Raw genomic sequence first — 72089 nt, forward strand, 5'->3', positions numbered from 1 at the left:
ATACAAGGCACACACAGATCGACAATCTAGCAAATTCGTAGTTTCCAAGAACTGCTCGTACATCTCCACCTGTGGAAAAGCATGCCTTAATTAGAGGGAGTACGCTCATAGACAGACTGCTACACCGCCACATCGTCTCCCTGTTCTGTTAGCAGCCAGCGTGTAAGTATGTGTTTTTGCCATACGGCACCTGGGGTTCCCCCATCTCCGCGTTGCTTTCATTGTTGATTAACCAGTTCGCTGGGAAATGCCAGATTTAAAAGTGTGTGGGAATTGTTCATGTTTAGTGTCCTGTACCGTTGTTCATCTGGTCATTTAGCCGTTGGACCCCTACTGAGCCCCAACTTTGCCCCACTTACGCCCCGTGGAGGCAGACCAGGAACTCAGTAGCCTTTTAGATTCACTATGGCAGGTCCTGCCGCTTAAATTCTTGGGATTTCGGCGGCTAGGACCTAAAAAGACAAAAAAAAAAAAAAAAAAAATCTGCGCTATCGTAGGGGTAATATCGCTTAGGTTTGCTAGGCCGAGTTTTGGGCGTAAGGTAATTTTATCACGTTAAGTTTTTGATGTGTGGGCTTTCACTATGATGAAAGTAGACCGAAGATTATGGGGGAAAAGACAGAAATATAGGGCCAATAGAGTAGATAGCCCCAGTTTTCAGTGGGGCCCATGCCCCACCAGAGTAGAAGTTTTGGGGTGGAGGGGAGGGAACAGAGTACGTTCCCTCCCCCTCAAGGAAGTTCGAAGCCAGTGTGTGATAACTAAGATTCGAGGTGAAGGTAGCAATTTTCATCTCATCTCTGAGCCAGGTTTCGATCAAAATTAAGAAGTCGTACTGTACGCCGGAAAGTAAATCGAGTAGACCACCTAGTTTTTTTTTTTTTTTTTGACACTCCTGATGTTTTGTAGGAAATATCGGATATTAACCTCCACAGAGGGTCCTATCAAGATGAGATTTCTCTACGACCAGTATCTTCTACTCCTATAATGATGAAAAGTCTCATCAGGACTGTGTCGAGTTCGATCGGCACTGTTGCTGGATATTCTTGTTGGAATTAGATCAGTCTGATGTTCGATCGTCATCACCCTACGAGACATCCACGAATCGTATCCGCTCTCAGATATAATTCAATAGATTCCGCTAGAGAAGTCAGGTAGTCAATAGTAAGGACCACAGATTGCACTTCATTGTTAAAAAGCTATGTTTTTGAAAAGAGTTGTTAACTTTTGCTTTTTAACAAAACATTCTAATTAGCGGTCTTAGCATTAATGATATTTTTAAGTGAAGAACGATTTCAATATAAATTCAGGCCATGTGATTCAGGATTCAAAAATTATCATCAGCCTACCTATGCTGTTGTATCGTGCCTTGCATACAGAGACCATCAGGCGTTTTATACCGAATAACGTCGAGAACTCAAAGGGGTTATAATTCGGAAACGGAGCAATTTTTGCCATATTGTTAGTGTAAACCTTTTTTCACGACTTCAACAGATCCTGAAAATACGGCCCTCCTGTGTTATTTAGCATTATGTATCTCACAGCAAATTTGACAAATGTTTATATTTATTTATTTTTCAAGAATATGAGCTGAATTAAGGAATGATAATAATGTAGTCATAGTGATGTTTATTTATTACATATCTGAAATTATTTTAGATAAGATAAATCTACTTTTCTTATTTTAGAAACTTGCTTAGCAATTATCTCTTGAGTGAAATATGTTTAATGTTCATTTAATGATGGGTGGAAAACAAGTGGGAATGTTCTGCAAAAGGCTGCTCTCTTCAGAACTTTCCAGTCTGTAGGAGTGGCAATTTATTTACTGACTTGTTTTATTTTATTATTATTTTTTGCGTAACTTGATTTTACATAGGAATATTTGAGATGAATGCGAATAATGAGCTTTGTCTCTTCTGAGCTGCGATAACTTTTCTGGAGTAGATTGTAGAAGATTCAGTAAGCAGGCTTGCTAATTGAAATCTAAAGGATTGGAGAGTGGTAAGAGAGCAGTTTCCTTGTAGATGGTGAAACTGCTGGTACCATCCTCTCCCTTTCCTTATAATGCATAGTTTCTGCTTTCATCGATAGATGGATGCACCAAGTATGGCTGCTGCTGCCATCTATAGCCAAATTTGAAAATCTTCAGATTGCAGGAATAGAAAAATAAATTGGAACGTCGTTTTGAACTCTTAATTGGTTCATATAGTAAACTATATGAAAAATAGTTTGAAAAATAAACATTTTTGTAATACGGGTTTGCCTCGCTGAAGCTTAAGCATCCACAATATATTCTCTCAATAAATTGCTTGTATTTTTTTTCGTCGTCTTGCCTGTTTTGCAAGAAGAAAAAACCCGAATAATTTCTACTGTTACCAGCGTTTTATTCTTCTCTCAATGAAGATCGATGGCCTACTATTTTGCGTGGATATTATTTAGCCTACGCTAAGTGTCAGGTAGAAAACTGGCGTGTTGTTTTAATAAGAATTACCTGTTGGGAAGTTCTTATATATTTTTTTATTTTGTGCTTTCATTTTTTGATTCTATCCGAACACCTATTTTGTCTGTTCTGTTTTAGCATAGGGTAAAGAAATTTACTGAATCCATTCAAAATTTACAACTTATGTGTTGCTCACAATATGTAGATTTTTTAATTATTATTAGAAAATTCACCCTTCCACTTGCGTTTTTGGTTGGATTTTGTGATAATGGTTTTTCCGATATGTTGGGTTATATAGTGAGCATATTTTTATTCTGATATCTACTCAATGACCACTGTGACATGATTCTCCTGTTAATTAATCATTGTGAAGCGTAATTTCATTTCTAAAGTTATTAAATTTTCGTGTAGCCAGTTCTCCCCCAGATTTATTTCCACACGACTGCTCAAAATTACGGATGGAAATTATATATGTGCAACCACTGGCCAAAATAAATTAGAAACTTTATTAAATAAATAGTACGTCCACCTTGTTCCCGAATTGTAGACTATATTCCTCGTGGCATCCTAGCTCCGGATTTGACCACTGTTTCATCAAAATGTATGCCAGCTGTTCTTTTGTTGTGAGCAGAAAACTACAAATTCGAAATTCCAACAAAAACTCAGATATTCTCAATAAGAATTTGAGATGGAGAATTAGCGGACCAGGGTAGCTGTTGTTGGAAATCATGGGAATGTTTCACGAGCCACTCACAACACGTTTTCACATTGGATACTTGCATTATCATCTTGAAAGGATCCATCGCAATCCGGGTAAAGATGGATTTAAAATGAAAGTCGTCCAATACAACAAACTTATTCATTGGGGAAATGTGACCTTTCAAATATGATTGGGTCTAGACCATACCAACGGATCATACTTCATCCCATGATGCCAAGTAAAACTCTCGATGCTTGAATTCATGTGTTTCTCGTCACGATTTCACTTCACCATCGGCAAAGAAAGGTAAATGGATACTCGTCAGACCACATGATCTTTAATCACTATTCCACATATTTAGTCTTGGCGTTGGCACCACTCGAGTCGAATCGTTCATTTTTCTTTTCTTTTTTTTTTTACAGAACGGTTTCCGTATAGGTATACCAAGGCCAGAGAGAGAGAGAGAGAGAGAGAGAGAGAGAGAGAGCCAAAATGGCGGCCTTAGTGTCAGGACACGTTTTATCGCGCTCCTGATTTTTAGTGGAATTTAGTAGTTTAAAATGAGTATACAGTTCAAAAAAGTGTTAAAGCTGAAAGAACTTAAATGAAGGATTTCCTAGGTGAGACGATTTTTATATTCTACTGGGAATTTAGTAAGCTACCAGGGTTTCTATCTGTGTCCTTTGTTGGCAGACTTACAATGGTCACCATGTGGCTGGCGGCAGGGCCAGAGAGGCACTGATTAGTATTAGTAACGGCCGCATGGTGCAAGAAAGCCTATGGCGTATGCTGCACCAGCCAAAAAAAAAAAAAAAAAAAAAATCCGAACAAAACAATGATAAAAACAAAAAAAAAATAATAAAAAAAAAAATAATAATAATTAATAAAAAAATAATTAAAAAAATTAAATTAAACCTATCGTCCTATGCGCTTCCCTTACCCGAAAGTACTATCCAGATGACCTTTGAATTTCCCCAAGCTGTCGGCCTCTACAACCCATGAAGGCAACTTATTCCAGTAATTTATAACTCGCTGGCTAAAATAAAACTTTCTGCAGTCCAATCTAAACATTTCCCCCCCGTAACTTTAATTTATGTCTCCTAGTTCTAGCATCATTTATTATCTTGAAAAATTTTGTCCTCATTCATTTTACTGATGCCTCTCAGAGCCTTAAACACCTCAATCAAATCTCCTCTAAGGTGTCTAGTTTCCAAACTCTGCAACCCACATATTCGAAGTCTTTCTTCATAAGGACGCCCTTTTGCCGATCTCACCAGGCGAGTTACCCTTCTTTGCACCCTTTCAAGAAGCTCGATGTCTTTCTTCAGGTGCGGTCTCCATACTTGAACACAGTATTCCAAGTGTGGTCTAACATAAGCCTTATATAATGGGATTATCATGTCCCTATCTCTACTTGCAAAAGTTCGATAGATCATCGATAGGACACCATGGGCCTTACTTGCAACCTGCTTACAATGCTCAGAGCATTTCATGTCTGACCATATCGTAACACCCATGTCCCTTTCCTCCAGTACTGGGTTTAGTTGAACTCCACCAAGTGAATATGTTTTTTTGGGATTACTGTTTCCCAGGTGTAATACCTTACACTTTGTTGGATTAAAGCACAGCTGCCATTTTTCTGACCATTCCTGAAGTCTATCTAGGTCTCTCTGAAGAAGCTCAGCTTGACAGTGATCATTAACTACTCTACCAATTTTAACATCATCTGCAAATTTAGACATCACGCTCTCTATCCCTTCATCAATGTCGTTTATGAAAATTAAAACCAACAGTGGTCCTAATACTGATCCTTGGAAAACCCCACTTCTTACATCAACCCAATCTGAGGAATAGCCGTTTATTACAACCCTCTGCCTCATGCCCTGAATCCATCCTTCTATCCATCTAAGGATTTTCCCAGTGATTCCAACCTGTTCCAGCTTATAAAGCAACCGCTCATGTGGGACTGAGTCAAAAGCTTTGCTGAAATCTAAATAAACAATGTCGAAATTATTCCCTAAATCCAGCTCGTGAGTGACCCTTTCGAAATAGCGAACCAGATTTGTTAAACATGATTTTCCCTTTACAACACCATGCTGAGTATCCTTCAGAATTTCAATTCGATCCAAATGATCCTGAATTCCACCCTTGATCATTGCCTCCATGATTTTCCCTACTACTGAAGTCAGACTGGCAGGTCGATAATTTCCAACTTCACTTTTAGAGCCACCCTTATGTATGGGAGATACATTTGCACTTTTCCAATCCAAGGGAATCTCCCCAGAGTCTAGTGATTCTCGCATAATCAGCATCAATGGTTCAATGCACTCGCTTGCCGCCTCTCTTAAGATTATAGGGTATATTCCATCAACTCCAGGAGCTTTACTGGTCTGTAGGCTCGAAAGTTTTTTCATTAAATAATCTTGCGAAATTTCAATGTCATTAATTACATATTTTTTAACTTCGCTCCCACAATTTCCCTTTGCCACAAAAGGCTTTTCATTTGTAAATATCGATGCAAAATAACTGTTGAGTTCATCTGCAACGGCAGCTGGTGTATTTATTACTATCCCCTTTCCCTTACGTAAAGGTCCGATCTGGTTTGTCTCGCTCTTCTCGGCATTTATATATGTGAAGAATTCTTTATCCCCCCTCTTTGCTCTGTTTGCTAGTGATTTCTCATAAATTGCCTTTGAATGTCGAACCTTTTCTGTGGCTCAATTACACATCCCCTTGTAGCTGTTATAGGCTTCAGTACTTTTTATTGCTCTGTAACCTTTCCATGCCACCTTTTTCTGCTCAAGTAATGTGGCAATTTCACTACTCATCCAACTTGGAACCCTTCTCGTGGAGTATTTTTTTAATGGTATATACGCATTCAAGGCATCTGTGATTAATGTTTTAAAAGCGTACCACAGTTCAATTGTATTCATTCTCTGCGCGATATCTACCCAATTAATAGAGGCCATGTACTACCTTAAGGCATCGTAATTTCCTTTTCTGAAATTAAAACCCATTCCTTTGCCACTGATATAAAGCAGTGGCCACCGTTGGTAGTTTGTACTTGACTGGAGAAAGTTCCAAACCGTGTTAAAACTGAGCAGGACGTCTGCTGCACCAAGCTGTGCTGATAATTGCTGAACTTGAATGCGTATCTTAAAACAGAAGCAAGGAATTCAGTGACTTTCCATCCTCTTGCCATAAACTTTGCATGGCTGACTGTGAACTCCTTATCTATGCATCCTACGGAATTATAACACCGGTGCCCCGAAAGCTCCTCTACGAAGTGATTCTGCTCTTCTGGAAGCATTTTCACACTACCCTGTTCCTTACCCCCTCAGTGACAAAGGGGAATAGCTCAAAACTTCAATAACCATCTGTATGCTCCCAAATTCAACTACGGATTTATGGAGGCCGTCGTCCGTCAGCATTTTCAGTGCCCTATAACATAATCCCAACATAGGCCCGATAAATCGAAATGTTCCGGTTATCCGGAACATTTCGATTTATTGTCGAGACTGAAGAGATGTTGGATACCCAACCAGGGACCTCCCAAGCCAAGCGAAAAAACTGAAGCGAGTGACCCGCTCCCAGATCGAGGCTAGAGAGCAGCCCGACCCCACAGCATCTCAAAAGGAAGCAAACAACGACGACAAACAACAGGCACCACCCCTGAACCACACTCTTACAGTGGGCTCTGTCTATGAGAAAACACTCATTTAAAAACGGCCTTTGAAAATATATTCAAAGAGAATTCTAACAGGATCTCCTCCAGACTGGGATCTCAAATTGTGACAATATTTCACAAAATGGAGACAATTCTTCATGACACATACTTAGAAAGTGAGAAAATAGACGCACGGCTACAAACCTATACAGAATGCGGGGCAAGACAAATGCCACATCACGCCCCGACATATTCCGAAGCGCTGAGGACCCCAACAGCAACGGAAACGCAACAGACAACAACAATGCATCAGAAGAGGAAGACGCTCCTACAAACGCCAAACCTGGTGATGCTCAGACCGAAAGAAACAGGAAAAATTCCCACAAGTGAACATTTCGAAGCAAAAGTAATAAATAACATGAAGGAGGACCTCAAGCTAACACGAATAAAAGGGATGATAAAGATGAGAGACGTAGGACTGGTAATACAAGCGGAGACCAGACAAGAAATCCAGAGCATCATTGATGACCCCAAGATTGATGCCCTTGGATTAACGGCCCAGTCGCTCAAAAGGAAGGGACCGAACATATTAATTTATGACGTTAGCCCAGAAATAACGGCCACCCAGTTAGCCGAAGAACTTTACCACAGAAACCGCCAACGCGAAATCCCGGAGAAGGAGCCGGAAGACGTGATAACACCAAAGTACCACATAAAGGCGAGAGGAGGTATAAAAAACAATTGTAGTGTGAAACTTATTCCAGAGGCGTGGCAAGTCCTAAAGGACAGGACAAGGGTCTACATAGAATGGAAAAGTTAGCGTTTTTGAGAGCGAGTGGCAGTACCGAAATGCTTTAGATGCTGTAAGTTCGGCCATTCCAGCCACGTCTGTTCCCAGACGGTCCCAACAGGCGGACATTGTACTGAAAAGGGCCACGAATATGAAGACTGCTCGCACAAACACAAGGAAGCCACATGTGCAAATTGTAAAACAATGAAACTCGAATATACACACTCAATTAGGGATCCTAACTGCCCAGTCTACAGGGTGATTCACTACCAGTGCGACAAACTTGCAGGAGGTGTAGGGGGCACAAAGACGAATCGGAATCACATAGCATTGCAGGGTCCGAAATGCCTTCGTCATGCGGTAGAGGACGTTGAACGGGAGGTCGCGTGAACAGCGATCCCGCTGGAAGTCAGCATTTGCGAACAGGTTCCCGAGGCAGTAGGATGGACGAGTATTCAAACGTTGAACTGGCCGACATGAACCTCGCGTATGGAGCTGCGGACTGTAATTGGCGCGCCGCTCTGCTCTTGTACCAGGAACTTTTCCCGCACAGGTGTGCTCCTCATCATACGATTTTCGCACGTGTGTACAGAAGGTTACGTGAGACTGGTTGTTTTACGAGAGGTACCATGAATCGAGAGCGAACGACGAGGACGCAAGACAATGAGAAGAATGTCCTACGTCTTACAGAAGGCAATCCGAGTACGAGTACTCGAGCGATAGGCCAACGATTGGGTATTTCCCAATCCACTGTATGGAGGATACTGTCAACAAACCAAATGAGTTCATACCATCTGCAAAGCGTCCAATCATTGTGGAGTCTGCGGATTATCCACTCCGGAGGACTTTTGCTGCTTGGTTTCTTCAACAGAAACGGTTCGCAAATGCTGACTTCCAGCGGGATCGCTGTTCACGCGACCTCCCGTTCAACGTCCTCTACCGCATGACGAAGGCATTTCGGATCCTGCAATGCTATGTGATTCCGATTCGTCTTTGGGCCCCCTACACCTCCTGGAAGTTTGTCGCACTGGTAGTGAATCACCCTGTATATAAAAGCCAAGAGCCCCTACCAGAACAGAATCGATTATGGGTACAAAAATTAAGAAATATAACACAACCATGATTAAAATAATACGAACAAATGTCCGGCGAGCAAAATCGGTGGCTGACCAGATTCGAGTCAAGGCTAACGAGGAGAACATAGACGTTATTATATTACAGGAGCCGTACGTCCATGCAAGGCGGGTGATGTACAAAATAGCTCGGGAGAGAACATTTACCTCTGATCTCCTCGGCACTATTATCACTGAGACTCATAAAACTTGTTACTGGACAGACTATCAACCAAATACTTGACAAGTTATTTCCTATGGATAATCCTTCTGAAGATTCTCCAGAGCATATGGCAAATCGGGAGGCAAATAACAAGTACACTCCTGAGGAAAGTACCGAGCCATTTACTTTAGAGGAACTTACCTCGGTGGTCAAGAAGATCAACGTGAAGAAGTGTCCAGGAATGGATATGATTGAATATGTGTTCATTCTCCGGCTATTAAAATTAAGACCTCTACTTGCTCTTGCACTTCAATAAATGCCTCATGGACGGCATCTTTTCCTCTGTTTGGAAGGTTTCTTTGCTCCGTCTTATCGCCCCGGTACCATTTTGGCGGTCTGAGTGCGCAGTGTTCTTATTGCTTTGATCTAGCGTTTATTATAATGATCTCAGTGCCTTTCCAATAAGAGACTTCTTATTAACCTGTGCAGTGACTACTGCTGACTGGTTGGCCTCACTTCCACGCAGTCCGGGGTGGGCGACCATGGGACTCCTGGTCGGCTAAATAGGCCCTCATGGACGGACTATTGTCGGTCGAAAGCGATTAGTGTAGTGCGGGATTCTCTTGGAATTGAACATTGTGTTTTTTTCCATAAGCCCATAAAGCCATATAAATATATACATATATATATATATACTTTTCAAAGTATTGTTGCAAATTTTCTGTATTTTACTTTAAGGAACTGACTATGTCTGTTCAGCCAAGGGCCAAGCTAGGCTTGAAGACATTGGACGGTGAGACGATGGAAGTTGTTGATCCTGGTGCTTCTGGTTCTGAGGACGGCAGCGTTGGAGGCTCAGGTCCAGTAACGACTCAAGTAGTGCTTGACCGTTTGCCTGAAGACCTTTTTGAGGTTTACATGGAAGTGACTCATCCAACGATTCGACGATTGTCGAGTCTACCCAGAGAACTGCTGGGAAGCGGCTCAGACAGGACTCCTCCGATGATGAAGGAGATCCGCAGGAAAACTTCAAAGACATGAAAGTTGTGCGTCAGCGACTCCACGACTACATGTTAAATGACTCGAATAAAGTCAACAGAGTGGCTATGTACGCCATCCTAGGAATGTGGGACCAGCTGGAAGCCAAGGCTATCGAAGTATATGCCGAAAACCAGTCGCTAAAGGCTATATTGAAGAAGAGTCAGTCCTCTGTCAATGTCGCGCCCACGTCGTACGAGGAAGTCGTGCAAAGCCAGAAGAGCTCAATTCCTAAGAAGACGGAGTTGCACGCCGTTCTGATAAAGTCGGACTCAGACACTCTAAAGACCAGTGAGGCCGTGAAACAGATCGTTTTGCAGTCTGTGAAGCCTGTTGTGAAGAGCGTGAATGTTCGTCGAATAAGAACTATTAAGGACACAGGAGTCGTGCTGGAGGTGGTCAGCAAAGAGGACGCTCAAAGGGTACTAAACTGTGAGACGATAAAAGCAAAGGGTTTGAAGACTGAGGTCCCCAAGAAGCCCGGCAAATGTCTCATTAGATGCCGACGTCGAGAAAGAAGATTTCCTATCTGAATTGTACGAGCGGAACTTCAGTTCGTGCGGTGTTAGTAGAGCACTTTTCCAGAAGAGTATTTTGATTCGGTCCGTGGGGAAGGTCACACAAAGAACTGGAACGTCGAGGTTCCAACAGAGTTGCGGAATATCTTGATCGAGAAGGGCAGAGTGTTCCTGCACTGGTTGTCTTACAAATTCCGAGATATATACTTCACAGTGAAGTGTTTCAAATGTCTAGCCTTCGGGCACCTAGCTAAGAACTATAAATTCAAGGCTGTGTAAGTGTAAGTATGTTTAGGGTCAAGCGGCACCAGGGGTTTCCCCCATCTCCGTGTAGTTTACATTGTGGTGTGTTACAGTACGCTGAAAATGCCAGAGATTTAAAAATGTGTAGGTCTTGGAACGTTTAGTGTCATGTACCATTGTTCTTCTGGTCATTTAGCCGCTAAACCCCAATTGGGGCCCAACGTTGCCCCACTTACGCCCCGAGGAGGCAGACCAGGAACCCAGTAGCTTATATGCACTCTGGCAGGTCCTGCTATCTAATTTCCCGAGATTTCGGTGGCTAGGACCTTAAAAAAAAAAAAAATACGGGGGCACTTAAGTTTAGAAAAGCCAGGAGAGGTTAATATGGTTCAGTTTTCAGTTTAGAAATCTCTAATTTTGATTACTTATGTGGGGTTTGCGCTGGCGTATTAGTCAGAGTAGGGGGAAGAGACTGAAGACTGGGGGGAAAGACAGAAGTATGGGGTTAATAGGGAAGGCAACCCGAGGTGGTCAGTAAGGCATGCCCATGCCTCACCAGGTGAAATATATGGGGTGGTAGGGGAGGGAGAAAACAGGAAGACCATCTCCTCCTCCCCTCTGCCAGGGATAGGAAAAAAGGTATCAGGCAAGAGAGCTGGTAGAGATCGCCATTTGGCTACATGGCAGTGAGACTGCAGCAGTCGTAGTGTAGTCATAAGATCATGTCCGGTAGTAGAGTCACTCGTGGTACAGTGTCCCGTCCAAGTTGAATGTCTTTGTTTTTGGTTCTCTATCTTCATTCAGTATATTTGTCAATTTCACTTAGGTCTCATATTTGTTGGTACATAGGCAGGGTTTCTTGGTAGACAACTAGTAGCTTCCGCATAATTTTCATTCCAGGGTGTGTCCTAAAGGATGTTTTGATTTGTTTTCTAGCTGGTGGTCTTTCACTCCTGGTGTATTGCATATAGTGTTCTCCTTCTTGAGAAGAGTTCTTGAGCGAAGTTGGTCAGGCCTCTGTATTCCTCCTCTGAATCCAGTAGGTGAAACTCTTGCCCTCTGGGGAGGTATCTTATACTCGTGATTAGAATGCACTTGAAATCCTCGTATTGCGGACAGTCGTACATGAGGTGTTCCCAGGTTTCGATCTCTGCACATGTACAGCATGGGTTCTCTACAAGGGCGAAGTCCATTAACTTTGCGTTAAAAGGGCCGTGTCCAGTTAGCAAGTATGTTGTTTGCAACCCCGGAAAGAACCAAGTAGGCGATTTTGGATAGATTTTTTCAAGTTGCGGTAAGAACTTGTGGGTGATTGTTCCTTTGGTTGTTTCTGCCCACCTGTCCTGCCACACCTGCAGCAGGTGAGACTGAAGCCGGATCTTTTCTGCCTTATTGTTGTTTGTTGGGTCTATTATAAATTCCAGGAAAGTGGTGGTTATTCCCTTAGATAAGTAGTAGAGGAGTCCTGTTCTTGAGATTTCAAGATCAAGTGGAAGTACTGCTGTTATCACCTGAAGCGCTGGGTTACTCACCGTTCTGCAGGCGCGGGTGGTAGTGAAGAGGATGGTGCGTTGAATTGCATCCAGGCTTCTCTTATTTACGACCAAGGCAGTTTTGTCATACCAGATTGCTGAAGCGTATGTAATTATTTGGAGGAAGGTTGTCTTGTAGTATAAGGCTAGGGTACGCTTTTTGAGACCCCAGTCTCGCCTTGTGACCCTAGCTACCATGGCAGAGCAGTTTCTGATCTTTTGTCTTAGGAATTTGAGATGCGGTTGGAAGGATAAGTTATTGTCTATTAAACACCCAGGTGGTTTAGTTGACTATTCAAGGCTGTGTAAAGTGTAAAGTGTAAAGTGTATTTAGGGTCATACGGCACCAGGGGTTTCCCCCATCTCCGCGTTGTTTACATTGTGATGGGTGTACCAGTTTGCTGGAAATGCCAGAGATTTAAAAGTGTATGGATATTGTACATGTGTAGTGTCGTGTACCGTTGTTCATCTGGTCATTTAGCCGCTGGACCCCTACTGAGGCCCAACGTTGCCCCACTTTAGCCCCGTGGAGGCAGACCAGGTACACCAGTATTATAATTATTTACTCTGGCAGGTCCTGCCACCTAATTTCCTTAGATTTCAGTGGCTAGGACCTAAAAAAAAAAAAAAAAAAAATGCACATATACGACATACAAAAATGCATATGCATACACATCAATTGGCATAAGTTAGTTCGCGTGGTGAAGGCGCTAGAATGAGAAGCCGAGAGTTTTGGGCGAAATTTATTTGGATGGTTAAATTTGGACTGTGTGGGACTGTCGCTTGCGTATAGTTAGAGAGGGGGAAGGGAAGTTGAAGATTGGGGGGGATATAGTCAGAGAAGGAGCCGATAGGGAAGGTAGCTCCAGCTTGCAGTGGGGCATGCCCATGCCCCACCAGAAAGAAGAGAAGGGTGGTGGAGGTTAAGGAGATGGCAAGCCGTCTCCCTCCCCCACCGGGGAAGGGGAGTAATAGTGGGCCAGACAAGGGAGCTGACCCAGATCGCCAATAGGGCGTGAAGGCTTGTGGCTGCGAAGTGGTCGTCTATCATCAGTGGCCTACCATCCAGGTTGGGTTGTTTGGATTCAGTCACAATGGGAAAATAGGGATTGGAGACTCCTGTTTTTGTTGTGCTGGTTATTCCGCAGGTCAGTGCGGCTTGGTGTGGTCGTTCAAGCAGTGAGCTATGTTGGTTCTGGTTGCTCAGGGTTTGCTGGTGGCGGGAGGGTTTGCCGTCTGGCGTAGAGGCTCTGGGCAAATTTAGAGAATTGCTTGTAATTTGCTTCATTCTCCAGTAGATAATGCTCCTGGTTTTTGGGGTTGAATTGCATCTGTGTGATCAGGTGTCCACGTAGATCTTCATAGTGCTCACATTCATACATTATGTGGTCCCATGTCTCCAGAGAGCCACACGCGCACATGGGATTATCTGTGATGCCAAGGAGGTTCAGTTTGTTGCGAATCGCTCCGTGTCCTGTGAGGAGGTAAGTGGTGTAGCGTCCGGGGTTGAACCATTGCGGATATTGTGGGTAGACCTGTTGGAGATTAGGTAGAAACTTTCGAGTTATTTCACCTTTGGTTGAGTCAGTCCAACGTTGCTGCCAGATTGTTTGTAGGTATGTTTCCAGTCTTTTCTTCTCTGCCTGTATGTTATTTATCGGATCTGTGGTAAGGTCTTGATACGTTGTGGCTTTTCCACGCCTGAGTTGCTGCTGCATTCCTGTGCGGATTACTTCCAAGTCGAGAGGCAAGGTTCCCGTGATAACTTGCAGTGCATGTGTTGATACTGTATTGCATGCTCGGGTGATGGTTAGGAGGATCGGTCTGTGTATTATTTCCAATCGGCTGTGTTTGGCCACTGTGCTGGGGAGGGCCACTTTCTTAAGGAGTGCCCAAAACAGGCCGAGAAGCCTACCTGTGTGAACTGCTTGAAGCGCGGTGGCGCCTCCGACCATCCTGTTCGTAGTAGGGATTGTCCCATCTACAAGAACTACCTTGAGCAGATAAAAAGTAAAGTTGTTTATGGATAGTTCCATAGCAACTGCCTCTTGGGATCAGTTTTCTCCGTTGGTATATGGCTCCTTCCTGCTGCTGCTCAGCAGACAGTGTTGCGCTCTTTTTGAGTGTTAGTCTCCTCCTGGGTGGCCGTTCTTGGCGAATAATAAGGTTCAGCTTCCATGAAATGGTTGTATAAATGTACAGAACTGTAAAGATGTGTGTTGTGCTTGGCACACTTTTGTAAGTTTTACTTATTTGTTCCTGCATGCTAGCGGATGTTAGCATTGTGTTGCGGCTGCTTGTCGTTGCTTATCTCATACTGATTTTGTAAACTATGGTGCAACCGACCTCTAAATTGATGTATAATATAGTTGATTTAAACTGTTTTAGATTTCTGATTGTGGTTTGATCAAAGTAATCTGATCTGTATGAACATAATGTATAAAGATGTAAATTTTAATGATAGTAGCGACCTGCCTCCACGGGCTAGTGATGGTAAACTTCCATGCTGAATTTCAGCACGGAAGGCTAAATAGGTCGATGTAAATTGTTAAATTGCGTTGTTGAGCTTACTGCTCCGGAAACGCTCCAATGAGTGTACATATGATGATGATGCTCCGTCTTATCAAAAAGCCAGATAAGCCTGCCTCAAATCCACGTGCCTACAAACCAATTGCGCTGCTTGCTAATCTAGGGAAGATCTTGGAGCGGCTTATGGCTCTTCGACTAACATCTCTGTTTCAACAACAAAATCACTTTCCTGCCTGTCAATATGGCTTCACCCCGGGTCATTCTTGCGAGGAGGCCTTGTCTGGAGACTTTGTCTGGCACATTGTAAATTATAAATCCAAATTTGAACTAGCTATTATGGTCGACTTCGAGGGCGCCTTCGACACTGTCTGGTGGGACAGCGCCCTTGAACGTTTCCGGTCTGCCAAATGCTCCTTTCATATGCACAAATTATTTCAATGCTATTTCTCTGACCGCTTAATAATTGACAAGTCAAAATTCCTCCAAGTCTCTAGGAAGGTTTTTCGAGGGTGCCCGAAGGTAACAGTAGTACAAAGTAGTAGTGACTAATGACAAGAGTGGCATCCAGCCTTGCGGCTATTTCCACCTATATAATATGTAGACCCAGCATCCCACATTACAGCCTCAAATGTAAGTGTATGTGTGTCTTTGTGGTGTGTAAAATCAGGTATCTCTGCCACCAGGGAGCAGCCACCATCTGGGAAGATGCACCCCGGCACCCGTCTCCGACACAAATATCAGGGCCTGTACCACTGACATTGTCTGCACAAAAATGCACTAAAAAAAAAATAATAATAAAACAAATAAACAACAAAAAAACAATAATAATAACAATAAAATAAAAATAAATAAATAATCGAAAAAAATAACAAATAAAAAATTAAAAATAATAAAATAATGTATCCCGCACTCAAGCAGTAAAAATAAAAAAAAAACTGCCTGAGTGCCAGCAAAAAAAAAAGTGTAGAATAAAAAACTTACAATCAATCGATCAATCAGTACTTATCAGAATTAATAATTCTCTTCTCCTTTTAAATACAGATTTAGCAAACCATTGCAACGCATTATATCTGCTAACGTCTACAAGATATTGAGATTCATTACCCATATGAAAATCAGATATCTCCTTTTTTTTTTAATTCCCTGCTATAGTTTTCATATAAGGGACAATCATAAAGAATGTGATTCCAGGATTCAAAACAACTACAAAAACATGATGGGTTGTTGAGTTCATTGGCTTCAAGCCAAGGAACTCGACAGTGGGAAACCTACTCAGGACGGTGCAAGAATGTAGAAACAAGTACCTGCTTCTCATCTCGGTTGCCTTTGCTGGGACGTTTGACTCACTTTAGTGGCCAAGCATCCTGGCGAGGTTGAGGGAGGCAGGGGTGCCAACCAACCTATTCCAGGTCATGGAAAACTATTTATCACATAGAAGACTGGAGATCAATGTAGATTATCAAAAATCACAAGAGAAGTGCACAGAGGCTGTTCACACGAGTCGGTGCTGGGACCACTCCTGTGGAACATAGTCTTAGATGAGTTTTTGGTTATGGATTTCGGACCTGTCGGGACAAAATAATTCGCAGACGACCTGATATTGACCATGGGAGCGGATTCCCGGCCCAGTTGGAAACCGAAGCAAACCAGGCGCTGCAACAACTCCAGTAATGGGCTGCAAGACACCAGCTCAAAATTTCACACACATGAAGATCTCTTCAATCCTGCTTAAAGGAACTCTAAAACTGCGACAACTGCCGCAAATCAAAATTGACAATATCACCATCAAATTTGTAAACCAACTTAAGTAATTAGGCGTAATTTTCCAGTAGTTTTCCAGACCTCCGGAAAATCTACCCAAAACAGCCGGACTGGTACTTCCCAGGTACCATATAACATCTCTAATAACAGGACACAGACCCTACAATGAGAAGCTGCACAGATTTGGACTCACTGAGGACCCCAACTGTACGTGTGGGGAGACAGAAAGCTGGAATCACATAGTCTACGAGTGCCCGCAATATGAGGACCTCAGAGGGGTACTTATAACAAAAATAAGATACCTAGCAAAAGGATTGGAATCCCATTTCATAGATACTGAGCATGGATATAGAACATTATCCCAGTTCGCACAAGACCTCTTCGTCAGAAGAAGGTCATTAATCACGACTACAATGACTAACATCAAAATACCTCTATTAAGACACCAGCCAGTACAATGTAAGTGCTGAAACCTAAGATGAGCGGCACAAGCATAAGGCCGAGGCTTGCCCCATTAGTGAAGAAACTTGAAAACAGAAATGCAGCAGTAGCTGCCAATAGCCATATGGTGGCTATTGGCTGCCTACTCTATTGGCTCCATAGCCCACTCTACCTACACGCCAGCAAAAGCCCTGCACACCAAAAACTTAACATGTCTAAATTACTTTACACCGATAACTTGGCCTAGCAAAACAAAGCGGTTCTACCCCTACGTCAACGCGTCTTTTTTAGGTCCTAGACGCTGAAATCTCAGGAAATTAAGCGGCAGAACCCGCCAGAGTGAAACTAAGATTACTGGGTTCCTGGTCTGCCTCCACAGGATGTAAGTGGGGAAAAGTTGGGCCTCAGCAGGGACCCAGCAGCTAAATGACCAGATGAACAATGGTCCAGGACACTTCACATGAACAATTCCCACACATTCTTTTAAATCTCTGGCATTTCTCAGCAAACTGGCTCACCCACAGTGAAAGTGACGTGGAGATGGATTAAACCCATGGTACCGTATGACAACAACACACTTTACCAAGACCAGATTATTAAACTTCGGCTGCCCAGTTCGACAGGAAATGGATCTTTATCTGCCAGCATTGAATATTTCAGTTATTTGCGGCACATCTGGCCATCTATTCTGACGTACAATTCGCTTTACTTTGGTGGATCTTGTTCATGGAGTACCAACGTTCTGTCACATATCATCTTTTAAAACTGCATTCTCCTTTCGTCTTTCATTCATTGTACACTTTTCATATGGAAAATGCAATCACACCAGTGATTTCGTTTTCCAACCAACCCTTTAATAAGCGTGCTCCACCAATAAAACCTTTCTTACAATAGAAAAGATTACCTATATTCTCCATGACCGTACAGAAACATGTGACAAACAGCGATGTATCATGGCAGCTAGGAGTTAACCTCTTCAGTGTATATATTATGTCTACATTGTCCTAGAGGACACAGCTAAAAACTTCATTGAGGTATAAGGGACATTTTTAGGGGGTTTATAAGAATTACCAAAAAGATCGCATTAGAGAAGTTCATAAAGATGCTCCAAAATATGGTCACACAACATTAGTACAGCGTATTATCCCCTCCAACGGCAAAACATTCTAGGACAACAAATCCCATTCTTCCACAAACGCACACCTTAGTTGACCAAGTGACTAGGAGTTGGTTATTAGCGTACAATGCAAATCCCAAGGGCGTACAATACATGTTTGATCGGATTTAATCTGCTGATCTGCATGAAACTATTAATTTTTAATTTATTTTATTATTTTTAAGTTGATGTATTGTTATGCTATTTATACATAATTTCCGTCAATTTAATCTTACGAAAGTTTTTGTATTCACCCTGTATTGTACTTCCGGCGATGGGTTATCTCTCCCGTTTGAAACCCCTGGTTTAGTGACGCGAAGGGCTTTGCAAAGTCAGGGTATCTGTATGTACCTTTCAACCTTACAATAAAATATATTTATTTCTAGATATTCCTACACCACTTGAACTCAATGTGCAGTAGCCTTCACATGCATGAAGAGAAAATCATGGCCAACAACACCCATGAAAATTCGCACATAGGGTTCGAGGATCTTTTTTCGGTACTCCTCTCAAAAACATGGAAGGGACTGGACATTTATCATTATTCCACCTCACACGAGAACATCCCCTGCCCGTAAGTGTCCTTTTTTCTGATGTGGGAGGGATCGTATCGCATTTCTCATTGTCTCTAGGTTAAATAACGTCGGGAATCTGTTTGTAGAACAAATTGGGACTCATCAAAGAACAGACCTCTACCTCATCCGTCAGCGCTCCAATTCACATGTTCATGGCACCTGTTTCGACGAGCTCTGCGGTGGTTTGGAGTTATGGGATAGAAACTTCTGGCTTCCTTGAATAGAGTCCACAATTGAGAATTCTTAACACAGTCCAGTTGGAAATATTTTCACCTGTAGCTGCAGCAACCTCAAGAGGCAGTTGATGATAGGACATCGTATGGTTCCGTCTTGCTGAAAGAGCTAGATAACGATCTGTTCTGGTAGACGTCGCCCTCAGGCGACCTTAGCTAGCTCTTCTTGTAATGGTCTCTGTCTCCTGAAACAGCTTCCACATTGGCCTACTGGCCAGTACTCTTCTGAAGAAATACAGTATACTGTAAAACCCACAAAAATATACTGTGTTGTATGTGTAGTATTTTGTTGTGTTTTTTTTTTTTTTTGTTGTTCTGTTCTGGCTACTTTGCTGCATAGTGACATAAGTGTGCGCCTGATGAAAGAAAGGGAATTGTTGCAACAGAATCTGATAAACACTCTTCTATCGAGCATGGTTCATCACTGTCCGGCGGGCTGTTTATCCTTTGGTGGGGAACATACGCCGTCCTGATATTATGTGACCATATTTTCGAGAATCTTTTATCGAATTCTGTAATGTGACCTTTTTCGTAATTCTTACACAACCCATATGAATGTTTTTATACCTGTCCGAAATTTCTCGCTGTCTTCTTTCATGGTTATTTTCCCATGCCATCATATGGTATGATGGCGTGGTAAGGTTTGGTATGATGGCGTTTGCCACGTCATTATACCAAACATTGTGTCGCTTCGTCACAAGCTGGACGAGGAACCCCACGTTTTCTGTGTCCTGTTAATTTCGTCGAGTACTGTATCTTAAAACCTTCAAGATAACATCTTCTATGAATTGTTTTACTAATTACATATTTCGGTTTCTGCTTATGAAACAGTCTTCTCTTACATGCTGCGTGAGTAGTTAACGGCGATATAATCCTCCCATCCTGCTCTGCTATATCATCATAACCCCTTACTTGTAGCCGTGAACAGCTTTATGTAAGATGTGCCTTGTTTATACAATAAAAAGTTCTGCTTTTATATTGTAGGTGCATAATACAAACATGAATTAAATTTGTTTATGAAAATGAGAAAATAATGATCAGTTAGCTATTTATAAACAAATTATTAAACTGTTAGAGATTAGAGCTTTCCACAAAGAACAGAAAAGTGAATAGATAAAATAAAGAGCAGTCTCAATAAAAATATACTTTATTATCTCATACAATAAGCTTCTTCTGGCTCCCAAAAGTAACTTAGAAATATTCCCTTGAATATATTTTGCATAGAATATATTTTCCCCTTGGTAGTAGATTGTCCATCATCCATTAGTATATAATTTCCCTAGGTAGTATATTGTCCATTTTCCCTAAATACCTGAAAGCATTATAAATATAAATATGTTGCATATTATATTGAAGAATTGATTAAATGAATATGAGAGGATAAACAAGAATAATAGAAAAAGCAGATTAAATAATTATTAATTAAGGAATAAATAATTACCTAGTTAAATAATTATCTAACTATCACCTAGAAAGTATACGAAATAATTAACCACGCATGCCTCAATACTGTTACAGAAATAAAACAGTTCTCTTCAAAAATATTCGTTACTTTAAGGGAATTTTCTTTAATTCAGTAAAAAAAATATTCCTTTATCCATTCAATAAAACCAAGCAACTGCCGAAGTAGATTGTACTGGTATTGACGATATCGACAGCCCTCTCTCCCTCTGGCCCTGACCTACATACACTTCTGTTCTTGGCATGGTATCATGCAATACGGATATTATTCAATCAAGCAGGATATGTGTCACAGCATCATCAATCACATTATGTTATCTGAGGGTACATGTGGGGTGTGGTTCACAGGGCTGATGCAGGAGATTTGTTATCAAATTCAAATTATTAGTATATAATCTCTTAATAAAGAGTATGTAATCTCTTACATATATGTATTATGAATGTAAATAGCGAGTTTTCTCTGGTCTATTTGCCTGTGTTTCTGGATGAAAAATCCCAGTTGCTGGGGTAAAAAACCTTGCTATCTACGTCTGAGATCGACCAACACAGACACAGAGTGAAAAAAGTCCACTGAAGTTCCTCGCGTTATCGACAGGATTGGAACTCAGGCCTTTTCCACCTAGTGTGGGGAGGATTGTGACGATACCACTCTGCTACCCATGCAGACTGAGTGGTTCATTATCAGTTAAAAATGTCAATTGAGTGACATAATGGGATTCCAGTCATGTTTCAGCATCAGATCTGAAATTAAAAAGGCTAGTTTGAGTAGCTGTTTATGGTAAATCTATGTGGAAACCTCGTATATTACATAGACCCCTTACACCTTTGTAATTGGTTCTTCCTGTCCAGCTACATTTTAAACCCATTTGATTGGAGTGCCATTAACATTTTCTGATCGTTGTTTTTCTCCAAAGAGGATATACATAATTTTTCTAATCGATACTCATTTGAAATGCTTCGCGAGTGCATTTTTATATGGTAACTTGAGTTTGTTTTCGCTGTCTCAAGTGGCGGATTTGTATTCCAGTCACGTTTGAGCACCAGACGTGAAATTGAAGAAAAGTTAGTTTGATGACTTGTTTATGATAAAACTATGAGGAAACATTTCTGGGACACTGGCTGTCTTAAATTCGTCAAAGACACCAGTGTTTATCTATGTTGTTATATGGCTGTATGTTTTTAACCCAGACCACCTGCTTGCTACATTTTATAAGCTTGCATAGTGTTTTATCTGTTACCTTATGTCACAAAAAAAACCCAGATTATTTCTGCCTGTCCTAATGTCAGATTCTTCATACTCGCCATCCTTTATTTATTTTGGTACATATGCATGCTTGTTTTTAACGGAGGCCACGATGAAAGGCCACAGCACTGTAAAGCCGGTTAGTTCTCAGGGAGTGCAGCATTTCAGGGTGTAACTAATGATTTCTACTGGGAATAATATCACTTCTCAAAGATGGGTTTAAACACATAACAACCCATCTGTTTTTACTATGCGTTATCTGCAATGAACTCAATTAAGTTCAGATTGTTTATAAAGGTACTATCATCAGAAATAAGAGAAAAATTCTGCTGCTCCCACCAAAACAGTCTAATTTAGAAATTCATCACAGTAGAGAGAGTATAGTTATATAAATAAAAGATCACAATTAATAAAATATGTTTATAAGACACGTTTAGTTATTTGGTTGAATAAATACAAGATCAGACTTAATAATATATCAAAACAATATTAAATCAGAAATTCATTCTTATAATAATATTTGTTTATAAGACAGACTTAATACCAATATTTCTTTATACTAGCTCAATATAGACAAACCGTATCGTCATCAGATTCGTTAGCAAAGAAATGTCTTGAGAGGACATTGCGTTCATGAAAAGGAAGGAAGCGTAAGGAAATGTTTATAAGTTTTATAGCTAGATAAAGACGTTCTCTCATCTGGAGGGAAAGAGCCAATGTCTGTAATTTCGATTTTTTTTTTGCTTTTTTTCTACTATTGAAATATCGTTGATATATGAACTGTATTTTGCCTTGCACGATTTGTAAAGTCGATTCGATTAGAATGTAAAAATCCAAGACTACGATTTTTCTAATAAACTGACTGCTTGAAAAGAATTTGTATGTGTGAGGCTCGATGTTTTTAGGTGGGGGAGTAGGATTTTGATATTGCAAAATGTATTCAGGAAAGATTAACAAAATCAATCACTGATTTTTTCATATAAACACCGTTAAATTTGAGGTACATTGTCCGATAAGCATATTTTATGTACGACATGTGGGTGTGATAAAACAATTAGGAATAACCACAGTTCATATTCATTTTTTTGTGATTAACACAAAAAAATGCACTCGCAAAGCATATTGAATGTGTATCGATTAGAAAAATTATATATACCCTCTTTGGACAAAACCAATAATCAGAACACGTTAATGCCCCTCCAATCAAATGGGATTAAAATGTAGCTGGACAGGCAGAACCCCATTACAAAGGTGTATGGGGGTCTATGTAATAGACGAGAAGTTTCCTCATAGCTTTTCCATAAACAGCTCCTCAAACTGGCTTTTTTTTAATTTCACATCTGGTGCTCAAACATGACTGGAATCCCATTACGCCACTTATTTGACATTTTTGAGTGATAACAAACAATCTAGTCTGTGCGGGTATCGTGTGGTATCGTCAGAGCCCTCCCCACACTGGGTGGAAAAGGCCCGGGTTCGAATGCGTCGATGACGCAAGGAACTTTAGTGGGCTTTTTTCACTCAGTGGCTGAGTTAGCCGGTCTCAGCAGTAGATAGCAGGGTTTTTCGTCCAGCAAAACAGGCAAATCGACCAAAAAACAGAAACAATTTACGGTCATAATACATATATGGGTATATGTAAGAAATTACGGGTGGTCCAATTTAATAATAAACCCTCTGCATCAGCCCTGTGACCCATATCCCACATGTACCCTCAGACACCATCATTTAATTGATGATGCTGTGACACATATCCTGCTTGATTGAACAATGGTCGTGCCACGAAAAGGTGTGTATGTAGGTCAGGGCCAGAGAGAGAGAGAGAGAGAGAGAGAGAGAGAGAGAGAGAGAGAGAGAGAGAGAGAGAGAGAGAGAGAGAGAGGGGGGCTGTCGATTTCGTCCAATACCAGTACAATCGACTTACGGAGAAACCAATTTAAGTTAATTGATTGACCGGGGTTCAAGCCCGTGACTGCTAAATACGGTGCTGTTTCTTGTTATCTGTCTATTTATGAACTCCTCTGACCGTTTGGTCGTCCCGGAGTATGAAATAAAGATGGTTATTAACGAAGATTAAACGAACAGCAGTACATGTTCGGGACCATTATATATTCAGGCTATTATTTTAAATCCATAAAACACAAAGTAAAAAAAAAATCAACTGCTAATCCATAATTTGTTTCATTCAAATAAATAAACTTGCATTCACTAAATGGTAAATACCGTAAATTCAGTATTAGATCGAAGCAGAAGAATTCACTCAAGTCTAAGTCTAATACTTAATGACAAGACGCTTAGAAAGGCACATACATGTGCCTTTATAAGCATCTTGTTAGTGTCTGCAAGTGTCCACAGAATATTTTATAGAATTCTGTTTATACATAAAATACGGCAATGTAAATTAGACTTTCCTTATTTGCTCTCTGTTATACAATTTGCCCTCTATTACACGTAGACATCCTACTCTAGTTCTGTTTTCAAAACATTAGCAGGATATAGGTGGAGCGACCGATACACTTGTATCAGCAGAAACTGTAGGTGGGTGCAGAAGCAAGGGTTACGTGAATTAATACATTGAGTTCGCATAATATAATTAGTCGGGAAAACGAGGAGAGGTAATCTTTCTGAATAGCCGTTTCGAGTGCAGAAATACCTCATCTCAGCTCTGATTTCCACCTCTTTCTATATGTCAGTGACAACATTATGCTATTAAAGCTTTTATAGAACATGCATCACTTTTCCATCTCAGGTACTTGCAAAATATCTCCAGTTTTCTTTGTGTCTTTTAGTAATAATTGTTTTGCAATATTCTTCATATTTTTTACATCTTTCATCAGTTTTTATTTGCTATCCCACATTATTATCACTTTAAATATATGACTCCTTCAGAGTACGTGAAAATTTATTAACTCCCGTTTGTTATCCTTCATGATTATTACGTTTTACACATATTTTTTAATACAATTATCACTGTACTTCTTATCGCGCATTTTGTGTTAACAATCTATAATATGTTAAAAATATATAAAAATATATTACTGTTACAAATATACTTACTTCAGTTAATTTCCGAGTTAGTCCTCCCCTCCATCTCTTTAATGAAATTTCTTAATGAAAGCATTTTATCGGAGTAAAGTCAAATCCACAAGGCTGTGAATAAATTTAAAAGGTGAAATTTGAATTGCAAGATTTAACATTGCACTAAGTGAATATTCGTTTATTTAAAATATATACCATAGAGAACATCGTACAAATTTGTATGCATAATGATATCAATAAAACCAAGCGACTACGCAGAAATGAATTTAAGTTAATATGAATAATTTGTTTATTTGTTTCATTCAAATAAACTTGCATTTCACTAAATGGTAAATGTTGCAAATTCATTATTAGATCGAAGGAGAATCTGCTCAGATCTGATACTGAATGACAAGAAACATCGTTGGCTGACGTTAACTCCTTGAATCTTAAGTCTCTTATTAGGAAGCAATGTGTGCTCCATTTTTGATCAGGGATTATCTATTTTAACCCCAAAAAGACTTGCTTTACAGAGAAAAAAAACCGAACTCTATTTTGTTATCTAAGGCCTAGTGAATAAGAAACAAATAAGTATTACATTTATACATATGCAAAGATGAAGAAGCTATTGCTGGTTAATTAAAGGATCCACTGCTGTTAGATGGATCAAAGATACATAACAATGCTAAAAAATGTGCCGCCTGTAGAAATTGCAGAAATTTCTTTTCGTTGTATTGGGATTTGCCACATGAGGTGTTCAAACAGTTTGACCTTTACAAGCTTAGTTTGCTGATATTTCTTCAGCCAAGTACAAACTGCTGCGAAAGCATTTACGTGCCTTTGCAGAAAACTGCAAACAATTTCTCTCTTATGCAGATGACATGGATTTATTCATTATATCAAACGACAGCGAGAAATCTAACAAAGATTAGAATGAAAGAACTTTAGTAATTTCTGAATGAAAATAACTCTGAAACAAGTAGGCTTTCTTAACCACAAAAACAAAAATGATATATCAGTATTGAAGAATGGTTGGTTTGGTATTTGGATTTTAGGAGCATTAGCAACTAAGGCCATATTGCTCCGGGATATGCGGTGGTCATTCCCTGACCTTTCCGCATCGTCCGTATTTGGTGGTGACGGGCTCGAACCCCGGTCTAATAATCAAGAAGCGTGTGCTACGCACTGCTGCTCCTTCCCACCTGGCTACGGAGGCGCCTATTGAAGAATGAAGCCTTGTGTTCAAAAAGTAAAATCTCATGTGGACCTGGTACTGAAAGGAATGAAGGATTATGTTTCTTTTTTATTTGGAGCACATAACAAAAAATCAAATGTACTGTTTTGGACCACATGGGTGGAACGTAACCTTGGGCCGTCTCTGTTTCAAAGATCTGTCATGTCGAAATTTGTTAAAAATTCCTGCACTAATTAATGATATTGACGCACCACTATCAATTAAAAATTTAGTTGGGATACCTTGAATTAAGCTAGCAACTAGAGATAAATCCATGTTCTGCTCTAGGGTATCTTACATTCTGTTTAGACGAAAAAGACTTTCCTTGTCAACTCAGTTTATGATTAAACCTCCAGTGTGGATTAACTCCCATATGGTTTACCGCCGGCTCCGATTTATTACCCTAGGTTGTCTAAATCCTACATTATTCCCATATAACTCCTCTCTAGACCTTGCATGAAAAGCATTGAAATTGATTGCTTTGAAAGCGATTTCTCACCCTGTTATCAAAGGACTTTCCAACTTCTGGACATTAGTGTAGTGTAGTCATTTCTAGCTACCCTTAAACTCTTAATGAAATATATTGCTAGATCAACCAATAAGAAAAACACCCCACAGAAAGATAAGAATGCTAAGGTTAGGCTAGCAACAAGCAGTAACTAGTATCTTTTCTTGAACATTTACAGATCTTAATTTCACTTCAATTTTTCTTCAATCAAGACTAGCTTGTACCCTTAAGTCCAAAATATATAACTCAATTATTTTATTCAATATTCCTACTTGTTGCTAGGATCAGATAATAATAACAGCGATAATAATAACTATACATTACTAAATAAAAATAGAAAAGCATTATACCTCCTGCTATCCTCTCAAAACGCCAGTAACCATTAACTTTTTCTGCTTTAGACATTGCTTTATTTTTTTAACATACATAAAGAACAATAAATGCATTAGTAAAACTTATTCTATATCCTTAGTAAGGCAATAATTACTTATTCGTATTGGTCACGGTGCCAGATGTAGGGGCGGAAGAAGAATGTTAGTGTCACGGTTCCAGTGTAAGGAGGGTGTTATAGCCAGTGTAAGGGGGCGGCGCCTATGTGATGCTAAATAAAGATAGGGAGTTCAGGTGCTCCTAATTTTTTTTTTTTTTATTATCAGTGCACTTAAGCTCTAGCTTAATATATCCCATAGCCCTACTCTCTACCCTAAGCAAACTCTATGAAAGGCTGCTCCACAAAAGGATCATGAACCATTACAAAACCGCCAACCTGGAATCATCCAGGCAATATGGATTCAAACCGGGCTTCTCGACCATTGAAGCAGTCCAAAACCTCATAACCAAGGCAACCCAAAGTAACAAGAAGTATTTTCTGTTAATAGCAGTGGATTTTGCCTTCGACACCGTCTGGTGGCCCAGTGTCCTTGGCAGACTCCGGAAAGCAGCACTCCCAGAAAACTTGTATAACAGTGTCCGGGCATATCTGTTGGATAGGAAAATTGAGGTCGTCACAACTTTCCGAAGAGTTGTTAAAAGCGTCCGAAGGGGCTGCCCACAGGGATCTGTCCTGGGGCCACTAATGTGGAACATGGTTTTTGATGACTTCTTGGCTCTGGACCTGGGAAATGTGGCCAGTCAGGCCTTTGCTGATGATCTCATTTTAATGGTGGAAGCGGACTCCAGAACGGGACTTGAAACACAGGCAAACCAAGCACTACAAACCTTACAGAATTGGGCAAAAACACATATGTTAATGAGTTCACCAACCAAGACAAACTCAGTATTACTAAAAGGCTCTCTAAATATCAGACGACCACCGCAAATAAAGATAGCAGGATCCACCATTAAACTAGCAAAGCAAATAAAGTATCTAGGTATTTTCCTGTATGGAAACCTGTCCTTTACACCTCACCTACTTGAGAGAGAAACTAAGTAACCATGCAGCACTTATAGCAAGAGTATCTCGCAGGGACTGGGGACTCAACAGGAAGACCCTATCCCTGTATTATAAAACAATATTCATCCCAGCGATCACCTACGGATCACCAATCTGATTCAGGAAGGCCGGAACCGCGGTCAACAGAAGACTGCTGGACACTATCCAAAGAAACATACTTCTAACTATAACTAGGGCATGCAAAACGGTGAGCACCCATGCTCTGCAGGTCCTCGCAGGAGCTCTTCCGCTGGACCTTGAGGTGACTAGATGTGGACTTATGTATTTACTGTCCAAGGATATACCTGCCTCCATCTATGACTTTACCTTGGACCCAACCAACAGCCGGACGGCAGAGAAACAACGAATAGTGGCTCACATGTTGAAGATTTGGCAGCACAGATGGGAGATGTCGCCAAAGGGTCAAGTTACAAGATACTTCATACCGATAGTTGCAAAAATGTACCCAAAAGCCCCCTCGTGGTTCTATCCTGGGCTAAATACAACCTTCCTCCTGACGGACCACGGCCCATTTAAAGCAAAACTGAACGCACTCGGAATAATTTTTCTGACCATTCCTGAAGTCTATCTAGGTCTCTCTGAAGAAGCTCAGCTTGACAGTGATCATTAACTACTCTCCCAATTTTAACATCATCTGCAAATTTAGACATCACGCCCTCTATCCCTTCATCAATGTCGTTTATGAAAATTAAAAACAACAGTGGTCCTAATACTGATCCTTGGGGAACCCCACTTCTTACATCAACCCAATCTGAGGATTAGCCATTTATCACAACCCTCTGCCTCCTGCCCTGAAGCCATCCTTCTATCCATCTAAGGATTTTCCCAGTGATTCCAACCTGTTCCAGCTTATAAAGCAACCGCTCATGTGGGACTGAGTCAAAAGCTTTGCTGAAATCTAAATAAACAATGTCGAAATTATTCCCTAAATCCAGCTCGTGAGTGACCCTTTCGAAATAGCGAACCAGATTTGTTAAACATGATTTTCCCTTTACAAAACCATGCTGAGTATCCTTGAGAATTTCAATTCGATCCAAATGATCCTGAATTCCACCCTTGATCATTGCCTCCATGATTTTCCCTACTACTGAAGTCAGACTGACAGGTCGATAATTTCCAACTTCACTTTTAGAGCCACCCTTATGTATGGGAGATACATTTGCACTTTTCCAATCCAAGGGAATCTCCCCAGAGTCTAATGATGCTCGCATAATTAGCCTCAATGGTTCAATGCACTCGCTTGCTGCCTCTCTTAAGATTATAGGGTATATTCCATCAACTCCAGGAGCCTTACTGGTCTGTAGGCTCGAAAGTTTTTTCATTAAATAATCTTGCGAAATTTCAATATCATTAATTACATATTTTTTAACTTCGCTCCCACAATTTCCCTTTGCCACAAAAGGCTTTTCATTTGTAAATATTGATGCAAAATAACTGTTGAGTTCATCTGCAACGGCAGCTGGTGTATTTATTACTATCCCCTTTCCCTTACATAAAGGTCCGATCTGGTTTGTCCTGCTCTTCTTGGCATTTATATATGTGAAGAATTCTTTATCCCCCCTCTTTGCTCTGTTTGCTAGTGACAGCTCAGAAAAATGGCAGCTGTGCTTTAATCCAACAAAGTGTAAGGTATTACACCTGGGAAACAGTAATCCCAAAAAAACTTATTCACTTGGTGGAGTTCAACTAAAGCCAGTACTGGAGGAAAGGGACTTGGGTGTTACGATACGGTCAGACATGAAATTCTCTGAGCATAGTAAACAGGTTGCAAGGAAGGCCCATGGTGTCCTATCGATGATCTATCGAACTTTTGCAAGTAGAGATAGGGACGTGATAATCCCATTATATAAGGCTTATGTTAGACCACACTTGGAATACTGTGTTCAAGTATGGAGACCGCACCTGAAGAAAGACATCGAGCTTCTTGAAAGGGTGCAAAGAAGGGTAACTCGCCTGGTGAGATCGGCAAAAGGGCGTCCTTATGAAGAAAGACTTCGAATATGTGGGTTGCAGAGTTTGGAAACTAGACACCTTAGAGGAGATTTGATTGAGGTGTTTAAGGCTCTGAGAGGCATCAGTAAAATGAATGAGGACAAAATTTTCAAGATTATAAATGATGCTAGAACTAGGGGACATAAATTCAAGTTACGGGGGGAAATGTTTAGATTGGATTGAAGGAAGTTCTATTTTAGCCAGCGAGTTATAAATTACTGGAATAAGTTGCCTTCATGGGTGGTAGAGGCCGACAGTTTGGGGAAATTCAAAGGTCATCTGGATAGTACTTTCGGGTAAGGGAAGCACATGGGATGATAGGTTTAATTTCCTTTTTATTTTATTTTTTTTTATTTATTAATTACTATTATTTAGTTATTTATTTATTATTATTATTATTTTTTTTTTTTTATCATTGTTTTGTTCGGATTTTTTTTTTTTTTTTTTTTTTTTTTTGGCTGGTGCAGCATAAGCCATAGGCTTTCTTGCACCATGCGGCCGTTACTAATACTAATACTAATAGAAGAGTCCACTGCACCTGTGGAGAACCTGAAACCTGGCAGCATATTATGCACGACTGTGAATGCTACGAAGAACACAGAAGTAAACTTATAACTGAGATTCAATACTTGCCGAAAAATCAAGAGTACCATCTACTGGATTCAGAAGATGAATACAAAGCCCTCAGCCGATTTTCACTTGACGTCTTCAATAGACGACGAACAGAAATAGCCATCCACAACGAACAGACGACCACAAATAATAAATAAAGGCAAACTGATAAAACATCAACACAGAGGAAAGGATAGCAAAATACTAAGAACAAACGGCTTAATATGCAGCAGAATAAATGAAACAGCATCGACCTAGGAACCAATGGGAGTGGCTCCAGCCAGGATGTCGTCGCTCCCAGGATGAAACCACACACCTAGAAAAGGACCAAACCCCACCAACGAGTCATCAACAGACTGCACTTGCTGGAGGGCACTGTAAACTGCCGCTATGGCGAACTGGGCAGGGCTCCCTTGCCCAGCCCACTTTCTCTCCCTATCCCTGGTGGGGTGAGGGGGAAAGACTTTCTGCCCCCTCCCCACCCACCCCCCTCATTTCCCTCTGGTGGGGCAAGGGCATGCCCCACTGATATACCGGGGGTCGCCTTCTCTATTGACCCCATACTTCTGTCTTTTCCCCCCAGCCTTCCGTCTCTCCCCCAACTCTACCTATATCGCCAGCGAAAAGCGAATGTCCCACACAACGTAAAAATTTTAAATGCCAAATTCGACACACTTGCAACCTCTTTCGGCCTAATTAAATTCAAGCGTTTATCCCCCCCCCCCTTTTTTTTTTTTTTTTTAATAGGTCCTAGCCACTGAAATCTCAGGAAATTAGGTGGCAGGACCTGCCAGAGTACTTATCTAAAAATACTGGTGTACCTTGTCTGCCTCCACGGGGCTAAGTGTGGGCAACGTTGGGCCTCAGTAGGGGTCCAGCGGCTAAACTACCAGATGAACAACAGAACACAACACTACACTTTTAAATCTCTGCCTGCCTTCCCAGTGAACTGGTACACCCACAATGAAAGCAACGCGGAGATGGGGGAAACCCCTGGTGCCGTTAGACACTAAATACACTTTACACTTTATATCCGTCTAGTAGCAAAATAGGACAATAATCTCGTATATCCTGAATATTTTAAATGGGGGGGATCACCCCAACAATAAAATATCGCGATTTGGATTATCGTTGTGTTTTACATTAGAGATTTTAGTTATGCAAATTAGCTTAAAATCTCTAACGCCGCAAAAACCTTTCTTGATTCTACAACTGGTTTTTCTGTGGGGTAAATGAAGAGTTAGCAAGAGAGACACAATTATTTCAAACAAAACATTTAATATAAAAAATTACTTAACAAACATACATCACACCTTCCATCCAAGAAGATTAAAAAGATTAAAGACATGAGCATTCTAATATAACATGTGCTACATTTATGAAAGTAAGTCAACATAATAATTAGTTATAGTGGTCACTCGTTTGAGCCCATATTATAATAATTTCACATAAATAACCATTGTTATTGCTTTACATTGAAAACGCGTTATTGGAAATATCAATTCATTAGCCATATATATTAAGTTACCAGAATACTAAGAAACACAAGATATACTAGGAATGACATCAAGAAGAAATATACTGTATATTCTTAGGAAGAAATAATTGTTCCTTATGGGTAAGAATTAAAATGGATATTTTCTGTTCAGTTATCATTTCCTCACAATCTTTCACTCTTATGAAAAGGGATTCTCAATTACCCCATCCTTCTCTCTTGCTCTCTTGCTCTCCTCTCATGGGCACCTTCATCTGGAGGAACTGGGCAGCGGTCTTCTCCCTGGCGACGACACAGGCACCATACCACAAAGAAATATTATCACGACATTTTTCGCGCACTGTGGTGAAACACTGCTTCGATGACACCTCCCGACACTCTCCTCTTTCGGCTTTCTTGAACTTTTCACTTTTCCTCTCTCCCTTGAACTCCTTTGGGTCTCCCAGGACCCAGTTTTTAAAGGGAGAAGATCCTCCCTAGTTTACATGAATCCCAGATATTATTGAACTATCCAGTGCTCGTCTCTGCACCTGGACGGCACGTGATGGTAAAGGAATAATCACAATTTTCCTCCATCTCTCTCTATCTGTGTCCGGCCCTGTCCGGTTACTACCCGAAGTACCAAGCGCATTACCATATTTGTCACAACTCTGATACCAATACTCGTGACTATCACTAAAGGCGTGTGACTTATGTCCAAGCTAGTAGCGTAAGGCTTCTCTGTTTATAATATAGGTTATTTTAAGAAACAGCTCAGTAGAACTTTATGAGAGTTTTATGTACTACTATGTTTCGTTATAATGGACTTGATAATTGAATATTACAGGTAAAAGATTCTGTAGAAATCCTTAGTAAGTGGGCATAAGAAAGGAATAGGCAGTACTAAAAGAAGGTAATTTTGTAATAAGAAATATGTATAAAGGGGGTTTATATACAATTAATAGGAATACATTAAAACTCCATTATGACAACCCCACAAAAACTCACGTGATACCGAAGCAGAGGCGAATAGAACCTCGTGGAGAGTCACAGACCAACTGAGCACATAATCCCGCATTACCTCGACAGCAATGGTGCAACACTGGAGGCCATACACAGAGCTGTGTATTGTGCTGAGGTAGCAATCACGAGGATTAATGGAAGAGAAGCGAGAGACAGCAGCAGAAGAACCGAAAAAAAAGAAGGAACCCACCAGCTTGGGAAAGAAAGCTTCAGCAGAAAATTTAAGAGTCAAGAGACTCTTAAATTTTCCGTTGGTACTGGGCCAACTGACCCAGTACCAACGGGGCAATAGGAGTAAGAAATTAATTGGAAAAGTGAAGAGCATCGTCAAGAGAGACAGCGTCCACATCATCATCATCATATGTTAATGTATATATGGTGGCACCCGGGCAGGGCAAGCGCCCGTCTCCACCTAATATCATATATCCAAAAAAAAAAAAAAATGCCTCATCGCCACCAAGAGGCATACACTCAAGCGTGATTGCCCCTGGTGCTCGTCCCTTGGCACTTGTAGCCAGACCTGGATCATCTCTGTCGGTATTAAGTACCATCTCCACGCCAATTGCGTGTAGTGCAATTCCAATGGGCGTCATCTTTCCCTCCTCCAAGGAATGGGCCTAATCCAGGAGGTTCTTAAAAAAAAAATAAATAAAATAATAATAATAATAATAATAATAATACAATACAATACAATACAATACAATACAATTTTATTTATCAAGAGAATTCGTTTACAATAAATGAACTTGTTAAGAAAAGTAAATTTCTTGACAACAAGTTGTAGTTCTTCCTTTACAAGTTTTGTACAAATTTGTTGTCTTACAGAAAAGACTATGAAGTCACTACACATAGTATATTCCACACTGTAAACAGAGGTAGTTTATCTGCATATCAATTCTAATCTACTGTGTCATTGAGTATCAAGAATTTTCTTATTAGGAATTTTAATTTGGAGATGGGATAACTTCTCCTGAGCCTGAAATCAATGCTAGCCAACAAGTTGTTTATTACATTCATTGTGTGCCTATCTCCAAATCTATTTAGTATCCTAGGGTGAGGCAAAGTAATTGCTTTTGGGTTCCTTAAATTATGTGAGACATTTCTTTGCAGATTCGACTCTTCAAAAATAGTGTTAAGATTTTTTAAGAATAGATTTAACTTCAGTTTTTGAACTGGATACAATATTTTATGTTTCAACAAAAATTGCCTTCTCTTATTCAGGTCATTCCAAGAGTTTGTCCCCATTAAAAGTTTCAGAATCCTATTCATTAAGTTGTCTATTGCCCTTATTTCTGTTTTATTTGCTCGTGCCCATATATTTACTAAATAATTGAGTTGGGAGTCCACTAATGCATAATATAAGGTTACTTTTGTTCTAAGATTTAACTTATTCTTAATGTAATAGAAAAAGTACACATAAAATCTCATTTTTTTGTACAAGTTTGTTATATGCATTATCCAACTTAGACTGTAGTCGATCCATAACCCAAGGTAACAATGATTTGAAACTTCTTCCACAGTTAGACATTCGCAATTCTGGAAATTCTGTTCATGTAGACAATCATGTTTGTGCAATTTGATAGAGGGTTGAATGTCCAAGGTTTGATGAGGAGGCCTTATTACCAAAAATTTAGTTTTTTCAAAGCTGAGCGCTAATTTATTATCGTGCAGCCAAGATTGTAAATGTATTGCATCCTGTTGTAAATCATTTGCCATTTTTGTTAGGTCCTTTCCTATTGTATATAAGATTATATCATCTGCATAAATTTTTATAAAGGAGTTCTTAATTACTTCGAATATGTCATTTATATAGATGTTGAACATGATTGGCCCAGCATGAGTGCCCTGAGGTACTCCTCTCTTTACATTATAAGATTTCCCCTTTGTATTTTCTACTTCTACTGTTATTTTTCTCTTGGTTAAATAATTTGCTAGTAGTTGATTGAGTCTTCCCCTTATTCCATATTTCAGTAATTTCTGTTGCAATATTGGGATATCAATTAGGTCATATGCTTTGGTCAAATCTATAAATAAAATCAATATGAAGTTATTGTTGTTTAAATGTAAGTTTAGAGAGTCTGTTAAGTTCTCTAATAATGTCTGTGTGCTCTTGCCCTTCTGATATGAGAATAGAGAGTTGTTTCACAGTCCATATTGATGTAAATATTTGCTTATATGGGAAAATATATAATTTTCTATTATCTTATTTAAAACTGACTGTATTGTTATTGGTCTGTAGTTGCAAAAGTCATCTGGTGGTCCCTTTTTATATATAGGAATTATCTTAAATGACAGTAAGTTTGTAGGATAGCTTCCCGACTCTAACATCCGTGCTATTAGCTCTACCAAGAGAACAGAGAACTGTTCTTTGTTTCTCTTTACTTCGGTTACGGTAATACAGTCCAGTCCGTAAGATTTCTTGTTCTTTAATTGTTCTATAATTTTAAGAATCTCAGTATAATGTGGAGCTAAGACTACACAAGAGTTCATTATCTGAGGAAGCCTATCTTGTTGAGTAAAGGAATTTTGGGAATAATGTATTAAATATCTGTTGAGATCTAATACAGCTTTGGCAAACCTATTTGCAGCCTCATATTGTTTGTTTGCACCAGAAATCTGTTCTACTAGTGTTTTAATTTGGTTTCCCCTTGACTTTTTCTTCCTTGTACTTAACATGTCATTTATAATGCTCCATTTATCCTTTTGTGTTATCTGCTTATCCATGAAAAGATGATTGTAATAAGTGTTTTTTTGCTTTTTTATCATACCTGTCACTTTATTTCTGAGTGTTTTATAATTGTGATAATGTTCTTTCTTTGATGGACAATTTCTAAACTGCCTGTAATATTTATCCCTTTGTACCATTAGTTCTTCTATTTCTTTAGTCATCCAAGGTTTCCTAAGCTTAATCCTGCTACTCCCAGTGTTTGTGTTGTTGGCTGTGTGATTAACTTTTCTCTCGGTATTAAACCTCGAATTGTTTATAATTTGTATTATCTTATTTGAAAAAACATTTACATTTGTTGTGTATGATGCTTGCTCTTGTATTAACAAGTTTCCTGTGTTCTGTTTCAGTTTCCCTGTTGATAAATAATTTTTCTTCATAGCATTTGTTAATTTGTTTTCTTCACATGGGCGTTGTTTTGAATACATATCTACTATTAGTATACATGTTCTGTGATCTGAAAGTTGATTTAATAGTATGTAGGAATTAGCATACTTCAACTTGATATTTGTAATTAGGTGGTCCAAACAAGAGCTGACTGTTCTATTACCCTCCATCCTTTGTTGTCTAGTTATTCCAATTAAGGTATGTTCAAATCCATAATTGTTTAAGATTGCAGAGTATCTGGGTATCACATTATCAGTTACATCGGCTAGTAAATTAATATTAAAATCTCCTACTAGTATGGTCTTATCTGTTTGTATGTCGTCCCATTGCAAAATAATGTTTTCTAATTCTATTAGGAAGCTGTTTATTGAATCTGATGGTGGCCTGTAAAAAGCACAAATCATGAATGTGTTTTCTGAGTCTTCTCCTAATAATTTGACACAGCAGTTTTCACAAGACTGAGTTAAGTGGTAAACCTGTATTGCCCTAAAGCATGTTCTATAGTATATTATTATTCCTCCACCCCTTCTATAATAATAATAATAATAATATCAACAGCAATATTAACACTATTAAGAGTAGAACAAAAAACTTAAAAGCGTCAGACAACATGAAGTGGCAACAATCAACAACATCAACCAGTATATAGAATGCCTAAAAAATATCCACCAACACTTGTTACCTTCTCCTCTTCCGAAATACTAACTCACAAAAATTACTAAACTTATTAAAATTAGATTTAGCCTCTATATAATGAGGCTCAAATCCTCTTCCAAAATATAATAATTCATTCCACAACAATTGGCGATATTCCTCATAAAATAAACAGTCGTACAATACATGATCCCAACTTTCCTTATTATTACCACAATTACAATTTAGCTGGGTTTCCAGACCAAGATCATATAACTTACTCCTAAGGATCCATGTCCCGTTAATATACAGGACGTCAACATATTAGGAAAAAAACAGTGCTTATTCTGGTATGTAAAATGAACTCTTGGAATAAATAATCTGGTAACCCCCCCCCCCCTGTTACACTTGCATTCCATTAGTCCTGCCATATTTCCAGGAGTTTACCAACAATTTCCTTTTTTTCTTCTTTAACACCCACTGTCACATCCTTCCAAGACATGATATCTGTATTCTTTTCCTTAAATAGGAACCAAAGGCTGTATGTAACAACGGATAATCTAACGGTAGTACTCCTACAATGACTTGCAGTGTATTCGTTGAGACTGTTTCGCAAGCTCTTACCATTAACAACAACAACAACATTGATCTTTGAATTGACATCAACTTACTTCTAAATTTGACATTGGATATTCTCCCATACAATATCGAAGCCACATAGGTTACAATTGGAATAAAAATAGCCTTAGAACTCCCTTATTTAAACCCCACCTCAGTTCTTGTAAACCTTACAATAGATGCGGTATAATTCTTAACTTTACTTCTTAAATAATCCAAGTGTGGGAAGTTTAGAGGGTTTGTTGTCTCATTTTTTGCTGTGGACAGCGTCCACAGCAAAAAGGAGACAAAAAATCAGAGAATGGCAGAGTAATTGGACACATTGAAGCAGAATCTCCTTGCACTCAGCAAGACACTACGACGATACAAAGAGAGCTCCCAAAGGAAAATAAACAACCGAATCTTCAATGAGGACCAAAGAGGCTTCTACAGGAATCTCGGAGAAGAGGGGGAAGAAGGGAACGGACCACCAGAGAAGAAGACGATTGATGAGTTTTCGGGACGGAAAACATATGAGGCAGGGAAGTAAAACAGAACAGCCGAGCCACCTGGATAGAACTACAGAGCAAGAAAAACAAGGACGTTCAAGAAATGAGGATGGGAGATTCGGGAAGAAGAAATAAAACAGACGATCAAGAACGCTCACAACTAGCGAACTCCAGTAATAGATAACTTCCACAACTACTGGAACAAGAAGCTCACGTGCACATACAACCACCTGGCAGAGCAGTTTATCCAAATGATAAGGCATCCAGAGACAATCTCGAAGTTTCTCACTCAAGGAATCACATATCTGAAGCCTAAAGACGAAGATACAAGACACCCGGCGAAATACAGGCCAATCGCCTCCCAACAATGTACAAGATCCTGACCAGCTGCATAAATAAGAAGAAATCAGATCACTTAGACAGTCAGAACACAATGGCCGAAAAGCAGAAAGGATGAAAGCGGCTGAGCAAAGAATGCAATTAACCAAAGATGCTGTGGTTATGGAGCAAGCATACAAGAAGCGTCGCAACATGTACACAGCCTACATCGATTACCGCAAGGCCTTCGACTCCGTACCGCATAGATGGTTAATAGAGACCCTGGAGCTCTACAAGGTCAATCAGATAGTGACAAACTTCCTAGGAGCAACAATGGCGAAAACATCACAAGGTCGAAAACCAGGACAATTCCCATTAGAAGAGGAATCTTTCAGGGAGATGCCCTGAGCCCATTGTGGTACTGTCTAGCACTCAACCCGCTATCGACCATGCTCAACGGCAGCAAGTATGGATATAACCTCAAAGAAGGAAGAAAGAACCTGTACACCCTCACCCACCTGATGTACACGGATGACATGAAGCTTTACGCGGCAACAGAGAAGCAACTCCAGCAACTATTCCGGATCACCGAAGAATTCAGCAAGGACATCAGGATGGAATTTGGTCTAAGAAAATGCAAGACCCACTGCACCAGGGAAAATTAGTTGGCAGAAACTACTACCAGCTGCTGACTGATAAAGAGAGTGAAGCTATGACAGAAGGAGAGACCTATAAATACCTAGGGATAATGCAGGCTGAGCAGTTAGAGCACAAGGAAATCAAGAAGTGCCTGACTGAAAAATATCATCAGAAACTCAGAAGCCTGCTGAAAGCAAAACTGAACGGAGAGAACACAGTTAAAGCCATAAATACCTATGCAGCTCCAGTAATAACATACACACTAGAGGTCATAGATTGGATTAACACCGAGCTAGAAGATATCATGGTTATTTCATAGTATGCTCATGCGAGCATACTATGAAATGACCAGGCTAGAGACCGATATGACAATGTACAGATGTCGCCTACATACCAAGTGGTTGGAACGATACCCGGATATTCAGGTCACCGAACAGCGATTAGCAGAGCAAAGAAGAACCATCGTCACGAAGAACATAATAGCTCCTGCCATCTTGGAAAAAATCAAGTAGGATGTCAGCGATCTGCTACAAAGCACAAAGAATATGGTCAATATGGAACCAGAGGTGGAACAGCATACCACAGAAGCAGAGGAGAAAGTGCAAGAAGAAATACAACCCAGAGTAAGATGTATTTCTCAAGACTTCGTCTCTTTCCCTGAAGTGGAAATAGACGAAGTCATGATATCCAGAATAGAAGACGAGTGGAAGAAGGCCCTAACAGAATTCGAAGGAATGGACCCCACAAGAACCCACGTGATACCTATGCAGAGGCCAAATAAAATCCTGTGGAGAGTAACAGACCACCTCAATCGGAAAATAATTCCACCTTACCTTTACAACAATGTTACACCGCTGGAGGCTATCCACACAGCCGTATACTGTGCTGCCATAGCAGCCACAAGGATTAATGGAAAAGAAACGAGAGACCAGCAGCAGAGGAACCGAAAAGGGAAGAAACCGACTGCTTGGGAAAGAAGACTTCAGCAGAAGATAGAAGAATTAAGAACCAAGATAAGTCAGTTGACCCAGTAAAAACAGGATAAAAGAAGTAAGAAATTGATTGGGAAAGTGAAGAGCATCCTCAAGACAGACAGCGCCCACAACAAACATGAGACCAGAAATCAGGGAATAACAAAATACTTGGACACACTGAAGCAGAACCTTCTCGCACTCAGAAAGAGACTACAACGATACAAAGAGAGCTCCCATAGGAAATTAAACAACCGAATCTTCGATGAGGACCTAAGAGCCTGCTACAGGAAAATGGGTGAACATGAGAAAGCAGGAAACGCACCACCCGAGAAGAAGACGATCGAAGAGTTCTGTGGAAATATCTGGAGCAGTGAAGTAAGACATAACAGCAGAGCACCGTGGATAGATGTAGAAAGGAAGAAAATGAAGGACATTCAAGAGATGAGAGAGTGGGAGATTCGAGAAGAAGAAGTAAAACAGTCGATCAGGAACACCCACAAATGGCGAACCCCGAGAATTGATAACATCCACAACTACTGGTACAATAAGCTCCCCTGGGCACACAACACCTAGCAGAGCAGTTCACTCGAATAATAAGGCACCCGGAGACAATCTCGAAGTTTCTCACTCAAGGAGTCACATATGTGAAGCCTAAAGATGAAGATACAAGAAACCCGGCGAAATACAGGCCAATCACATGCCTCCCAAAGATGTACAGGATCCTGACCAGCTGCATAACTAAGAAGAAATCAGACAACTTAGGGAGTCCGAACATAATGGACGAACAGTAGAAGGGATACAACGGGAGGAGCAAAGAATGCAAAGAGCAATTAACCATAGATGCCTCAGTTATGGAACAAGCTTTCAAGAAGCACCGCAACCTACACACGGCCTTCATCGGTTACCGCAAGGACTTCGACTCCATACGTCATAGCTGGCTAATAGAGACCCTGAAGATCTACAAGGTCAATCCGATAGTGACAAACTTCCTAGGAGCAACAATGGCGAAATGGAGAACCACCATTAAGGCCGAGAACATCACAACCAGCCCAATTCCAATTAGAATAAGAATCTTTCAGGGAGATGCTCTGAGCCCACTATGGTTCTGTATAGCACTCAACCCGCTATCCACCATGCTCAACGGCAGCTAGTATGAATATAACCTCAAAGAAGGAAGAAAGAACCTGTACATCCTCACCCACCTGATGTACATGGATGATATGAAGCTTTTCGCGACAACCGAGAATCAACTCCAGCAACTACTTCGGATCACCAAAGAATTCAGCAAGGACATCAAGATGGAATTTGGTCTAGAAAAATGCAAGACCCACACACTGCATCAGGGAAAATTAGTTGGCCGAAACTACCAGCTGCTGACTGGTAAAGAAATCGAAGCTATGACAGAATGGGAAACCTTCAAATACCCAGGGATGATGCAGGCTGAACAGTTAGAGCAGGAGGAAATCAAGAAGTACCTGACCGAAAATTTTCATTAGAGACTCAGAACCCTGCTGAAAGCAAAATTGAACGGAGGGAACACAGTTAAAGCGATAAAAACCTATGAAGCTCCAATAATAACATACACATTCGGGGTAATAGATTGGACTAACACCGAGCTAGAAGATATCATGCGAAAGACAAGGACAATGACGACCAAAGTCGCCAACACCACCCGAAGTCAGCAGTGGAGAGAATAACAATACCTCGGAAAGAGGGAGGAAGGGGCCTGATAGACCTGACAGAACCACAGAAAACAGCGATAGTTAACCTGAAAGATTACCTCGGGAACAACACAGCACCACTTCACCAGGGCAATAAGGAAGATAGATAAGAGGTACACCCCACTCAACCCAAGAGAGAAAACCGCTCCCGCCCAGACAGTACAAGAAACGAAGTTAGAAAGATGGTCAGAGAAGACACTTCATGGCAGACACTACAATGACCTCCATCAAGATCACATCGATACCATTGCTTCCAATGCATGACTCACAAGCGGGAAACTCTTCCTTGAAACTGAAGGATTCATGTTGGCCATCCAAGACCAGGTAATCAACACCAGAAACTATAGAAAATACATCGCAAAGCAGCCCGGAATGTCAGATGACACATGTCGACAATGCCACCTGGCCTCATTAACGATCGAACACATCACTGTGGGGTGCAACGTGATAATGCAGACTGAGTACACTGATAGAGACGACCAGGTAGCCAGGATAATACATCAGAAGCTAGAGAGGAAATACCAGTTGACCAAAGAAAGCGTACCATACTACAAGTACGAACCCCAGCAGTACTAGAGATCCGAAGCCACAAGTTGTACTGGGATCGGCCTTAATAACGGACAAGACCATCCCGCACAACAGACCCGACATAACCCGTGTGGACAAGATGGAAAAGGCTACCTACCTGATTGACAAAGCGGTTCCGAACACTAGCAATGTCCAGAAAACCCATGAGTAAAAAAATTAGGACGTACACGAACCTGAGACATGAGATCAAGGAGATGTGGCATATGGAAGAAATATCAACCATTCCAATCATCGTCTCAACCACTGGTATGGTACCAAAGACTCTACATAGCAGCTTAGCATCAATAGGTCTCCCAGAGAACACCTACAAGGAACGCCAGAAAGTTGCAATCCTGAACACCTGTAGGATAGTCAGAGATTTCCTCGACCGACAGTAACGCCAGACATTAAAACCACCCTGTGTACTTGGAAGCAGTACCCGTCAGGAATAGAACCCCCCAATCAGGGAGAAATAATATAAGACCAACAACAATAATAATAATAATAAGATACAAGAAACCGGGCGAAATACAGGCGAATCACATGCCTCCCAACGATCTACAAAATCCTGACCAGCTGCATAACTAAGAAGATATCAGACCACTTATAGAGTCAGAACATAATGGCCGAACAGCAGAAAGGATGCAAATGGAGGAGCAAAGGATGCAAGGAGCAATATACCATAGATGCCGCAGTTATGGAGCAAGCCTTCAAGAAGCACCGCAACCTATATGCGCCTACATCGATTTCCGCAAGGCCTTCGACTCCGTACCGGATAAATGGGTAATAGAGACCCTGAAGATATACAAGGTTAATCCGATAGTGACAACTTCCTAGGAGCAACAATGGCGAAATGGAGTACCACCATTAAGGTCGAGAACATCACAACCAGGCCAATCCCAGTTAGAAGAGGAATCTTTCAGGGAGATGCTCTGAGCCCACTATGGTCCTGTTTAGCACTCAACCCGCTATCCACCAGGCTCAACGGCAGCAAGTATGGATATAACCTCAAAGAAGGAAGAACGAACCTGTACACTCTCACCCACCTGATGGACATGGATGACATCAAGCTCTAAGCGGCATGCGAGAAGCATCTCCAGCAACTACTCCGGATCACCGAAGAATTGAGCAAGGTCATCAGGATGGAATTTGGTCCAGGAAAATGCAACTCACACACAGTGCACCATGGAAAATTAGTTGGCTGAAACTACCAGCTGCTGATTAGTAAAGAGATCGAAGCTATGACAGAAGCAGAGACCCATAAATACCTAGGGATGATGCAGGCTTAGAGGTTAGAGCACAAGGAAATCAAGAAGTGCCGACCGAAAAATATCATCAGAGACTCAGAAGCCTGCTGAAAGCAAAACTGAACGGAGGGAACACAGTTAAAGCCATAAACACCTATGCAGCTCCAGTACTAACATACACATTCGGGGTCATAGATTGGACTAACACCGAGCTAGAAGATATCATGCGAAAGACAAGGACAATGATGACCAAGAGTCGCCAACACCAACCAAAGTCAGCAGTGTAGAGAATAACAGTACCTCGGAAAGAGGGAGGAAGGGGCCTGATAGACCTGATAGAACAACAGAAAACAGCGATATTTAACCTGAATGATTACTTCGAGAACAACCCCGCACCACTCCACAAGGCCATAAGGAAGATAGATAAGTGGTATACCCCACTCAACCTAAGCGAGGAAACCCCTCACGCCCAGACAGTAAAAGAAACGAAGTTAGAAAGATGGGCAAAGAAAACACTCCATGGCAGACACTACAATGACCTCCATGAAGATAACAGCGACACCACTGCTTCCAATGCATGGCTCACAAGCGGGACGCTCTTCCCCGAGATTGAAGGATTCATGTTGGCCATCCAAGACCAGGCCATCGACATCAGAAACTATTGAAAATACATCGCAAAGGAGCCCGCCCGCAATGTCAGATAACACATGTCGACGATGCCACATGGCCGCAGAAACAATCCAACACATCACCGCGGGATGCAAGGTGATCACCCAGACTCAGTACACTCATATACACGACCAAGTAGGCAGGATAATACATCAGAAGCTAGCGAATAAACACCAGTTTACCAAAGGATGTGTACCATACTTCAAGTACGAACCCCAGGCAATACTAGAGAACCGAACCCACAGTCTGTATTGGGATCGCACCATAATAACGGATAAGACCATCCCGCACAATAGACAGGACATAACCCTTGTGGACAAGATGGAAATGGCTACCCACCTGATTGACATAGCGGTGCCCAACACTAGAAATGTCCTGAAAAACCATGAGGAAAAAAATTAGGAATACACGAACCTGAGACATCAGATTAAGGAGATGTGGCATATGCAAGAAGTATCGACCGTCTCAATCGTCCTGTCAACCACCAGTATGTTACCAAAGATTCTACATAACAGCCTAGCAGCAATAGGTCTCCTAGAAAACACCTACAAGGAACACCAAAAAGTCTCAATCCTGAACACCTATAGGATAGTTAGAGATTTCCTCGACCGACAATAACACCAGACATTACAACCACCCTGTGTACTTGGTAGCAGTACCCGTCACGGAGTGGAATCCCCCAATCAGGGAGAAATAATAATAATAATAATAATAATAATAATAATAATAATAATAATAATGGATACCGTACTATAAGTACAAACCCCCAGGCAGTACTAGAGACAGACCCTAACCCACAAACGTTTCTGGGACCATGCCCCAACAACGGACAAGGCTATCCCTCACAACGGACCGGATATAACCCCTGTCGACAAGAAAGAGAAGGTTACCTATCTGAATGACAAAGCGGTGCCCAACACTCACGACCTCCAGAAAACGCATGAGCAAAAAAATCAAAAGTACACCCACCTAAGACAGGACATCAAGGTGATGTGACTTATGCAACAAATAACGACCATTGCGATCAACGACTCAACCACCAGCATTGTGCCAAAGTCACTACATAAGAGCCTAGCAGAAATAGGCCTCCCAAATAACACCTACAAATTACTCCAGAAAGTCGGAATCCTGAGCACCTGTAGGATAATCAGAGAGTTCTTCTACCAACAATAACACACGACATTACAACCACTCTGTGTTCTTGGTAACGATACCCGTCAAGTGGTGGAACCCCCAAGCAGGGAGAAAATAATAATAATAATATGACCTAAAGTTGCTGATGCACCTGAAACCGTACTACAACGACACTATTCGATGCATTGTAATATATGTGGCGACTAATAATTTAAAGCTTTAAGGAACTGATCTTTCTGTGTCCAAGCTTCTGCGAAGCTTGGACACAGAAAGAGAAATTGGAACGTTTAAAGGGGATCTGGATTACAAGCAAATGTTCACTATCAATTGAAACCGCACAGAACAGGGTTGTGAAGAGAAATAAAGTATAACACTTAATTTATACAAGTAGTGCAATCTGCGTGGGTAGCACAGGAGTATTACCACCGTCCTCCTCATACTTGGTGGAAAAGGCCTGGGTTCCAAAGGAGTCAATGACGCGAGAACTTTTATGAGCCTTTTTCCCTCCGTCGCTGAATTAGTCGGTTTCAGGCGTAGATAGCAAGGTTTTCCTCCTCAGATACTTTGGTTTTTCGTTCAATAAAACAGGAAAATGGAAAAGAGAAAACTTGCAATTCATAGACATACTACACATGAGCAGATGAGATGGCTCTCCGGTGACCCAATTGGCAATTTTTTATACAATATTGCAAGAGTAGTAGTAGACGAATTTCAAAGATCAACAAAGTAGACGAATCTCATCTCTTCATCAAGTCATCTAGTTCTGATGTATTTGGGCTTAGTTAAACATGATGGAACTCAAAGACACGGGACGATGAAATTTGCGAATATCGTGCGTGCAGGAGAAACACTGAGGTAAGGAGATTATGAGGAAGTGATGCACCTGATGAGAAGCTGACTAAAAGTGATAAGATAATTCCCCCAGTCAAATGAAGATGACGGTAATTTTGATTCTGGGCTAATCGCGCCCCTTAGTTGTTATTATTTATTATTCTTTTTGGCTGATGCAACAAAAGTCCTTTTCCTTATATCATTCTGGCTCATTAATTCTGTTCAAAGACACACTGTGCTGCCACTTTATTAGGTACACCTAAATAGCAGCGTGTTGGTCCTCTTTTAGCCTTCAAAATAGCCTGAATTTGTCTAGGCATGTATTGAACAAGGTGCTGAAAACGTTGTTTTTAGGAATAGAGTACCATGCAGACATGAGTGTGTCACACAGTTCCTTGAGATTCGACGGAGGTGTAGGCCTGCAGTAAACAGCTTTTTCCAGCTCATATCAAAGATGTTCATTAGGATTGTGGTCCGTGGACTGAGCGGGCCACTGCAGCAAAGAAAAGTCATTGTTATGTTCCTGGAACCATTCCATAGTGATTCGGGCTTTGTGCACCTGCGCATTATCCTGCTGGAAGTAACAATCTGACTGAGGATAAACTGTCAACATTGACGGATGCACTTAGTCACCAACGATATTTAGGTAGTATGATGTAGCATTCAGACGTGAATCTATGGTACCAATGGACCCAACGTGTGCCAAGAAAACATTGCCAACACCATAACACTGTCCCCACCACCTTGCACAGTAGTCGTTAGACATGACGGATCCATGGATTCATGTTGTTTTCGCCAAATTCTGAGTCTTTCCTCAACTTGATGCACCAGGAACTTCGACTCATCAGACCAAGCAACTGTTTTCCAATTCTCGATTGTACAGTGCTGGTGTTGCTATGCGCACAGGAGGTGTGCTCTCTTGTTCTTCATTGATAACAAAGGTACGCGATGTGGCCGTCCGCTAGTCGCAGTTTGTCGTTTCGCGACAAAGGTACACGTTCAAAGTCGGTTAGATAACTCCTTTTCCCCATTCTTGCTACTGTTTGTACGCTTCCCTGATACTAGAAAGGTTGTTCTGCTGCATTTATATCCACAACTGTGGCCATGTGAATTGCAACTTTGTGGGACAAACCATTTGTGTGCACAGCAGGGGTGTACCTAATAAAGGGACAGCACAGTGTATAAGCACCATTATTATACATACGAATATTTACATTTTCTGTTCAAAACCTTTTACGTGTTCTCTGGATGTTAGGTACTTCACAGTATCTCTGTATGAATATTTACAAGCATTAAAAAGAAATGAAAATAGTGATGTTACAAGAAAAAAATGAATTTCATAACTGAATCCCAGAAAAACAAATGGGAACAATTCAATTAAATTGTTCCCATTTGTGGTTAATCTCATAATTATATTTTAAATTGACTATTATAATAATTACCTTCTGTGCTTTAAATATTTCCTCACGATCAATGTATTGTTTCTTACAATGGCAATGCAATACATCTTTCAGATTCTATTAAATAGAAAGATTTCAATTTAAAAAAAAAAAAATCAAAATTAATGCATTTTTAAAAATTCAGCAATTTTCATAATCGTGACTTTAAATTAGTATTTTATTTTGAGTGTTCTTTGCATTTCCAATTAATATCTAATAAAACTACTTATACCACTTTCATATTACTATAATTCGAATTATCATTATTGTTTATAACTGATTATATTAACAGATTACTTGAAATTCAGCAGTTTTCTCTTTCATTTGTAACTATTCATGGTGGAGAGGATAACAATATTTTTGAATTGTGGTTGAAGAATTTCTTGTCGAAATTCAAAGTAGTGTCATGAGGAGTGCTCTGTTTCTAATACAAATGGAATAGATATACTTGTTGGGCAGTGGAGCTACAGGTACAAGCAAGTGGAGTTATAGCTTTATTATGTCATTCCATTCCAACATATGAATGACATCATATCATTCATAGAATTACGTATTCACAATTCCATGAATGTGCATCAAATGAATGGCAGGCGCATAGTGAGGATTTGAACCCGATGGAACACCTATTTGACGAAATGGAACATATTAGACATCGGTACCGCACTCGTCCTGTTTCTGCACCTCGCGTGGAGCATTACATCTTCTGCGATCTATCTCTTGTTGGCCGAAATGCAACGCTGGTGGTGAAGTGCGTCATACTAACTAAAGGAAGACCTACTCTATCTTGACATGAGTGGCAATGACTCTATGTGAGAAGGCAGTGTGTTCGACATTTTTCGGAGGGTGGTGTATTTTTGTTTTAAAATGAAATTCTAAATATTACCTGAGAAAGAGGATTGCAGGTACAGCCTTCCCACCTTTTTTCACATATGTAATCGACAACCTGCTCTAAAGTTGGTAAATGTTTCAATTCACGATAGACTTCTTGAAAGCAGACTCTGAAGTCTGAGCTGAACTTTAAATAAAAAAAATATATCAAAATAATAAAAACCATATTCGTATAACTAACCAGTACGAAATTAATTAGAATGAAAATTGTTAAAATTATTAAAACTTATTTACTTTACATATGAAACAAAAAACGCAAGATAAAAATATTAAATATTTAAAATTTAATCAGCACTTGCGTTTAAGTATGCCTAGTAAAACAAATTCTCTGTAGATGTTCCATCTGATGGAGTCCCCATTGGGCTTTTGCTGGATCTTAAGTCCCTATTCCCTTCTACTAGGGTTATTCTGAATTTTCTGTTATTTTTGTTTCGCATTTTCTGTTATTTTAGTTGCTATTCATTTTAATTGCTGTTAATTTTAGTTCACTGATGGACTCTTGCACCTTTTCAGATTCATGTTATTTTTTTTTCACAATGTCATGATATTCTCCATGGGAACTGGGAAAACTTTAATACCCACAGAATGTTAACCGGCCCATTGCCGCTATTTTCTCAACAGAATCAGTTTTAACATACAGCAATATCTCGCAATATATATGAGAGATTCTTTAACGAAGTAGACTTCAGGAAAGGTATTTCTAAAGCAGAATTAAAATACAAGTGCAGTGGCAATTCAAACTTCTTAAACGTAGGTTTGAAGATCATTTAATTTGTTAGCGATTCTGACCATCAAGATCTACAGTCTGTATCCCTGTTCTTTTTTTTCCCTTTGGCGATTAAAGGACGGACATTTTTGACCAACTCGCATTCAGCTTAAAAGTAAAGCACATCAACACCAAATGCCTTTAGACATCCTCCACTGTGTGCTTCTCTTCATCGCCGCTGAATGTATCGCCGTTTTCGAGAGTATTTAGCACAAAATGGCACGCAATTTCCAAAATTTCTTGAACACGATGTTGCTTAATTATAAGAAGTCCACACATGAACCAAATTAGCTGTTGAATCTTCAGTTTTAACCGCGAAAGTTAAAAGTTTTAACTTTTAACATTCCAGTTAATTTTTAGCACGTAAAAAGTTAATCTTAGTTTTCACGGGGAAGAAGTCAAATTTCGCCACTTAGTTTCTAAATGGAAAACATTAAATTCCCAGTCAATTTTTCCAAGTTTTAATTTTCAATATGCAGTTTTATGGATTTATTGATTTTAACGATGCCGAGTATGATATTTCGAACTGCTTATACCCATTGTATTTGGTAAATTTGGTTGTTACTAATGAACAGTTCTTAAAAAAGACGAACAGCTTAGAACTTATTGTTCTTTAACTTCATAAAAATATTTTCTCTTTACGTCTAACAATCCTTCCCAGTTATTTTCCATTAGGGAAAATCCTAAGTATCTCAATCCACTTTACTTTGTATTTGCTGAAACAAAAAAGGTAACAATAAAATACAGATACTCGTACTATTACAGACTGCAATTATAATGTAGGAGCATTGTACATAATAAGAAAACGGTTTGAATAGACTGTCATCAATAATACACTTACATTGGAATTGAAATTCAAGTCTACACATTTCAGCTTTTCTTCAAATTCTCCTTCAGCTAATACTGGAAAAGAAATAAGAAAATGTGGTGATAATATGTACAGTTTACAAGATAATTGCAGATACCCATGTTGAAAGGATCTCTGAAGGTGGCACAAACAAACTCTGATAATACCCACTTATTTAAAATAAATATAAACTTTCTTTTTTTCTTTTTAAACAACTTTTTAGCATTGAATTAAGAATTATGAAATGAATTTCTCTTCGCTGCAATGTCTATCTTCTCATAGACAGTGAATCTATTAGGTCCATGAATAAAGTGAATCACGCTATTATCACCAAGCAATCGATTTCACCGTATGGCGGCTCGATTCTAGATATGTCCCGCTCTCTCCAGAAATATTGGGCGTCTTTTAACGCAAACTTTTAATGAAATGTTACGAATTTTGATGAATGTATTTATTTATTTGTTCAGACACATTACAGGTATTGAATCAGATTACAGTTTTGTCTATTATATAGTTAGCAATTATTAAATAATTAGGCAGTGGCATACACAAATCATTTTGAAAGATCAATATAAACAGAAATAGAAAAATAAAATAAATCAGAAATAACTTACAAATCGGTGACAATTAAAAAAAGATTTAGTGAATACTAATTAATAAATGTAAACACGAAATAAACTGTAATGCAACGTTCTGAAAGGAAGGTATTGGGGATTTCTAGGACAGCTGTGGAACAAACAAATGCATGTGCTTAGGACAACTAAGGGTAAGAACCGTCTGCGCAGTAGCACAGTAGTCTCATCACCTTCCCACACATGACGGAAAAGGCACGGGTTCGAATCCTATCGGTGACGCGAGGAACGTTTAATGGCACTTTTCACACCGGGTCTGAGTTAGTGGGTCTTAGGCGTAAACAGCAAGACCCCCTCCCCGGAACCCGTGGATTTGCTTCCAGCAAAGCAGACATGTCGACCAGAGAACACACGTGATTTATAGACACAATACTCATGGGTAGATGAAATAACTTTCCGGGTGCCCCAATAAACTGTTTTTTTAAGAGTAAGATGAGAAGGGATGCTGAATTTGAATAGAGGCAGAAAGGCATGTGTAGAAATGGAAGCAGCACAAAGGGGGTGGAAGAAGTTAAGTTCTTAATTATGAAGCCCCTAAAATAATAATAATAATAATAATAATAATAATAAGAAGAAGAAGAAGATTCTTTATTAACATAAATTGCATATAATAGTGATTCCTTACAGAGAAAGCCAGAGGAATCTAACAATACGTTGTTCATACAAGTGATTTTTTTTATTAGAAAAAAAAATAATAATAAATAAATAAAAAACAAAAAATTAATAATCAAAATGTAATAATGAAATAGTAATTAAAACAAAAATGTACTACAAGTTGAGCAGAACATGAAATGACATCGGCTAACTAGGACCAGCCTTAATTGTCTTTTAGAAATAGAAGAATAGGCCAAGATGTCATCGCGATATGCCTTGTCAATAGACAACAAAAATCAAATTATTATTTTAGGGTTGACCGTAATTAAATACATTAACCCGTATTTGTGTCTTTAAATTGCGTATGTTCCATGGTCGATTTGCATGGTCGATTTGCTGGACGAAAAAACCCCAGTTACTGGGGAGAAAAACCTTGCTATCTACGCCTGAGACCGACTAACTCAGCCACGGAGTGAAAAAAGCCCATTAAAGTTCCTCGCGTCATCGACGGGATTCAAACCCAGGCCTTTTCCACCCGGTGGGGGGAGGACGGTGACGATACCACTGTGCTACCCGCGCAGACTTGTCAATAGACAACAGGTCGATGTCCGATGTTGAGCGAGTTGAGAGTGTACAGAGTTACATTTCGGAAATATCTATTGAAATTCTGTAACCTCTGGAGCCTTGAGCACAAGGAGGGGATACTGCGGAGATGTCTGCCTGGCAACCGCCAACCAACCGTATTCCAGATGTTGATGTGATCATGCTTAGCTGAGCACAGATGAAGGAATGCCTTTATTTTCCTCACGTGGTCTCTATGGACTGTAGGCGTGTATTGCAGGTTGGAACAGAGTGCAAATTTAGATGTCGTATAGATCTGGTGCGGCTACAAGTTGGTCCAATTAAGCACCCAGAATTCAAGGCCCCAGGTTTCCTGAGGCTCGTGGGTGGTGCCGCAGACGAAACTTCCACGGCATAGGAGAGCACACTACACAAGTAAGTTGCAAGGTATTTCCTGATTATTTGCTTATTATGCATTTTGCACAGATCTATTTGCATTCCCCAGAAAGCTCTCAGGGCTTTGGAATACTGAGCGTAGATTTGTTGTTTATAGGTGAGGTTGGCATCAATAATTACACCTAGGAATTTGACTGTCAGTGGAAGTCAGAACATTTCCTGACAATTTCGGACGTAGAGAAGATGCAGTATCAGCAGAAGTGAGCCGACTTGGAGTAAAGATGAGATAGTTTGACTACTCTGGATGACAGTACTTCATACCATGCCCTCCACCCCTGTATGAAGTACTCTGTATGAGTACTTCATACAGGGGTGGAGGCCTCATTTTAGGGACGATTAAGACATGGCTGGATTAAGGATGAAAAAGCCACCCGGCCATATTTAAATTTGAGGTCCCTTTAATATATATAAACATATAAGAAATTAGTGTTAAAATAGAGAATTTGAAAAGTTAGAAATAGAAAAAGTGTCAGATCAGATTAATTTAATCAAAGTATCGATTAAACATTACATCTCTCTGTAAAACTTATATTAAGTATATAATGAACAGTATATCATGGGAAACAAATGACAAATGAAATATAATTAGGATATGGAATATAGGTATTCAGGGTAAATTATAATTACAAACACGTGGTTAATAATCTTATAAATATCGATTATGAAGCAGAATACTTATGTCATCTTCCTAAATATCAAGCATTTTTGGGTGAGTACCATAAGAATATTATAACTGGAGATTTAGGAACTGTTCCTCACACTGAATTAAGAAATTTGCTATCCTATGAATTCAAATTTAGCCCATGTACAAAAAATAGCTTAAATCTAATTAAAATAACAAATGAGAACAGACTTGTTTCAATTTAGTTTAAAACTGGCATATAAGTATAATACACCATAGTGTGTGCATAGTGTTAGGGTCAGACACAACCTGTCGTTTCCCACATCTGCGCCATGTGTACGCTGTGGAGGAATACAGTACTACTCTAAATGCCAGAAAAGTGTTGTGTGTGTTGTATATGACATATTGCAATTTTCCAAAGGTGGACTTTTCTTACCTATGATGCTTTAGAAAAGCAAATAGGGGATATGTTCAAAAATAATAAACCGGCCAAGATAATTGACTTATTCTTAATCAAAAAACAGTTATTAGATATGCAATCGGAGTTTATAATTACTACCCTTGATAAAGCAGCCAATAATTATAGTATAATATGTAAAACATTCTGTACCACCACGTTAATAAATGAACTGAATAATAGCTCCAACTATAAAATTGAGATATCTAACAGTAGCATTATCATTAAGAAGCTACTGGCTTTTATGCAAAAAGTTAAAATTAGATAACCCTAATGGTAAATTTCCTTACGTACACTGGATACCCAAGATCCACAAAGTTCTCATTGGCTTTTGATTCATTACATCAGGCAGAAACAGCTATGCTAAGTTACCCGATAAAAAACTAGAATCGTTGCTCAATATCATCAAAAGAAATATAGGAGAATCCAGAATTATTATGAACAATACCCCTGTAATAGATTATTTAAAAGATAACACCATATAAGCACTTTTGACTTTAAAAGCTTATTTACCAGTATATCGCATAATAACTTGAAATATGTCCTTAACCGATATTATAATCAGTTAGTATATTACCCTGTAACCGCTGTTATTGGGATAACATCATACATTTAAGTTTATTCAAGTGCTACATCTTTAATACTCTTTGGGTACCTATATAGTACCAATTATACACCTACAGTAGTAATTATATGTATATATATATATATATATATATATACAGATCCTACATAGGTTTTTATATTTATATTGTGAAAACTTATTCCTTGATAAAAACGTAAAATAAGAGATCAAAAATGGTTTTCATTTTAAAACTTAACAAGTTAAGTTTAAGTACACTTTTATATTACATGTTTTCTTGGTTTATTATACATTTTTATCACTACTTTAGAAAATATTTAGACTGAAAATGAGGCCCCTCTTCGCGTGAGGCCCCCGGCCATGGCCAGTTTGGCCGTAACGTTAACGCGGCCCTGGAAGAAGAGAAATGCAAGAGATTGGTGAAACGAACAAAAGGGTGTTTTTTAGAGGTGAGAGAGGTGTGGTGTATTTAAGATATTGAATGGATAAAGCAAGTTCAGTGCTGATGGCATCGATTCTTTTGCTCAGACTACACATAAAGGCATAAATTCAAGTTGTCGAAGATGGTTACTGGATATACGTGCGAAAATTTTCCTTCAGCGAGCGGGTGGTTGATGGTTGGTACAGGCTTCCATCTGGTGCTAAGAAAGTGAGTACTTCGCATAAATTCGAGGAAGAAGTAGACAAACTATTAAAGAGACGAATAGGTGATACAGGATAATTTTCAGGATAATGCAGCAACAGAAATATGTCAATTACGCTCTTAATGAACCAACGCAGTCGAAAGAATAAAGAAATGGTAAATTTAAATATATAGTATATTTTCATCCATATTATGTTTAGACAATTAATGCATAGCTAACGGTATATTTTATAAAGCAAACTGAAGGCAATTTAATAGGAGTCTCACATGTGGGGGGATGCAAAGTTTGTTTCTCAATACATCGGTCTCACTATCTGCTAGACTAATTGATTTTTAATTGGACATAGAAAAATGCAGTTACTATTTTAACCAACAAATCATTTTCCTTTATTCTTTATTATTTATGTTTGATGATATGTTTTTTTTTTTTTTTTTCTTAAACAGTATGTCTAATAGTGAATAGCAATAACACCACAGTAACACATAATAAGAAAAATACGGGTATATCAATTCCTTGGAGGATGTAACACACACTTCCCCCAACAGCTCGACTGCGCAACCGATAGACAGACGATTTATATACGAGTACTTGATTTTTGTACATTCTTAAGAAATTACATATAGTTAAATAAACTTATGTAAAAGATAAATATAAATTAAGACTGCCACTACGTTTAAAAGTTACAAAATTAGTGGTTCCCCCGCATCAAATAAAATTCTTCTAATTAGAATATTAAAAAATTCTGGTAACTTACTTTGAATGGTTGACATTTACATTTATATATATATATAATATACGGAATATGTAATTTATAGAAATTTGTACCTAGCAGCCCCATGAGCCTAATGTATGTTCTTTCTAAAATCAGATTCGCTTTAAAATTACACAGTCACCACACAAACAAAAAATTATATACTTACAGCACTTTGTACACCAGTTCTGAGCAAGATAATCATAGAATGTACAGAAAACACTGCCTACCAACGCCAAGTTGAAGAAGGAAATAAAAATAAACTTAGAATTCATAGTGGTTAGCGTTTGGAGTTTTTGAAACTTCTGCTCTAGCTCTCCGTTTATATCGTATGAGGTGGAATCTGTTTCATAACACAAACTACGCAGACAGTACACTTCCTGTCACGATGGTTTCACAAAATCATAGATGTATAGTCACAAAACAAACTGCATACATACAATTCGTAACGATTTGTAATTTCGTATGAACACTGTTTAGTTAGCTATACACCACGTAGTCCTTCAAACATATAGTACACTTATAAACATCAACAAAGCACGTACACATTCCACGATGGTTTCCCAAAATCCCAGATGTATAGTCACAAAACAAACTGCGTTTAGAATTCATAACGATTTGTAATTTCGTATGAACACTGTTTAGTTAGCTATACACCACGTAGTTCTTCAAACATATAGTACACTTATAGACATCAACAAAGCACGTACACATTCAAAGAAATTAGGAAAACTGAGAGTCAGGAAGCACAAGTTTACTTGAGATTGATCGAAGCAGCTTAAAACTTTTGTTTCAGCATAATTTCGAAATTATGCTGAAACAAAAATATTTCTGCTTCAGTAAGAAAAAAACTGAATAAATTTCGTATGCTCTTTATTCTTATTATAAAAACTGCAACGATTATTCATAATATTTCTCCTATTATTATTATTATTATTGTTCTCGATGTCGATGAATAAATGTTATGAATAGATTGTATTGTATTATGTCTTAAATTATTATATCTAAGCACAATCAAATTAAAACACTAATAACACAGAATTCTGGTACAAACAAACGGTATGAGGCCGCAAATACGTTTGCCAAGGCTATTATTAATAGGTTTCATAATCATTATTATCAAACTTTTTTAAACAACAAGATAGTCTTCCTGAAATTGTGAATTCTTGCCTAGTTTCAACTCGACAACATACAGATATTTTTAGGATTTTTGAACAGAAAAATAACAAGACAAGAAATCTTATTAGCTGGATTGTATTACTGTAACCGAAGTTAAAAGGAATAAGGAACAGTTCGCTGTGCTCTTAGTGGAGCTTATAACAGTGATGTTAGAGACAGGAAGCTATCCAACTAATTTACTTTCATTTAAGTTAATTCTTATAATTCTTATAATTAGAGACCTATGAAAATGAAGTCAGTACTAAGTACGATTATAGAAATTATATTTTTTTCTCATATTAGTACGTACTTACATCAATATAGATTTCTGAACAACACTATTCTCATATCACAAAGGTTAATTAGAGAATTTAATGGATTGTTTTAACTTATTTTATTTATAGATTTGACCATGTGACTTAATTGATATCCCTACATTACAACAAAAATTACTGAAATGTGTATAAGGGGAAGAATCAATCAACTATTAGCATGTTAGTTAACCAAAAGAAAAAAAAAAAAACAGTTAAAGTAGAAAACATAAAAGAAAAATCATAATGTAACGAAAAGGGTACCTAAGGCCACTCATGCTTGGCGAATAATGTTCAATATCTATGTAAATGACATATTCGAAGTAATTAAGAAATCTTTTATAAAAATTATGCAGATGTAAAAAAAAAAAAAAACTTAACAAAGACGACTTATGATTTACAACACGATATTATTCATTTGCAGAGATGGCTACATGATAATAAATTAGCACTAAGTTTGAAAAAAAATAAATTTCTGGTATTTAGACCTCCTCGTCAAATTTTAGATAGTCACCCTTCAGAATTTCCAGAATTGCGAACGTCAAACTGTGGAAGAAGTTTCAATTCATTGTTACCTTCAGTTATGAATTGGCTACAGTCCTAGTTAGGCAATTCATATAACAAATTTGTATGCAAAAGTAAGATTTTATGTGTAATATTTTACTACATTAAGAATAAGTTAAATCTTAGAACAAAAATTAACCTTATGTTATTCATTAGTGAATTCCCAAATGAATTTAGTCAATGTATGGACACGAGGAAACCTATCTAAGGGTAATAAACAACTTAATTAACAGAAATTTGAGATTTTAAACGGGAAAAATATTTAGAATGACTGAATAAGAGAAGGCAATTTTTGTTAAAATATGAAGTCCTTTATCCACTTCAAACACTGAAGTTAATTTAATTTTGAAAAATCTGAACATTATTTATGAAAGTTGAATTAGCAAAGGAATTTCTCACATAATTTAAGGAACCCCAAAAGCAATTGTTTTTCCTTAACCTAGGGCACTAAATAGATTTGGAGAAAGGCATACAATGAATATAATTAACAATTTCTAGGCTAGTGTTTATTTTAGATACACAATTTACACGCATATTATTCTTTATTACTCTTAGGAGAAACAATTTGTCAATTAATAAATTATCAATATTTTGCTCAACAATTATTGTAAAAAGAAAAATTATGTATTAAAAGCAACACATAAACACAAACTTCAAACATTGAAAAAGAGCTAAATTGAAAGTTAAATAATTTCTTATCAAATACAATAATCAAGTTATTAGATTTAATGAATAATTGTACACATAGTTGGATTACAAACGCAAGTAAAACATTCAAAATATAATAAAATATTTAAGTATAAAATGTGGTGTCTTCATTTTTTCAGAATGTTATGAGTAAAAAAAAATCACACTTAAGAATCAAAACTGTAATTTTTTATTTATTTATTTCATTTATTACATTTTTTTTTCGTACTGTCCCTTGCCGCATACATTAGCTTCCCATTATGCACAGAAAATAAAGTAGGTTTATATTTAACTCTTGCTTTCTCATTTCGCAATTCTGTGCAGCGATAAAGCTTTGCGTACTTCTGCGTTTTGACGTCATTATAACGACGTCAAATTTTACCTTCGAATATTTTTGGATTTAGGTAAAATGTGCAATATAAGAAAAAAGTGTCAAACTGTATTCAAACAGAAATACTACGGAGAAATTCCAGCAAGAAAAATATGAATACAATTTATTTCATTGTCTCAAAGTAGCAGCATTTTTTTTGCCTGGTATTTGTTGGCAAGTAAACATCTGTAAAGTGTCCATAAATAAATGGAAAAAAAGTCGCTCAGTTCGTGTTTTATTAATCGTTATTCAACCTTTAAAACATAATTTAAAGTTTCTCGATTCATTCTAATATATTTCAAAATCGCCCTTCTTCATCTTTCAATTTATTACATTCACAAAAAAAAAAAATTGTGATTTTTTCTAAATCTTGAAAAATTTTGACCAAAAAATAATCAGTGCGATTTAAAGAACTATAGTTTTGAAATATGTAAAATTTATATTTCATTACTTTAAGGATTTTTTTAATGATTTTCTCTCATATACTACAACATTTCATACAGTCAGTTCGGAAATTTTTAAAAACTTCGAAAAACTGAAAGAAGGATGATAGATGACTTCGCCTTGAGGCTGAATTTCCTCGACATCAAAGAACATTTATATACTGTCCTACTATTAATATTCGGACACCTGACAAAAAAAAGCCGCTTTTATTGTGTCATTTAATATTTTGTGCTGAAACCTTTTGCTTTTAAGACGGCCTTCAATCTTCGCGGCATACTCTCAATCAGCTGTTTATAAATGTCAGGTGATATGTTCCTCCACTCTGACTTTAACATAGCCACCTGTTCGGCCTTGTTCTTTGGGCAATCTCGGCGTGCACGTACCCGACGATCCAATACATCCCAAAGATGCTCGATAGGGTTCAGATCACACTCTGGGCTGGCCAATCCAACTTTTCCACACCCATGTCATGTCCTCAAACCACTCTGTTACGACCCCAGCAGTATGTTATGGCGCGTTGTCTTGCTGATACAGATATGGGCCTTCCACGAAGTACTGCCATAATGTTGGAAGTGCATAATTGTCCAATCTGTCTTGGTATTGCACAGCATTCATGGTTTTGTCGATAACGGCTAATGGACCCAAGCCAAACCATGAAAGCAGCCCGATACCACGACATTGCTTCCACCAAACTTCATTGTGGGAGGATACAATCAGGAAGGAACTCTTCTCCTGGCGTTCGCCACACCCAGAACGGCCATCTGACTGACAGAGTGCAAACCTAGACTGGTCTGTCCAAAGGACTATTTTCCACTGCTCTACAGTCCAGAATTCGCGCTCCTCACACCATGTTAATCCGCGTCTAGCATTTGTTGAGGTGATCAATTCTGTTGAACGTGTCATCTTGCATGCCCACTTTTGCAATTGTATTTTCAAACCCCTGTGTGCATATTTATAGCAGATTCTGTGATGTGTTGCATGCATAGAACCTGTTTCCCCATCCATAGAGGGGTGTCGGGATATTAATGGTAGGTGAATCCATGACTGAATGATTAGGACCCCTCTTTTCCTCCGTTTGCAATTAATGCACCTAGTAGATTTTTCTTTTTTTAGACAATCTGCAAAAATATGCCCACCTCCAGCATGAGACCGCTTTATGAGTACAGAATTGAGTCAGGTGTTCGTGGCTCCAATACGTAACATCTGACCCACCCAGTAACTACATTAAAACATCTATATTTACGGGTTGAAAAGCCAAAGAGTATTCTCTCATGTTCTAAGATGTGTTTCAGGATTCTAAGCGATAAGTCTATGACCGACCTAATGACCTTGTTAGTTTTACCTGAACTAAATCGAAAAGTTGTCTCCTCTTGAATTTCTTCAAGAGGAGAAGCCATAATCTCTAATCTTGAATTTCTTCAGAAGTGAAGCCATAATCTCTAAGTTTCTTCTGGAAAAGATCCTCTACGATTCCTTCTTTGGACATCTCTTTCAGGACGTCATATATTACAATCGATGGATACGAAAATCTTGGCTTATCTGACTTCGTTCAAAGATGTAGTTTTTCTTATTTTGTCTAAATCTTCCTTATTTGTGGTTTCTATCACCCTTGTTTCGTACAGTCCTTGACAGGTTTATGTTCAAACCGTAAAGAATTGGTAATTAGGTCTTTCACCTCAGAACTAGAAGTAAGCTTTGATCTTTCACTAGGCCGAAAGATGGCCACATGTCGGGGAGAAACTTGAGACATGTCTGTCTCCGTTGAGCTTCTTACGATATCTCTGTGCTGGAAAACTGCTACCCCAAAAGGGACTCTGTCATGTCTGGTTCGCAGAATAATAGGATGTTCACTATATCCTTGTGTTAACATATCAGCATAAGTTGGATGAGCTGTCGGAGAAGCGCTATCTGACATAAGCTGGTCAAAAAGATTGGCTATAATTTGCATTTCCTCTGCTCTTGCTTGCTTTTAATTTTTCGTTTTCTATTAGCAATGTACTAGTGACAGTTTCCACGCCGGCCCACAGACTATGAATATTATTAGAGGCCACTTTAGTGACCTTACTAGTGTCCGCTGCCATATATTTACTTAAACGCTCTTTTAATTTTATTCATGATTTCATGAACGGCCAAGCCTTCCAGTTGATGGTCCAAGATGAACTGCATATGAGAATGAGGACTAGAATTTACGTCCACCGTTCCTGTGTTACCTTCCGGAGGAAGGATAGACACCTCATTATCGCAATTTATATTTACGTAATTTTCTCTCTCATTATCAGTTCCACCAGAATCAAAACCAAGAGTTTGTTGCTATGAGGGGACACACTTAGTACCCTTCTCTCCAGAAGATTGATCTGTCTTAGTCCACCAGAATCAGGACCAACAACAGAAAAAAAAAAAAAAAAAACCTATTACTTTTAGGCCAACCGAATAATCAAATTCATTTGCAGTGCATTGTGTATTGTGTCTGTAAATTTCGTGTGTTCTCTGATTGTTTTGATGGATGAAAAACCAGAGTTTCCGGAGAAAAAAGTTGCTATCTACGCCTTAGCCTATTAATTCAGCCACGGAGTGCAAAACGCCCATTAATGTTCCTCACATTATCGACGGAATTCGAACCCGGGCCTTTTCAGCCGGTGTGGGGAAGACGGTGACGATACCACTGTGCTACCGCGCAGACAATCAGAACCAACAGGGGGTGGGATATTTATGTGTTGTTGTGGAGGACCCCAGGGATTCCCCCATTAGCTCTATTGTACTCCTTGTGTTGAGGCTCACGCCAAAATCGGCCATTTGTATGTAGTGTGTTAGGTGTGTAAATGTTATGATGAGTTCTGTTGTTATGTAGTCGGCCGGTACCTGACTCTTAGCAGGTGGGAAGCAGCAACACCTGGTCACAGCGTCCCAACCCCAATCCCCGCCACGTGGAGGTGGCCAGGATCCACTACCTTCATGCTAGTCTATACTGGAACAAAGTTCCAGGAAAGACAAAGTTATGAGAAAAGGAAAATGGGAATAGCTGGAAAAGTTAGGGGTGGTGGGGAAGGAAAGAAGTGCAGTGGGGCATCAGAGAAAGAACCCGCCGTCATAAAAGGAAGTTAAGAGAAATTGAGAAAAGATAAAAGAGAAAAAAAAGGAAAAGAGGAGGTGGAGACAATTTTCAGGTTTTGTTGACGCCACATGTCGTAATGTAATCCTATCCTAAATTAAGATTAGCAATTCCTATCCTGTGAGCAGGATTAGGAGATGTCGAGACACGTCCTCAATAGATCTTTCAGCTTGAAGGGTAGCTCTTCCAAAGTTGAAGATTTCTTTAGCACTCCCATCGTTTGATAGGAGATCCTCTTGGAGCAAAGGCATATCAGAACTCCATAGACAGACCAGGAGGAGGTTCGGTAGTTGCAGCAATCCTTAATTTCACTGTTAGATAGGTATCCAATGGCATGGCACAGCTGAAGCTCTAGAGTCAAACTACATACTATATACACTATTTCGATTTCTAACACAGTAGGTTTGTCACTCCAATCAATAAGGATTTAACTTCGATCACGATGTATCACCTCAAGTTCGTGAGACAAAGTGCAGGAAGTAGCAGTTGAAGCTTTTATGATATATTGAAATCCAATACATTAATCGATTCTTTCTAGATAGCAGTTCTTGTGAAAGTCTGCAAAGATAATTTCAGACCTTGTTCAAGTCTTCAAAGATAATTTCAGTCCTTATTCAAGTATTTCTCTTGATCCAGATTCAGGTTATCTCAGGGCAACAGCTCTCGATTCCTCTCGTCGTTTAAATGCTCGTGTTGCAAATAAGTTAAAAGCTTCAAATGTATCTTGTGATTGGATCAGCAAAGGTTTATTCTCCCTGTCATAGGAATTTTTCTTTAATGTATTTTGCATTGGGCATAAAGCTCTGACCATCATCCAAAATAATTCCCAAGTATTTTGTGGTTGAACTGTATTTAATAGCATGTCCTTTATATTTTATTTAAGGGGGATTTACTTCTGGACGTTTTACTTGTAGATACCTGGACGTTTTACTTGTAGATACCTGGACGTTTTACTTGTAGATACCTGGAGTTTATGCAGTACCCGGTTGGAAACATCTTCAAGAGACTTCCTGGAGTTTCCTTGGAACATGATGGTTAGTTCGTTGGCATATGGGATCATGGTTTTTGCATCAAAATGTTTATTTAATCAGGAGTCGAACACTGAATTCCAGCACAGGAGCCCAAGAAACTACCCCTGTGGGAAACCTCTGGTAACTTTTCTTGACACTTGAATGGAACCACTCTTAACAACAAGTGAGCGCTGCGAAAAGTAGCTCATCAGCCACCGGTATATAAGTGAAGATACTTCGGCCTCCCGGAACCTCTCCAGGGCACTTTGCCACCAAATGGTGTCAAAGACCCCTTTGAAGTTCACAAAGAGACCCAGCAGATATTTAGTCGTAGTTTCCCGCTGTATCTCTAAAAGAGAAGCAATGGCATCTTCGGTTCCTCTACCCTTTGTAAAATCGAACTGTACCGGCAAAGAAAGTCATTTCGTAACATTCGTAGTCAAAAGTCGACTCGCAATAACTTTTTCAAGAGCCTTGTCCATAATAGGGAGCAAGGTAATATGACAGTGGATCAGATTCTGGCTTCTTTGGAATTTTGAGAAGAATTTTTAAGTTAGCAACTTTCAAAATTGCAGGGAAAATACCCTGATTAAGACAAGAGTTGAATAATGTTGCAATAACTACAGAAACCGTTTTCCATACGCGCTTGAACACTTCTACCTCGATGCCAACAAGTCCAGGACATTTGCCCAAACGCATGGACTGGATAGCGATATCAATCTCCTCAAAGGTAAAAGATGGTTCATCAGGCGAGCAGAGTAACAAGCGTTTTTCACTCTGATGTCTATCTGTTTTGGAACTGTACATGCTTCTTCTTCTTGATAAATAATAACATCCAGGATCCTATTCACGGTGGGTACCCAAGATATGGTTTCTTGATCATCACTAGTTGTAACTGATGGAAACACTTCACCAGTTGGAATTTTATTGTTTATTAATCTGTAAACGAGCCCCCAGGGAGAATTGTTTTCCTGGGTGCTCACTAGTTGCTCCCACGAAGCTTTTTTCCTCTTGTAGATTTCCTGATGATAGTTTCTACCGGCTTGTTTGTATCTGTTTTTCAAAAGTTCAACCTCCAAAGTGGGAAGAGATTTGTCTCTCGTCGCTTTCTGGAAATCTCTTCTTGCTGTCTCGTCAATGATTTTAATTGTGTCAAGTCTGAGGACCATCACGGCATATGGTATTCCTTTTCCTATAGCTCATAGACTGCATGCCAGCTGTAATAATTATGTTTTGAATTACTCGTGCCTGGTCATCTGCAGTGAGAGTAGTCAATTTTTCTATTTGGTCTTGTGTAAAGGAGTCTTCAAGTGAGGAATCAAATTTATCCCACTTTGCTTTCTTTGTGTGAAATCTTTGTATGTCGGTAGGATCAAATCTGGATCGCCGTTGATCACAATTAAGTTGGAATGTCATGATGTTATGATCGCTGGTAGATCAGCTAGTGTGCAACTTCCAGTTGGAAAGTCTCGGACTAATAGCAGAAGATGCGAGAGTAATGTCGATGTGAGAAGAACCCATAGGCGCCACACATGTTAGTGGATGGCCGGGGTTTTTTAATATAGTTAAGCGGTGGATAAGATTAGGTCTTCCATTGATTCACCCTTTTCATTTGTAATTGCAGCACTCCACAGAGTAGACTCAGCATTAGCATCCATCATCACAATAACGTTCTTCCCACGTAAAATATTAAGTGTCATATCCAGTTAGTCCACAAACGGTTGTATAGAGTCTCATTATTGGGAGCGTTGACAGTATAACGAGATTGCGTAGACTTGACCAAAATGGCCCTCCAAACACACACAAACAGCATAGGTGGAGCAGAGACTGGAAATTCTTGTAACTGTGAGACTTGGATCTAAGATGACTATTGCAGCCCAAATCCGACATCCGGTATTTCCATCAGTTCTAACCATAACTGAATTGGATTGTACTGTTCTGTAGCGAATGGGAAGACCGTTTACAAGACCTTTGTATGAATAGGGCTCTTTAAGAACCATAATCTGAATAAAATGTTCTTGCGACACTTTGGTTAAGTCATTTGTAACTGCAATGGATTTTTGGCAATTTAGCTGAAAAACCTGATTTCTTTTGATTGTGAAGTACTAGAATTAATACTTGATGTTGTATTTCTATCCAAAAAAATGTCTTTAAGCGAACAGCATCTATGGCTTTTAAGTACTCTTGGCATTTGGGATATCTTAAGGAGTAAGCCCAGTTGTTCTTTTGCTTCTTACAGTTTGGACATTCAGCTGGTTTCTCCTTATCTGGGCAATCTATAAAATTGTGACCGGTTAGACCACAGTGCCCACAAGTTTGTGCTTCTTGATGACATGATCTTACAGAGTGGCCATATCCCAGGCATTTATATCACCTGGGAACTATGGTATAATCCTTAACCGTGTGAGATGCCGACCCTAGAAAAATTCTACGCGCAGACAAAAGAATCTTGCGAATCGTACCAGTGACTTCTAAAATCCAATTTAAGTTGGACTTATTAGGTTTTGGCTTAGTTGGAAATCGAGGCTTAATTTGCTCTTTTACATCCTCAAGTGTAAAATCATAGTCTTTTAAATTTTTCTCATAGATATCTTCTATTATATCCTCAATCTTGGAGTCTTTGTGAACATCATAAATCGCAATAGTTGGGCCCAAATTTCTGGGCAATTCAGGTTTTAAACCACACTCTTGTAATTTGACAGTTTTTGATCTTTTCAAGATCTTGAGGGATCGCAGTTTCAATTAATACCCCGTTTTCCCGAATTTTCCGCACGTATTTAACTTTGACATCCTTTATATCCGAGGTTAACTTAGCTTTAATCTCTTGTTTTACCTTCTCACTTGTAGCACAAGTGCTGCCCTCCTGCACCTTAATCAGAATTACGTGTTGCTTGCTGTATAGATTTACCCGCTATTGATTTTACGGTCTGAGTCGGAGTGTATAGCTGCGTGGCTTAAGCATATGATAAAGATGGCTGAGAGAAACCAGGATGAGAAGGAAATAAGATCCACTGAAGGCTCAGGCAATGTCTTTTCCAAGGGTGTGGGTAAGTCTTTAGGATCTAGGCTAGCAATTTCCATCGTAGGTTCTTTACGAGTGGAAGCAGTCACTTTGGTCACATTATCACTTCCAGCAACAGTCTGTTCAGAGGAGAGTAATGCTGGGAAACCTTCTAAGGATTAATTTTGATGGTCCGATTCATTTTATGTTAATGGTTCTTGAATTTTAAGATTTTTTTTTTAGATTTTAATGTTATCTATAGCTGAGTTATACATTTTAATTAGACTCATTTATATTCAAGGTGATACTATATTCAGGCTTGAGAATGTTGGCTCCCTTCAATTGGGCAGCTTCCACCAATCAGATTGAGGCCTTACGCAACAACAACAACAAAGGCTTTTGTTTTCATTCGTCGAAGAAGAAGCAATGGCTGCCTCCAGGTGACATAATTATTCTAGTCACTAACTCAATCACCCGTAAAACCAAAATAAATAACTCTAGCATTACTAAAAACAAATATAGTTGGAATGGAGTTCAAGTATGGTCATCTTAGCAAGGTTTAATCTAATAGAAATTGTTACAAAGAGCATAGATTAACTTTAGCAACTATAAATGTTAATTAACGCCCGAACCTATATGGCGTTTCCATATTGCTGATCGCCGGAACGAGCGACATGTAACAAGGATTTAAAAAATTTCATATCCTTTCCCCTTAGAAATTCGACATGGAACAAACGTCTGACTCACTGTCACCTGGAGATTTTAATAGACACAAAATAAATCCAATTTGATCAAATTAAAGCCACTAAAACACTAAACTATACGGAACACTGAATTCATGCAGCCTTCCAATACTTGGTCAGCGCCACCTCACCAAAAATTTCAGGAAAAACAGAAAGAACAACAGTCCTCCAGATTTTTTCTACTTCATCTGGGAGCCCACTTGGCAGAACACTGCGAGAAGAAAGGTTGCATTGTCGCTGCCTGTTGTCTCACCTGCTTCTAAAGCCATTACGCCGTCGTTTTCAATGTCAGCAATAGTACAGGGAGAGAACTGATTGGACACAAGAATGGTGTCGTCTTTACTGAGGATTCACTTTTCTGTTTCGGAATGAATTAATTTATGCATTTGGAAGCATAACACCCAAAATCATGGTATGAAGGAATCATAAGGTATACGATAGTCTTTCATCTCTGGTAGTTATTGATTGCACGTTCATAGTAACAAGTTATGCTGAAACCATTCTAGGGTCAAAGCTTCTGCACTTATTCAGGTCCATTCCAAGCGTTATTTTTCCAGCATGAAAAGCCTATCCACACTGTGCTGTCATATTCCGACAGCATCTAGTCTATATTTTTTTTTTTTTTTTTTATGAAAACCCCAAACACGAAAGGTATCTAAACCTAAAGTACTTAGTACCGTGCATGGGTTGAAGGAGAAGTATGGGGGGGGGGGACGCCGGAAACTTTGCTCTAGAGACTAAACATGGGTTTCACCACTTCAAGCCTCCAATAAGCAAAGTGGTGGTATTTCGCCGGTTGATGAAAGTCATCTACCACCTAAAGATGATGCTGCTTTGGCCTGCATCTTAAACAGATCAGTCACCCATCGAAAACATTTGGGATATGTTGGACGTTTACTGACGGACACCTCTCAGGCATTCTACCGCTGAACTGATACATATATTTCATCATTTCTTGTCAACACTGCTATTTCTAACACCATTTCTTTTGACTCTCACTACCTTTAAGGCGAAGCTATTTCGATTTCTAGCAGTGCATAAGCACTTCTAGTAATATTACAAAGAACGAAGGATGCATGGAAGTAATCTTATTCCACATAAGTCGGATAAATAAAGTAAAATGAAATAAAATAAAAGTTGTTATAATCACCGTCCTCAACACACGGGGTTGAAATGCCTGAGTTCGAATTCCTTCAAATGACGCAATGAATTTTTACGGGTCTCCTCTCACAACGCGGCTATTTCAGTCGGTGTCAGGCGGGACAGCAAGGTTTTTCCTCAGGTTTTTAGTCAAACAAAAAGAAAATCGACCACCGAACACACAAATTACAGACATTTTACATACAGTTTATGGTGCAAGCTGCCCTAAGTTGACGATACACCAAATACTTACAACAACCAAACAAACAAGCAACCAACATGAGGTGCATATCTGTGTAATTTAACGATTTGAAAAAGTCCCTAATAACACTTAAAATGTACAAAATCACTTGATAGTGATATTTGAAGGGAGAATGATTTTACTCTAAGAAGTTGTGATTACGAATAATAAAATACAGTCTGACATGACTGTTCCAAAATATTGCATAAACAATAAATTAGAATTAAACTTCAGTTGCAGCTTCTCAGCCAAACTGCCCAATTTTTACAGATCATGTTGCAGTAGCATACTGACAACACTGATATTAATATCCCTGCTGACAACCTTTGTATTATCTGAAAACTTTGATATTAAGCTTGATATACCTTCACCAATATTATCTTTTTGTAGTAGCGAGTGCGGACGCAAACTCTGTGTGCTCCGTGTTTTCATTTAATAGTGAAAGAAATTCTCTATGAACAGTTCCATGTGTAGTATCTACATGATCCTAAGGATACCAGTTACATAGTGATACTCTTCGTTGACCTGTGCCTTAATCAGGTAATTATATATTAATATTTTATATTAATAGTAATTGTACTATGGACACTGGCCATAAAACTGCTTGACCTTGTTTCAAGGTTATCGTTGATCCTGCATTGAATAGAGCTATTTGACCAGTTAGCCGCAGGAGTTTAAAACGGCCGCTACCCTTCCTCAGGGACTCTTTTAATCTTTTAATTCAGCAATTACAGGAAGCTGCTTGCTAACGGCGATGATGACTAAGAACACAACACTCACAGTAACTGCTGGGACATGTGACCTCTGTCATACCTCTGCCGACGAAACCTTAATCTGCAGCAAATCAAAGCAAAGAATATGCCTGTTATGCTCGGGGTATTCAAGCCTCTCTCGCTTGTCACTGAACAAAAGGAAAGGGTTTCTGGGAAAATGTTGTGGAAAGGAAAAACAAATAGGAACCAAAGCAACGGCCACTAGGGAGAATGATACCCCCCCTCCGCGAAGAGAAGACAAAGCATCGGTAGAAATACTTACTACCTTGGAAGAGGGCAATTCCGTAACCCCTCATCGTTTCACTGATATGCAAAACAATGAATTGCAGAATAAAGAAAGTAATTTGGATCAGGAAGGAAGACCTCATTTGGAATATGAGCGAGACCGGACAAATGCCCCACCCAGCGATGGTAAGGGAAAAGCCATGAGCTCACAAACGGAGCCTGACACCGCTATTATAAACAAATCGTGTTGTTGTTATATCTGTCCTGACAACTGCCAAAATGCCGGTCGAACCTGCTCCGTACACGCAGATCCCCGTGATGCAGAGAGTGAACAGACACACACCTCACATCTCAGTAACCTGAATAGCCTTAGCAGCGTAATAGCGGAAGCATTTACGCAATTTGTTTACCCTGCTGCTATGCAGGCTGAAGAGCACATGCACAATTTAGAGGAGAAATTTCCAAAAATTTATGAATGTTTATCCACTCTACTCAGTATAAACCAGGAGCTTCGCGCACAGAACGAGGAAATTAGAAAGGAAATGAGCGCATTGAAAAACGAGATGATAGATCTGAAGAGTAACGTTATGCTTTCTGACAGATCCGCATTGAGATCATTTCTGCGGGTTCCTCAGACCTCAAAACCAGCTAGCAGAGATATTGACACTGTATCTCCTCAAATGGGAAAAGATTATGTTGAAAGTGTATCCTTCCCGACAACTAGCTCCGGCGTTGAAGCGGAAAACCGACCAAAAGGCGCAGTCGCTAACACGCCGCCTATTACTGTCTATGAGCGTAATAGAGGAACAAGATATTGCAGTGAACACCCTTCTGAGAAAGCTAAATCATATTCAAATGTGCTCAAGCTAAACCTGCCCAAGGAAACAAACGGTGTTCATGTGCCACCCGACCAAGTAAGTCCTGATCAGTACAGAAACCAAAATTCCACATCACACACCCTTGAACTGCACGCAGGAATTCACTCGTCACTTAGTGCTAAACAAACCCGAACCACTACCAGGTCTGCCACCAACTTGGTATTCGGTGCCAAACCAGAAATTGCCCAGACTACCAATCAAAACAGTTCGAATAGGAAGAAAAACACTTGGACGGGAACTGCACTAAATTCGAAGCTTCAGCCTTTCAAACCGGTTGGCTATTCACCCCGACTCTCCCCAAGCAGTTTATTTGTGTCACGTTTGGCCCCTAACACGTCAGCAGAACTCGTCACTGATGTACTGTTCGAGGAACTCCAGTTGGATTTAAAGATTCAGAAATTGAACACTCGTAGCACATCTTATGCTTCTTTTCGCATCTATTGTGACAGAAGCCAGTTTGAAAGGATTGGAACGTGCACCAAATGGCCCCTCGGCACCATCATCAGACCATTTTATGAAACACGAAGCAGAAATGAAGCGATACCCTCAAGTACCCCTGAGAGGCGTCCACAACAGTCCAGACTCTGACTAGACGATGTATTTCTATTCCCAACTAACAACCGAGCTGCTCTATATGGGATTGGCCATAGCAAAAAGGTAATTCCATATTTCGCCCTTAACACACCTACGGAAAAGAGACTCTCAACGGTGATAGAAAACTACTCAAAATCTCCGTCATCTCTACCTCTGAATTTTACGATCCCTGTCATGGTTTCAACACATCGAAAACCAGCAAGGCGTCACAGACGGACCAGACAGTGTACATCCCTCGTCAAGGTCAGGAGAACAGCTTCATTCCAACTCCTATTTCAAAATGTGCGATCCATGAGGAACAAACTGAATGAAGTTGAGGAGCTCTTGCTGTCCAGTTCAATGGATGTAGTTTGCTTTGCAGAAACATGGCTTGATCCCAGTGAAGAAACACTTTCTTCTACTTGGCCTGCAGGATATCAGATGGTGTGTACGTCTAGAGAAAACCGCAGGGGAGGAGGAGTAGCAATTTTGTTCAATGAGCAGGTATTTTCTATCCTCCACTCAGTATCGAGCCAGTCCGATTCTTTCGAGGCAGTTCTAGTCACACTAAAACCTAAAAACAACAACAGCCAGAACGTTTCTCTCGACATTGCCGCAGTGTATATCCCAACAGTTCCAGACGCACAAGTAGTTGATGAACTCCTCAATTGGCTGATTAACCATCTCCATTAATCACTGAAGCATATCGTGTGTGGGGATTTCAATCTCCCAAATACCCTGGGGAGCCTCAAGAGAAGACTGAGTCAGCATTTAGACATATTAGGTCTTAAACAGGTGAGCACACCACCCACGAGGGGTGAAAGCACATTGGACCTCGCGTTCGCGTCAGCAAATTGTGTGGCTAATCAAAACCCGACAAGCAACCTACAGTCTGATCATAACCCCATCATTCTCTCTGTGCAAACAGAAATACCCATCACTTCTGGCAGGAGAAAAATCACAGCCAAAACTATTACAGCGCCCAAATACCTTGATCCTGAAAGGTGTGTTTATGCAGCCCAGGCAATTCCATGGGATGTCCTTGAGGAATGCGACCCTGAATTCGGAATTGACCTAATGACAAGATGGATAGCCACTGTCTCTCTCTATGCTGCAACAAAGAAGCTAACCATTACAAAGCATTCAAGGGCCTGGTGGAGTCGAAAAGTCTCTGAAAGCTTCCACGTCAAACAGAACATGCACAAGCGGTGGAAAAACTCCGGCTCACCCTCGGACAGAACTGCATTCTCCCGAGCCAGGGCTCTTTTCATTAGGAATAAGAGGAAGGCAATAAAACTTCACCTAGAGGCTACCATAAATAAAGGGAAGCCCTTCCATAGAAGCAAATCAGAGGACGCCATTCACTCACTCAATCTGAGCAGTTGGCTTGACCACATAACTAGGTTTGCGGCTCAGCCAGAATCCATCACACCAATGGAATTACCAATCAATCCGATTTCAACCGACCTCTTAAATTCAGTTCAACTTACCAAATATCAACTGATTGATGCAATAAACAGCTTAGCACCTACGGCCGCATCCGGCGCAGACGGGATTCCTCAGTTTATGTTGAAATGCCTGAGTACATTTATTGTTGATCCCATTCTGTCATTATTCAACAAAATCCTTCATCAAAAATTCTTCCCTCCTATGTGGCATGTCTATCTAGTAAGACCGCTGCCAAAAATACGTTCTGCTTCTCAGCCCAGTCACTTCCGTCCTATTTCTTCTGCATCAAGCCTACTAAAGGTATTT

The 72089-nt window shown here is 39.5% G+C and overlaps 1 protein-coding gene across 1 annotated transcript; it reads right to left on the reverse strand.

Annotated features, from left to right (window-relative positions):
• Positions 1 to 24675: 24675 nt before the first annotated feature.
• Positions 24676 to 60038, reverse strand: LOC150089787 (uncharacterized). The gene is made up of 6 exons (XM_090390101.1): positions 59984 to 60038; positions 55277 to 55450; positions 49802 to 49863; positions 48190 to 48321; positions 47310 to 47384; positions 24676 to 24752 (listed from the first exon to the last, which is right to left on the reverse strand). The coding sequence occupies exons 1-6, from the start codon at positions 60036 to 60038 to the stop codon at positions 24711 to 24713; spliced, it is 540 nt and encodes a 179-aa protein (XP_090246227.1). The 3' UTR covers positions 24676 to 24710.
• Positions 60039 to 72089: the final 12051 nt, after the last annotated feature.

The sequence above is a fragment of the Mastigoproctus giganteus genome, chromosome 2 (genome assembly GCF_048544385.1).
Source record: "Mastigoproctus giganteus isolate SK-2022 chromosome 2, ASM4854438v1, whole genome shotgun sequence".
Taxonomy (NCBI): domain Eukaryota; kingdom Metazoa; phylum Arthropoda; class Arachnida; order Uropygi; family Thelyphonidae; genus Mastigoproctus; species Mastigoproctus giganteus.

Excerpts from the sequence above, each read along its gene's own strand:
- LOC150089787 (XM_090390101.1), bottom strand. The coding sequence starts at position 60,038 with ATGGCTTCTCCTCTTGAAGAAATTCAAGAGGAGACAACTTTTCGATTT. Across the intron at positions 49,864-55,276 it reads GAACTGGTGTACAAAGTGCT|TATTAGCTGAAGGAGAATTT; the intron begins GTAAGTATATAA and ends TTTCTTTTCCAG. Across the intron at positions 24,753-47,309 it reads AAATATTTAAAGCACAGAAG|CCTTGTGGATTTGACTTTAC; the intron begins GTAATTATTATA and ends ATTTATTCACAG.